Source organism: Phragmites australis, chromosome 22, assembly GCF_958298935.1.
Source record: "Phragmites australis chromosome 22, lpPhrAust1.1, whole genome shotgun sequence".
Classification (NCBI taxonomy): domain Eukaryota; kingdom Viridiplantae; phylum Streptophyta; class Magnoliopsida; order Poales; family Poaceae; genus Phragmites; species Phragmites australis.
The window spans coordinates 14,261,148-14,318,083 of record NC_084942.1 but is presented as its reverse complement, the minus strand read 5'-3'; the positions used below and the strand labels follow the sequence as shown (position 1 = coordinate 14,318,083).

General features: G+C 44.5%; 1 protein-coding gene across 2 annotated transcripts; it reads left to right on the top strand.

The window, feature by feature from the left end:
* Window positions 1-6,773: 6,773 nt before the first annotated feature.
* Window positions 6,774-25,862, top strand: LOC133904443 (uncharacterized). 2 transcript variants are annotated; one of them, XR_009907488.1, is made up of 3 exons: window positions 7,458-13,649; window positions 24,560-24,714; window positions 25,053-25,193. XR_009907488.1 is itself a non-coding variant. In XM_062345949.1 (2 exons), the coding sequence occupies exons 1-2, from the start codon at window positions 6,858-6,860 to the stop codon at window positions 25,654-25,656; spliced, it is 1,032 nt and encodes a 343-aa protein (XP_062201933.1). In that variant the 5' UTR covers window positions 6,774-6,857; the 3' UTR covers window positions 25,657-25,862. The 2 variants fall into 2 exon arrangements, 1 of the variants encoding a protein (XP_062201933.1); XM_062345949.1 differs by lacking the exons at window positions 7,458-13,649; window positions 24,560-24,714 and adding an exon at window positions 6,774-7,285 and having other exon boundaries at window positions 25,053-25,862.
* The last annotated feature ends 31,074 nt before the right edge of the window (window positions 25,863-56,936 follow it).

Below are 56,936 nucleotides of genomic sequence, written 5' to 3'. Positions count from 1 at the left end.
CCAGGGGCACGCGAGCCTAGAACACCAACCCCGGGTCGAAGTCTTCCTCTTCAAAGGGACCAGCTTCAATAACAGCTTCTGAACAGCAGCAGGATGCAAGGAAGGGGACAACAAGTGTGAGTACAAAGATTGTACTCTGCAAGTGGAGGGAAAACATGTTATGGGACTTAAGTCAAGGAAAGGCTAGACACGGTTTAACTACACTAAGCAACTATGACCTGCCTATGACTCCAACCTCAGGCATCCTATTTACTTAGTGTGAAGACGTGACTGTATCAAAAGGATTGACTCATCGGACATTTGACTACCCAGACTCACCAGGTAATTCCATTACCTGGTTACCCCAACCAACCATACCAAACCCAGATCTCAACTAATCTTAAAGAAGTCCAAACTCGCTTTTGTCCGTGAGCACGGCTGATCGACCAGATTGATACTCTGCAGAGTTTTCACAGCTTTCCCCATGAGTCATGATTCCCGTGTTACTTCACACTTCCAGGGTGTGGAGTCAAGGTCTCGCTACAAGGCCTTTACAAAGCTCCCGCCGACTTGTAGGCACCCACTGAGGTTTCACCGCTAACAGACAACTAAGTCGCTACAGAAGCCCCCTCTTGTACCACTACTCCGTCCAATGGTGCCCACATAATCGGAGGGTGACTAATTAGTCGGCCAGGCTGTACCCACATAAGCCTCATGGTTGTGCGGATTCACTTGGTTACATGTTCAAGAACCGGTCCTTAACCCCACACAGGAGCAAACACAAGCCTGCTATAAAGCACCACCTCAAACCAACCATCCTGTTAGGATCCCTATACCATGTTGCTACACAAATTACCATTTCCAAATATTATTGCATAGTTCATTAGTCAATATTAACATTTCTTCCAACCTTGACTGCACTAGCATGACTACCTATTTTAGCCCATGATACTCCAACGGCGACAAGGAATATTCATATAAAAACTAGTAAACCCTAACATGGGATTCCAGATTTGACAAGCATGCAATGAAGGATAAAAACTACACCGGCAAATCCTAAAACAGGGTAAAAAAAATGCTCAAGGGCACTTGCCTTCAGCAGAGGGTTGCTCAAAGTCTTCGAAAGCTTGATCTTGAAGATTTCCGGACTGCTCACCTCCTAATCGACATACTGGAAAAAGCACATAATAGACACTTCTAAGAATAGTACACCAAACAGTACTAAAACTAGGTAAAACCCTATAAAAAGATTCTACACGTCGCCCAAAACGGAGCTACGAGCAAAAAGTTATGCGATAAACAAGTTTAGGGTTACATTTGTAAAAGAAAAGGACTTATTTTAAATAAAAACAGAGAGGTTAGGGGTCTTTTGCAAAAAGAGGGACCCAATTGCAAATATGGAGAAGTTTAGGGACTAGCTGCAAAAAGACATGGGCTCTTGGTTAAATTTAGGAAAGTACAAGGGTTTGTTTTGCAAATTTGCCATTATTCCCAAATTAAAACAAATAGGAATATTACTGGGTAAAGGTTTGCTGATGTGGCACTACCACGTAGGCAAATTGGATGAGGTGGCTGATTTGGTGACTTGGAATAAGTGGACACATGTCTCCACGTGATTGGCCCAACCGAAGAGGTATTCTAGCTTCTAATCGTGGCCCTCCAAATTGGATCGGACGGTAGATAATTGAGGGGGGGGGGGAATCCGGCTGGCTTCAGAGGAGAGCGGTGGTGGTGGAAACTCAGAGGCGGCGGTGCTCTTGTCGAAGAAGCGGCAAACCTCATTGCCGGGCAAGGGGATCGACGACGAGCGACGACGGAGAGAGAGGGGACCGACGACGCATAAAAAAAACCCTATTGCATCTACAACGGTATGAATGCATCAAACATATAACCTATGCCAAATAAATTTAGAAATTAATTTCCCTATTGAACAAAAATTGCAACCACCTAATTTATTTCTAGCAAAATTTTAAATTATTGCAAAAATTGAAATTTGGGGTGTTACATGACTGGAGGGCGATTTCAGAGGGAGCATGGCTTCCACTCCAAAGACCAAGAAGAAACGGGTTTCGGCTGTGGCCCAGCTGGGGTCGTCCGTAGCAACCAGAGTACTGTGGGGAGTTCTCCCACCCAATGTCTTGAATAGCTTTTAAGCCGATCAAAGACCTGGATTTTGATCCCTTGCAGTATCATCCCATTTGCCCTCTCGATTTGTCTGTTGCTTTAGGGGTGAGCCACAGATGCATAGCAAACCTTGGTCCTGATTTCCTTGGAGTAGTCTTGGAAAGCACTACTGGCGAATTGAGTTTCGTTGTCCATGATTATGCAGTTTGGACTGCCAAACCGCATAACCAGCCCTCATATGAACTTAAGCACTGCTGCGGCGGTGATCTTCCAGACGGGCTCGGCCTCGATCCACTTAGTGAACTTGTCGATTGCCACGAATAGGAACTCAAAACTGCTTGGGGATTTAGGGAATGTCCCATGATATCAAGCCCCCAAACAACGAAAGGCCAAGAGAATGGTATGGTTTGTAGTGCCTGGGCTGGAAGGTTGGTATTTCGACCATGGTACTGACATGACTCGCACCATTTCACCAGCTCGCATGCATCCTGGAGGGCAGTGGGCCAATAAAATCCTTGCCAAAATACTTTTTCGACCGGAGTGCGGTACGAAGCGTGTCTACCACATATGCCTCCATGGATATCAGAGAGAACTGCGATCCCCTCTTCCTGAGTGATGCATTTCAGTAAGAGCCTGTTGCTCCCTCGGCGGTAGAGACGTCTCTCTATCAAGGAGTATTTGTGGCCTTGTTGTGAGACTTTTTCTGTTGATGCATCGTCGTCAGGGACTGCTCAGTTTTGAAGGTAGTCCAAGATCTGATCCATTTAGGTCATACCTGAACTGAGCAAGGCGACCACATGATGGTCATCCGAGGTCGACAGCACTGAAGGAGGCGTTGCCTCCAAAGGTGTTGCCTCGGGTGCTCCGTTTTCGAGTGGAGCATCCCCTTCACCTTGGCCCGAGACCACGGTGAATGATTGTGAGAGTCTTTCTTCAAAGACTCTGACTGGGACAGATTCTCGAGAAGAAGCTAGATGAGCCAACTCATCGGCTAGGAAGTTGTCCTTGCGAGGGACGTGCTTGACCTCAAAGCCGATGAAGCGTCGCTCTAGTTTTCTCACTTCGACGAGGTATGCCGCCATTGTTGGGTCAGAGCACTGAAACTCCTTTTGCACCTAGTTTGCAACTAGTAGCGAGTCCCCTATCGCTAATAATCATTTAATCCCAAGTGTGGAGGCTGCTTGCATTCCGGATAAGAGGCCCTCATATTCAGTAGTGTTATTAGTGGCTGGAAAATATAATTGAACGACGTACCTAAGGATGTCACCAGTGTGTGAGGTCAGAACCACTCTAGCCCTGGCTCCTTTTAGCGTGAATGACCCATCGAAAGGCAAGGTCCAGTGCTCATCTGCCTCCGGTTGCTGCACCTGCTCGGGCTCAAAGGACGACCACTCAGCTACAAAATCGGCCAGCGCCTAGGACTTTCTAGAAGTTTGGGGGACGAACTGAAGGTCGAATCCCCGAGCTCTACTGCCCACTTTGCTGTTCTCCCTGTTGCATCTCTATTATGGAGAATTTTCCTAATTGGGAATGAGGAGATCACCTTGATCTTGTGAGACTGGAAGTAGTGTCTGAGCTTGCAAGAGGCTATTATGATGGCGTACAACAGTTTCTAAGTCTGTGGGTATCGAGCCTTGGCGTCGTGTAAGACCTCGCTGACGTAGTATATTGGTTGCTGGAGGCCCTCTTGCTCGGCGATCAGGACCGCGCTTATGACTTTTGAGTTCTTGGAATGCTGTTTCCACCTCTAGTGTCCACAGGAAGTGGTCGTTTTTCTTCAGAAGTTTGAAGAGTGGCAGTCCCTTTTCCTCCAGCCTTGAAATGAACCTGCTTAGAGTAGCAATGCATCCCGTTAGCTTATGAACTTCATTTAACCTGATCGGCGGCCGCATTTGGTCGATGGCTCTGATCTTGTTGGGTTTGCCTCAATCCCCTGATGAGATATGAGAAACCCCAGCAGCTTTCCAAACGGAACCCCGAACGTACACTTCTCTGGGTTCAGCTTCATACGGTACTTCCGGAGATTATCAAATATTTTTTGGAGATCGGTGACCAGACCCGTCTTGATCTGACTCTTGATGACCACATTGTCTACGTATGCCTTGACGTTTCTCCTGAGTTGTGGGCGAAGAATGAGTTGAATGCACCATTGGTAAGTGGCGCCGACGCTTTTCAGGCCAAAATGTATTTTTACATAACAAAAGACCCCGAAGGGTGTAACAAAAGCCTTTTTTCTTCATCCCCTCCAGTGAGGCCCCAATCTAGACTATCTTAGTCGGGTTAGTGTCATCCAGGCTTACCGCTTTGAGTCGATCGTCTGGGCTGGCGACTTGGACTTTTGCTGGCCATCTGTTGGGTTCGGCGGTCTCGGGCTGTGACCCGGGAGTCAGCTCGACCATATCGAGGCTTCGCTTGTCACAGTGCAGGGCCATCTTAGCGTTGCCGGCAATGGTGATGGCTCCTGTTGGCTCAGGGATCTTGATTGCCTGGTACGCGTAGTGAGCGACGGCCATGAACTGGGCCATTGCCGATCGCCTGAGGATCATGTTATACGCGGTCCCGAAGTTGGCCACATCAAAGAGGATCCTTTCGGTCCTGAAGTTGTCCGGTGAGCTGAAGGTGACCGGTAGCTCAATTAGTCCTAGCGATTTGGCCGAGGAGCCCGGGGTGATTCCGAAGAAAGGTTGGGATGGCTTTAATGAGCTTCTCGGAATTTACAGGACGTCCAGTGCATCGGTGAAGAGAAGGTTGATCGAGCTCCCACCGTCGATGAGCACACGGCCTAGCCGGATGTTCTGTACCGTGGGTTCAACAATGATGGGGTAGCGACCAGGGCGTCTGACGCATGCCGGATGGTCTGCCTGGCTGAATGTGAGCAGAACCTCCGACCACTTGAGGCACAGGCTCCGGTCTGATGCGATTGCCCACACTTCCTGGACCACCGACTTGCATTCCCTATTAGAGGAATATGTCACGGCCCCTCCGAAGATGTGATAGACCATGTGGTCGGCCTGCTGGTACCCTAGTGCCGACTGATCGGGGGCAGCCTGGTCTTCATCGTTGTCGCCGCATTTGTACTTGCGCTCTCCGAGCTCCTGGTCGATGATGTCTCGTATGACCTTGCATTCGGTTAGGTTGTGGGCGTCCGTGCGGTGGATCAAGCAGTAGCCTCGATCTTTTTTCCCGTCCTTCTTTTCGAAGCGCCAATGTGTAAGGCCGGCTTGTTCGACTGCTAAGACCTCGGGGGTCTGGCCTTTCGCTTGCTCTTCTTGTCTTTCCGGTCGGCTCCTTTGGAAGAGGCGGGCTGGTTTGTCGCCGGGCGCGACCTGGAGTCCATCTGCCGCTCTCAGGCCTCGGTGGCCTATGCGCATTTGTTTGTGAGTTCGAAGAGCTTGGTGGTGTTTCGAATCACCCGGATGGCTAGCTTCTCGACCATTTTCTGGTCCTTGACCCCCTCTTGAATGCTATGACCATGGATTCTCCCGTGATCCTTGGAATAGTGTTCTGGCGCTCAGTGAAGCGTCGGATGTAGTCTCGTAGCGACTCGCCTTGTCGTTGTCGAACCTGATATAGGTCGTCCTCGACCCCTGATCGAGCGTAGGTTCACTGGAAGTTGGCGACGAACTGGTCGCACAGGTCTTCTCAGGAGTGAACCGACTCTCGGGGGAGATTCATCAACCAAGACTGGGCAGAACCGGTCAGGGCAGTAGGGAAGTAGTTGGTCATAACCTTCCCGTGTCCTCCGGTGGTCTACACCATGTTGGCGTAGATCTGTAGAAACTCTTCCGGGTTGGTCAAGCCGTCATACTTTTCTGCTAGGATCGGCCGGAATTTGTCCGACCAGCGCACCTCTCGTAGCCTAGCGGACAGGGCATTACACCCCGTCCCGTAACGGGGCGTTGCTCGTTACTGAGTGGCGGCGCGTGTATTGGGAGAGAGACGGCGGTCTCTGGGCCCTGGCGACGGGGTGGAGCCGTTCGATGCCTCCTTGCAGGGGCAGGCGTACGGTAGGGCTGTTTGCCCTTTTCTAACACCCGTCGGGCCCTGTTCTCCTCCTTTCTAGTGGCCACCTGACTCTGGATTATTCCACAAAGGTCACGCTGACGCAGAGAGTCGCGTAGGTCGGAGGGTTGGCCACCTCGACTTAGTGGTGGCCCACAGGTACTCCCCGTGGTTGGAGAGCACGTGACCTAGTCCGTCGCGGGCCCAGCTGTGACCCATGGCGACCGTGATCCTTACTGAAATAGGTGCATATTCTGTTTAATATAAAAATTTAACAATATTTTTATTATATAAACACGAGTTGTTTCTTACATCATCTCTTCTTCTATCCTTCTTCAATATAATAAAGCCCCTAAAATTCAAATAATTTATTCACTTTTGCATTCCACACTTATCCTTCAGCCTCTGCGCCTTATTACTAACTACAGATAGATGAATATTTTTACTAAGAAAAATAAATAAAAAATTGATAGAAAAATTAGTGGATAATCTCGTTCTCTTTTTTCGTAAAAATAAAAAATAAGCGAATCCCCTCGGCCTCGTTTTTTCATTGCAAATTCTTCAACGTATCACGGGCTAGTTGATCCTGGGCTTAAAAGCTCCGAGGTGGGCCTTCACTTCTGGTTCGGAAAGCCCAACCAAGCTCGCCCGAACCTGAACATTCTGCCACCGGCACGTGTCACTCTTCCCTCGCCCCACTCTCTGTTTCCCCCAAATCTCATTCTCGCTCCCCGTCCTACTCTGGCACTGCCATGGACGACGGAACGAACCCCACCCCTCCGCCCTCCGCCGCCGCGCAGCACCAGCAGCTCCAGCGGCAGCTCTTCCTGATGCAGCAGGCTCAGGTCCAGGCTCAGGGGCACCCGCAGCAGCTATCGCAGCAGGCCATGTCCCGCTTCCCCTCCAATATCGACGCCCATCTCCGCCCCCTTGGCTCGCTCCGCTTCCACCAGCCTCAGCCTCAGCCGCAGCCCCAGCCTCAACCTCAGAAGCCGCACCCCCAGGGCCCGTCGCCGTCCCCGTCGCAGTCGCAGGCGTCGCCGCCGCCGCAGCAGCAGGCGCAGGCCCCGGCAGCGAGGGGCCTGAGCCCCGAGGTGGAGATGGCGCTGCAGGACGCCATGCGGGTCTGCAACCCGGACATCAAGACGCCTTTCCAGTCCCTCGAGGACGCCGTCAGCAGGTGTGCATCGCGCCAAAGCTTGCTTCTTTCGTCTTCTATCTCGATCTCGAGGTGGTTCGCCTGCCTAATACGCGGGTTTGTGACCTAGGAGAGGTGGTGGACCTAGGGTGTTAAGGCTTGGATTTGGAGATTTCTAGGGTTTTGAAGCGGCGATTGGAGTTTGAGGTCGTGCCGAAATTATCACTTAGTACGAATAGCTGATGAAATTTTGGGATTTCGGCCATAATTGGATGGTTGGATGCGAGTTTTGGGTGCTTTTTAGCTTACATACCCGAATTGCTTGTTTTAGCTTATCCTTCTAGTATGGATTGACGCTTACTTTTCTGCCATCGGCTTGTGAATCTTTTTCAAAACTGTTCCTTTTGTTCATCTGTGGTGAGGTTTTGCAAGTCAACTGCTGCATCGTATATTATCACTAGGCGTTCAAATCAATAAAAGCTATCCTGGATTAGGACATGTCTCAAAAAACATTCTACTATTCACCAGTATGTTTAATTGAACAGAGTTTCCAATTTTGCTCATATCTTCCGATGCTTTATGGTGCTGTGGAACTATACAGGGCAGTACTTGTGTTTGGAACCATTATAGGGTCGCCATTGGACTCCACAAATGTAGGAGGGCACATTGAAGTGTAAGCAAATGGGCTTCAGTATGGGACTGTGGCTGCCCTACAAAATGAGAGTTGTTCTTTTAATTTTGCGGTTGTATATTGACATGACTACAGTCAACTTAGTTATCCTTCATGTTGTTTTAATGTCACACGAATACGTTTTCTTTTAGTGGCAATGCTTTCAAATCGGCTAGTCGAGCCTAGTCGTAAGGATACCGACTAGGCGACTAAGTGCGATTAGTCGTCGATTAGGTCCGATTAGTTGGTGGCTAGTCATTTAGTCGAGCAGTAAAGTTGTCCTGTTGCCCATGATGTACCGTGTACTATAGTATAAGTGTATAACTATATAAGTAGTTAATCACTACTATAAATTATACTAATTCAGTAATCAGTACTATACTATTAGGCTACACTACTATAGCAGCATAGCACCAGTGCACACTGCACAAAGACATTATATAAATTGGTAAACAAAAAGCAAGCATCAAGCATGGTCACTTACTTGTCTAGAGCAGCTGTCTTCGGCTCTTTGCTGACTTGTTGACTTGCTGCTGAAACAACAAAGAAAGAAGTAATTAGCTGTACAATTAGACATGTAAAATAATGTTAAGAGTAGTAGAGCATATAAAAAACATGAAGGAACAGAACAAATAATTAAGCCAGCAAGGCAGCAACCATAGCAGCCAGCAAGTACATAATTAAACAAGTTCTCAAATGGAAATGACACATGTCTGAATTGCAAAATAACCAAGACATCAAAAGCTGAAGTGTTGAACACAGTTAGCCATCTAAACTTCTAAAGCAGTAGATCATCATCCAATTGGAAGCCCCCTCCACCATCATCTTCATTCTCCTCCATTGCTTCATCAGATTCACCTTGTGAACCTTGTGGCTGCACAAAATCTTCATCTCTCTCATCATGTTCGTTGCTTTCTTCATCTTCAACAATATCTTCAGTTGCAGCTGTCCTTGCATGCTTCTTTTTCCTACCATAAGTATGCCTGATAGAGGTAGACCTAGTAGTAGTCATAGCACTAGCAGCAGCAGCCCTAGGCAACTTACGACCTCTCAGACCCTGAGTTGCACCAACAGCTTCATCAACTTGAGCCCAAGTTATATCATTGCTATCAGCTGCAGGGCCTTGATGAACTTGTTCACAACTGCCACCAACCCACTCATTCTCCCACTGGAATTCTTCTAGGACCAACTGGTTGCATTTCTCTCCTTTGGAACCGAGCTCTCGTATCTTCTGAAACCTTTTGTCATCTTCCGGTTGTAGCTAACAAAAACAAACTTGTTCAACCTCCTGTGCTCTAACCGGTTCCTCTTTTTGGTATGGATCTTCAAAGAAAAAAAATGCAAATTCACATGTGGAAGGTGGCTGCAGCCTGATGCACTCGAATTTACAGCTACCAATTACTTACATGAGCAAATGCACTCCAATTGCGCTCACATCCGGATGATGAACAACAAAGACTAGCGATTCGTTTTACTAAACTTTGGAGCTCAAATGCAAGGCCACCATATGCACCCCACCAGTGAACTACAATACAAATTACAAAATGATAATCATCAGTTCATTACATAGAGCATAAAGAAAAGGGAGTGCTGAATGTAACATACAATTATACTCTTAGTAACTTACTAGGACTCTTTTTATCTCTCTCTCTTATTGCTAATGCCTTTGAGAAGCAATCACCTTCTGACCTTTCATACACATCAGCTTGCCTGCTTATCTTGCTTTGTTCATCATCATCAGTCGCTATCTTCCATAGCACATCATTGAACATTGACCTTAGCCTTGAAGCTTGTCTTTTGTTAGCTTCCCTTATGGGAAAGAACTTGGCTGGATTCAAGAAAAGGGCAGCCCCATACAACTTTTGCTCCATTTGGTTGTCCCACCTCCTGTCAAAGTGGTTTAGTACCTCATGGAGTAATTGTGGTTTTCCTCTCAAAGAATCCTTGATACTGTTCTTTGCAGTATCCATGGCTGCCATGATCTCAAGAGCTGCAGGTGTCTCATCACCATCTGCTATCCTCAAAGCAATAAGAAGTGGTTGTGAAGCTCTCATGCAATTTCCCAATGAAGTCCAAAATGGCATGGAAAGGATAATTCTCTCAACCATCCCCCCTTAAGTTCCACGATTAGACAAGCTGCTGCCACTCCTCACTAACAAATAGATTTCTTAGACCATTGTTGTTCCTATGCATGCTTGCCAATGTGAGAAATGAGGTAGCAAAGCGAGTTACAGCAGGCCTCACAAGATATTTACCTATCTTATCTCTCATTAGATCAAGAACCCTCCCATGCTTGTAGATAAATCTGCACACCTTCTTTGCATTATTAATGCATTTGTTGAATTCATGTATCTTTCCAATGTCCTCCAACATCAAATCCAAGCAGTGAGCAGCACAAGGTGTCCAAAACAAAGTTGGAATCCTCTCCATTAAAATTCTTCCCGCTGCTTTGTAGTTGGATCCATTGTCTGTGACAATCTGCACAACATATTCCTACCCAACCTTCTCAATTTGTTTCTCCAACAAGTTTGCTAACATATTTGCATCAACTACCTCACGTGAAGCATCCATTGAGCCTATGAAGAAGGTTCCTATTAGACTATTGGCAAGAAAGTTGATGAGATGGCGGTGGCTCGTGTCAGTCCACCCATCAGACATGAGTGTGCAATCGTATTCCTTCCAAGCCTCATGCTTTTTTCTGAATTCCATTGTCTTTTTCATTGCTCTATCAAGCAACAGACCCCTAATTTCATGATATGAAGGTGACCGGTGCCCAGGACAATATTGCCCAATGGACTCAAGCATAATCTCCTAGCTTCTTGAGTTAATGGCATTGAATGGTATGCCATTCTCATAGAAGAAATCAGCAACATGATCATCAACAGTCTGTTTGGCCTCTTTACTCTTCTTTGTGCAGTGCTCAAGAGTGGGTGGAGAAGTCTTGGATTTATGCCTTTCTGCAACTACTACTTCCGGTGTCTTGCAAAGCATGGAACTCACTGACTTGGAGTGCTTTTGTGTCTCTAGTTGTGGTGGACTAGAAACCATAAAGGAAGTGATCGATGCTTGAGCTCTTCTTTTTGCTTGCTTTGCCTTTGTCCTAGAACTTGGTACATGTTCAGTAGCAACAACACCACCTTCACCTTCGTCTGCACCTTCATCTTCTTCACCCTCTTCCCCTCCCCCAGACTCAGGTAAGCGAGTCCTTGAATTTTTGATCAAGTAGTCATGCATCTCTTTCCTAATTATCGCAGCTGCTTTTGGACACTTCTCTGCATAAGCATAACCCCCAGCAAGGTGCTGCTTGAATCTTTTAATTCCTGCAGTTACTATCTTTTTGCAGAATATGCATTGCACTGATTCCTTCTTCCCTAATTATGGCCACAACCCATACTTCTATCCCGGGTCTTTAGAGCGAGCCTTCCTCTTAGGATCTTGAGCTAGAGCAGCAAGATCTGCTGGCAGTTCAGCTATGGCTTTAGCTACTAGGGATGCAGTAGCATTATCTGGAGCAGCTGAGGAAGCTAAGGCAGCAGCAGCAGCACCTGGGTCAGCAGCAGCATCAGAACCAGCTGCTTCAGGTTCAGGGAACACCACTTCCACCAGTGCATGCTGATCTGCACATACCCAACAATCATCAAAGAATCTAAGTTAGAGGCCGAGAGCACACAACAGATCATCAGCTACTAGAAATCTAACTGATAGCTGTAAACATCTACTGAGAGCAGAGCAAAGCATGTACTGAGTGCAGATCAGAGCATCAACTAGCTATTCAGCTACTGAAATGAGAGCAAAGCATCAACTAGCTATTCAATTACTGAACTGAGACCATCAACTACTGAAATTTTTGTAAAAATCTAAGCTGAAGTGCATCAGCTATTGAAATAAGAGCAGAGCAGCAGCTATTCAGCTACTGAGAGCAGAGCATCAATTAGCAAAGTAGCAACATTCAAGAAGATGGAGGAGGAGGAGGTATAGCAACCATCGGAGGAGGACAATGAACAGCTCATCTTCAGCTCATCAGAGGACTAACAGCAGCTTCAACTCTATGGCAGACTTGCAGTGTGGCTGCTTGAGCTCAGTATTGCATGGACTGCAGGGGTAGCTTGGGGCCGACAGCTCAGGGACTTCAGGGGCACTTGGAGAGAGAGGGAGAGGCACAAGAGAGGAGGAGAAATGACGACGGCGGGCTGGCCACTAGCCGGAGGCAAGCGTGATAGTGAGCTGGCTTGGGCGGGAGAAATCTTGTTCTCCCACTCGAGCTGTAGCCTAGGCGGCGGCTCTGTGTAGAGAGACTGAGAGAGAGAGGAGGCAGAGCACAACACATCTCCTTATATATATGGGCTCAGATCACCTAAACCCTAATGGGCCAAAAGCACATCAAGCCCAACTTGCTCTTTCCTCCTGCCAGGCAAGTTGTCCTGAGTAAGCTAGAGGACTAAGCGGATGGCTAGGTTCCTGATCGAGCTAATCCCTTCAGAGGACCAAGTCGAGGTTCAAATACTGACTAGGCCGACTAATCACGACTAAGTGGACGCTTTAAAAACATTGTTTAGTGGTTGTTTGGATCACATGGATTACATGAAAGTTTTCACATAGCAGGTTTTATTGTGATTTTTGAGGAAATTTGTTTTAGGTTGCTAGTCGGTTAGATCTAGTTTAATAGATTACTTTGTTTGGGTCATGTCAATTAAAATGAGTTTTGTGTGTTACATAGACACCATTACATCAGCACCAGATGGTCTTTCTCTCATTTAATCTATTGAATCGGCATCAGGAAAGCACTAGCGGTTCACGCTATTTGTTTAATCATGTAACAGAAGAAGAAAAGGAAAAAAAAAGTATGTAACAGAAGGAGATACAGGAGTTCCTTTTCTGAAAACCAGGTATAAATTGATTTTGATAAAACCCAATATTTGAGTTTTAGCAAAAACAGATTTCGGTTATCCCCATTTTATCCTACCTAGCCAAACAGAGTTTTAGGTAGTTAGGTGCAAATCTGGTTTAACTAAATCTAGTTTTGATAAAACATGAGATCTAAACAAACATTTGTTAGAGAGAAACAGAGTTTTCCTTGAAGATCAGTTTTGGGAATTACAACACTGGACTACAGAGAACCATTTTTCATAAAACCTAAAAAGTATTATTACAATTTTATCTGAAACAGATATTTTCTCGAATCCAGTTTTGGGAGGATAAATATTGTTATTTTGGCCATTACTAGTGATTGAATTAATTGCTATTGATTACTACTGGAGTCACCTTTTAATATTTTGTATTCAATGTCGAGATGCTTCAGTCATTTACACTTACCTAGTGTCTCTTTACTGTGCCTTTGTAGTTTTATTATGTACAAAACTATACCAAGTGGAATCCCTTTATTTATTCATACTTGCCTCTGGAGCTATAGGTGTTTAAAGTCACTGCTGGCCATTTTACTTCCTGTGTATATAAGAAACTGCACTCATTCCTGTTCTCGTTTGTTGCTTTGTGTCGTTAAAGCTGTTTTCTTTTTTTTAGCACACTTCTGTATTTGAGTGATAGCCACAGCTGAAGTTTTGTTGCTACCCCGTAAGGTGTTGAAGATAGGTTGTATAATAAGATACTGCACTTCACTGAGCTTGTTAATTTCCTGTTCTCCTTTGTTGGCTTTTATCGTTAAAGCTGTTCTCTTTTTTTATAGCACACTTCTGTAATTGAGTGATAGCCGCAGCTGAAGTTTTGTTGCTAAGACAGGTTTATTCTAGTTTTCTTCTCATCAGTTCCATACTACCATATATATATATATAACTCATTTTAATTTTATACTGGTCTTTCTTGCTGTAACTGATCAAAGATTATTTAGCAGGATACTTCATAGGCTTATTCAAACCTATAACAGCCTTTTTAGTTTCATATTACAATTTGCAGTTCATATTTATATGCTCTTGTTTGACGGCAAGAAAGTAGTCGTGTGATTGAGGGCATACCAAGTATAACATCATGAGTGGTATATGTCAAGAGTCTAAGTGGCAATGCTGCTGGCTTGTGGGTCTAAACACTGACAGGTTATAAGATAATCAATCTGTATAACAGTTGGTACTCAGTCAGTCAGTAAATAGTGACATGAAACCAAACATGTAAATAAATAAGATTATGCTAGTAGTTTAAGCCTCATTTTGATATACACATAGTAATCTTAATGTGGAATGTGCTTCACTGTGCTAGGAGTTCTGTAAATATGTTATCAGTATTACATTTTATTTTCATACCCATTACATCATCTGGTAGAGTAGTTCTGTTGGTGTTAAAGCAAACTTTTTTGAATAACAAATGGGACCGAAAAGTGGCATGGCCATCATATTTAAGGGCATTGTTTGATTTCTCGTGAGTCTAAACAGAAGGATGTTTCTTGGAGTAAGCACGTAAGCACTTATGCCCTTCCATGACAATTCTAGTACTACTGATATCCTTTACTAAAGAGTTATTTCTTTTCTTTTTCGCTAAGAGAAAATTATTTCTTCTATGCCTCATTTTGATTCTCTTCTGTAGTCATGCGAAGCTCAAGGCATATGTAAAATTTGTTGTTGAATCTAGTTTAATAATGAACTACTATTTAATATTGTCAAGTTTTGATTTTGATCCAAACATTTTTCCCTAACGAAGATTTTAATTGCTTAAAAGCTTCCAAATTTAATCTTTGGCAATAAATCTCCTCAAGGTGAGAAAACGTGTGTTGGGGGGTCGCCATGTGGGACCCCCGACGCCCTAGGCTCCTCTAGCTTGAGTCCAAGGGCCACTCAGCTTCGGAGCTCCTCTGGAGCCCCCGGGCTCTGGACTCTCTATGTAGACCAATGCCTCCGGAGCCGCAGACCTTCGGACGCTAATGACTCCCGGAACCTTAGGGAGGCGATTGGCCCCCTCCGGAAAGATCAGAAAGAAAGGGGGCCCATTGGCCGCCATCGGCCTGCCATCGAAGTGACTGGCATTTAATACCGGTTTAACCGATGGCCGGTCTGACACGCTAGACAGGGCCGACGCTGCAATTGGCGACCGACTAGGCATGGCAGGCACTTGCCGCCACTGTTACTGCCACGGTTAGATGATGTCATCAGAGTAAGCTGAAGATTTATCTGGGCCTAAGCAATGTTTATTAGGCTGGCCCTAGGGGTCCTGGTTGTATAGTGATAATTTGTATCTCTACTCCTGTAGGGGTATGCTTGTACATTTACACTATGAAAGGCAATATAAATACTAACCATGGGCACACGGTGCCGAGGGGGATTCTTTCTGTCACTCTAGACATTCTTTTCCTCTTCACTTCTTTTCCAAGCTTGAGCCACTCCAGTGAGTTGGCTCTCGCCGCACTTTGTTCGTGGAAGACGTAGTTTCTTTCACCAACAGTTGGCGTCGTCTGTGGGATCCGATTTAGAAGCACTAAGAGAGGTAGGATGCCACCAAAGAAGATCATCACAGTGGCGGCCCAAGTGGTTGGCTCCACAGCCATGCATGTGCGGAAGTCCACACGGTAGCCGCGGCCAAGTGCACACTATGTCAACGCTAGTCTCCCAACCGGGCGGAACAAGGGCCCCGCGGCCATCGTCGAGCCGGCTGCGACCCTGGCTATGGCTAACGCGGCCCCCCTTGGTTCGAAGGCCCTCCAGCAGTAGTACAGTGAGAACCTCGCTGAGCCCTAAGGGGCTCCGGTTGAGGCCGCGATTGTTCATGCTGCCACGACCAGTAGGCAGGCACACATGGCGGCTCTTCAGGCTCAGCGAGGGTGTCCTCTTCGCTGCTCACGATCCCTAAGCGCAGTCGACGGTCAGTCTGCAGGCACTAGAGCCTCAGGCTTGTCGGCGCGAGGCTCCGCTTCTAAACTCCGACTCTCCCCTTTAGGCGAGCCTGCAGGTCGTGCCCTTCCCGGATGGGTTTCGGACCCCCTAAGTTACCTAAGTCTAAAGGCGACTCAAGACTCGGATGAGTTTGTTTGCCCAAACCAAGGCCCAGATAAAAGACATCTCGGAGTCGTCGGTCATCGACGCATCAACCCAAGGTCTGGCTTTTGGACCTCTCTTCGATTGACTACACCGACATCCGGTGCGCACGGTGAACATCCTCATGTGCAAGTTCGAGGAATACGCCCGTACGCAGTTTGACTTCGGCCCATTCCGAGAGTTCTGTACCGAGCTCGGCATCGAAATGTGCTTCGCTGCAGTTCGTCATCCACAATCCAATGGGATCATCAAGCGCGCCAACAACATCCTCTTAGGTTTAAACCGGCCCCTTGTCGGCCTCGCTAAAGGCCTATGGGTTGAAGAGCTTCCAAAAGTGTTATGGTCCCTCCACACTACGGTCACGCGCCTCACTGGGTTTACCCCCTCCCACCTCCTGTTTGGCAACGAGGCTATGACTCCAACAGAAATCAAGGGGCGCTCACTGCGGGTTCAGCCACCGGAGACCATCGGAGAAAGAGAACTCTCTCTCAACCTCGTAGAGGGTACGAGGCTTCATGCTGTTTGGAACCTCGACTGCTACATCGCCAAAACCAAGGCTTGGTACAATCCTAAAATCCTAAGGTCACACTGTGAACCTTCGCACCCGGAAACCTAGTCCTTCGGCGCGCATTGACTCCAGGAAAACTTCGAAACAAATGGGAAGGCTCTTCGTCCTTAGTCCAATAAGCCAGGCTCCTATCGTCTGGCGAACACGGAAGGGACCCCCTTGAGCACACCTAGAACATGGAGACACTTCGCAGGTATTACGTGTAGACAACTCACACGACCTCGGCGGCCACTGGCCTTGGCCGTGTCAAGCGTCGCCCCCTCCACCACCTCGAAGGTGACCAAAGCGTGTTGTGGGGGCCCAATCCATGCAAGGTATACCCCACCTGTGGCTACTCGGTGCTAGTATTAGCTGGGCTAGCTGTTGATATTTTCTACTACAATGAATTTGGCGAATGCTGATTTGGCGTATGCTGAAGTTAGCTTACCTACCTATTGATATTCTCTACTACAAATGACTACTCAGTGCTATTAGTAATCGCATACCTTGAGTTATATCTCTGCTCAATAGTGTGACATGTCACACAGCAAGCGAAAGCCCACAAGATGGCACCAATAAGCCCTCCGCTACCTCTAAGGTCACTAGCCTCGGTCGCGTCGAGGTACGAACCCTCCGCCACCTCGAAGGCCACATGCCTCGGTCGCGTTGAGTCCCAACCCTTCGCCACCTTGAAGGCCATAGGTCTCGATCGCATCGAGGTACAAACCGTTCACCTTGAAGGCTACATGCCTCGGTCGTGTTGAGTCCCAACACTCCGCCACCTTGAAGGGCACAATTCTCGATTGCGTTGAGGTACATACCCTCGCCACCTCGAAGGCCACATGCCTCGGTCGCGTCGAGGTACAGACCCTTCGCCACCTCGAAGGCCACATACCTCGGTTGCGTCGAGGTACAGACCCTTCGCCACCTCGAAGGCCACATGCCTCGGTCGCATCGAGGTACAGACCCTCCGCCACCTCGAAGGCCACATGCCTCGGTCGCGTCGAGTCCCAACCCTCTGCCATCTCGAATGCCACATGCCTTGGTCGCGTCGAGGTACAAACCCTCCGTCACCTTGAAGGTCACATGCCTCGGTCGTGTGGAGGTACAAACCTTCCGCCACCTCAAAGGCCACTGGCCTCGATCGGCCCGAGCCCTCTACTTGCTCGAGACCGGAAGACGCGAGGGGCTCGGGGGATGACACGTCGCGCGATACAGGCGGCGTGTAAGATGCGAGATACAAGGATCGAGAACCTGATACACTTGAATGGCACACGAGAGTGATTGGCTCCGGAACATCGCCGCCATCATGCCACCCATTGGTTTGGGCATCCACTTCACCTCTGGAGAACCAACTTTTCCATCCTAATGGTTTGGAAAGACATTTTCCCCGGTTAACCTAGAATTCCTACTCGGCAGAGGGTACTTCTCAGGTGGCTCACAGAGCTACTTGGAGAAGGCTCAATACCCGATTAGATGACCTAGGGGCTACCAGGACCCTAGGAGAACGGGCACATTACCCTATCAGACGCGCTGTTGTTACCTTGCGTCATCATATACTTGCACCAGAAATGAGGAGAATATCTCACCACCTCTGCAACCTCGAAGGCCACATGCCTCGGTCGCGTCGAGGTATAGACCCTCTGCCACCTCGAAGGCTACAAGCCTCGGTCGCGTCGAGTCCTAACCCTTTGCCACCTTGAAGACCACAAGCCTCGGTCGCGTCGAGGCACAGACCCGTAGCCACCTCGATGGTCGCAGGCCTCGTCGTGTCGAGTCATAACCCTCCGCCACCTCGAAGGCCACAGGCCTCGGTCGCGTCAAGGTACAAACCCTCCGCCAACCCTGGCCGCAGGCCTCAGTTACGTCGAGGTACAAACACTCCGTCACCTTGATGCCGCAGGCCTCAGTTGTGTCGAGGTATAAACCCTCCGCCACCTAGAAGGCCACAGGCCCCAGTCGCGTCAAGGTACAAACCCGCACCTAAGGCACCTTAGCATCCCTATAGTCGCACGCTCTGGCCGTTGATGGTCGCAGCTTGCGAGGGGGTTGGGTAAGGGGAAGCTTTTGAAACGTAGGTACGAGCAAAATTAAAAGGCGAGAGGGGAGTGGAGTTGACAAATAACAATCTTTTTATATAAGGAGTACAAAAACTGTACTCAGCTGTGTGCCTTACAATCAATCTAGTCCTAACAAGCGCGCTAAGCCGCTGCATCTTCCCGAAGTGCGATGAGATGCGGAGGACCGACGACGCTCACCGGAGCCACCAACCTCGCGCCCATAGCGGCGCACGGATCGATGACGTGGGTACCCCTGGCGCAAAGACCTCCTACCAAAGATAGAGTCTCCCCGAGTCCGGGGAGATGAGGGTTCCACCTGGAAAGGGTAGGAGTTGAAGGCTATGAAATCCAACTCCCCTGACGATGACGACTCCTCTGCATCCTCCGTCTTTGATCCGGGCCATAACATCCTCAAGGATGTCTAATAGCACCGTTTCGTCAGGGTTCCATAGGAGAACGAAGTGTCGAGAGTCACGTGGGCCCGCCCCTTCAAAAACCCTCCACCACTCGTCTATCCCTACGGAACCTGGACCAGCTTCCGATATGCAAACGGAGGGGTCCTCGGCTCCACCTTAACCAAGATGTCAGCGGCCATCTTCGGGTCCATGCATCCTTGGGAATCGTGAGGTAAGACAGCGCTCTCGCCGCAGCAAAGGTGGCGTAGGACTGGGTGATCGAGACGCGCTGGGCCCTTCACTAGAAGCGACAGCCCGAGCACTCGTGAAGTTTTCTCTTGCTGCGGGTCGTCAAACCTATATGCGCAAATCCTGCTCAAGAGTTAGCCGTGTGGCATGCACATTCGAGCACGACAAACAGATAAAATAATGAAATCTTGAAGGAGATGTAGCTCCACAAAGTTTGGCGAGCGGAGTCCAGATACACGAAGTATGAGAAACGAGTAACACGCTTGGTCTTCGACCCTCTACAGGAAAAGAAAAGAAACAAAAATAAGTCCTACTCAGGGCTACACCTCCAAAGGCCGATCCTGTGGAGCGTCGCCTGCGCTCGGAGGTTGTTCCCGCGGAGTGATGTCCGGACAAGGAGGCAGCCCAGGTGGCGGCGATGCGTCGGAAGAGGCATCCGGGCGCGAAGCTTGAACTCCCACAGGGGAGGCTGAGCGGGGAGCCCCATTGGCACTCGACTTCATGCGATCTGCCATAAAACGCAGCGTTGCAGGTCGGCTGTGCTTCGCCCATACTCCCCGGTAGAAGCCATCTAAGGCTGCGCGAATCTCTGCTGAAGGTGCCTCGAGCTGGATATCCTGAATCATGAAGTTTGGGGCCGGTTGCTCTAGCGCTTCGAATTTGCAGAGCCCTACTCGGTGCAGCAGCGCCAGCTGGAACGCTAGAGCTAGCATAGGCCTCGACAGCGCTGGTCGTCACCCATGCTGCGGACTGGAGCCAACGAAGCGTCGAGGCTAGGACCCTAGGGTCGGAGGGCAATGATGGGCCCTTAGCCCCGAGGCCGCCCAGAGCACTCTCAATGGCACGGGCCGCCTTCGTCGCGCGCTCGGGCAGCCCTTGGCGCTCCGCGCGTAGCCCATCCTTCGTTGCCTGTACCTCCCTTCGCTCTTGTTGAGCCATAGCCACCGCGATCTGGAGGTCCCGGGCTTCGCCTTTCGCAGCCACGCATCCCGTGATGGCCTTGTTGATGACTCCACAACCCAGCGGGCGTCGATAGCCTCCCGGGCTGCGGCTTCCGCACGCTCCCTGCGTGTTGCCTCTTCCTGCAAACAACCCTTCGAAGACTCCACTCGCTTCACGGCCTCCTCTAGGGTGCGTTGGAGGCCTGCCGCTTCCTCCCAAGCAGTGTCTTGGGACACCGTGAGGGCCCGGTGCTGCGAGCAGCCTAGCGCCTTCGTTAGGAGTAGTTGTTGCAAAGCACAGAAGAGGAGAGATAAAACAATAGACCAAAAATCAGAGCTAGAAACGCCTCCCTATAGAACATACTTGCCAGGCTGCCACATCTAGACTTGCCGCCACCTCCCCTAGGGGCTTCTGAGCCAGAGATATTTCAATCTTCTCACTCCTAAGGAGAGATGATGTTGAGGCAAAGGCGCTCAACACCTCCAGGCGGAGAGCGAAGTCGTCTTGAGATAGGGCTTCGAAGCTCAAGCCCCTCTCAAGGAGTGCAAAGGCGACCACCACGGAGGGTGCAACCCCCCTGCCCTGCACCAGCCACGAGAGCCAGGTTGTGATCCAGCACGACGCCTCGAGACGGCAAAGCTGTGGTCTCTGGAGCGGCTATCGTGGGCACCTCCGGAGGAGTCGTCAGGTTCTCTAGGGGCGCCGAGATCTTGACAGCAGAGGTTGAGGTTGAGTTTGTTTCAGCGGCACTTGAACACTAGGAAAACACGGAAGTCAGGATCCTTGGCACCAGAGCAGCGAGATAGGGGGGCGAACAATGCCTTAACCATGCCACCGATCATCGTGGTAACGGAGCTTGTGACATCCTTGGCAATTTCCCACGCTGCATAGTGGAGGCTTCAGCCCTTCCAATCTGGCTGTGGCTGGCCGGGTCTGGAGAGGCCAGAGCCCTCCCAAGGTCATTGCCTCCGGACCGAGCCTACTCCGTTACGTTGCCTGTGGCCCTGGCTTCCGCGGCAAGCCTTCGACGCTTTGCTCCATCTGATTCGGCTTCAGATGACTCAACCGTCGAGCTTGCGCACGAGCCCACGAGGCCAGATGGGGTTCAAGCTCGGAGTGGGATCGCAGGAATTGCGGAGGCCGCGATGCCAAAGGTTAGGTGCCCTCGCTTTTCGTTGGCCCCAGACTACTGGGTCTGGCCATGCCGGAGCTGCCATTCCGAGGTGGGAACAGATGCGGTTGTGTCGCTCCCAGCTCCCAGGCAGCTCCATATGTTGGTCACGCTCCGCAACAGAGCTGACCTAGGAATTTTTCCACAATCTCGGCCGCTTGTTCCAGCGTGAGACAATTCCCTGAAAGAAAAAGACGTCTCACATTCGTGGATTCGAAGCTAGACAATGGAGAGGACTCTCCAAAGTTGACGGTGGGCCCGGAGTACGCGTTTGGCTCGCCCACCTCACCTTGCTCGAAGGTGTGGTCCCAATCCGTTCGGAGGGGCTAGATGTGCTCTGCGAGGTCACGCATGCTCATCCTCCGAGCGCCGCCCTCAAGGCCAACTAAGCTACGGGTATATCCACCGCCGGGGTCCGGACATAATGATGTTCCGACTGGTGGAGCGGAGAGAGGACCAAGAGCCCCCATCATAGTAGAACCAACCTTTCAACCGCCCATGTATCACCTTTCATTGATGGCCCTCGCTGGAAAGGCGCCCTGGTACTCCCGTCGGAGCTGAAAATTCACGCTGCCGAAGTTGAGGGTCTTCGTCTCCCTGCTCTCCATCCGAGGCTTCGGCTGGTAGTTTGCTTCATGGATGGCGGCAAAAAGCTCCGCTCATCCCTCACAGCTTTTCATCCTCATGGCCCATTCGAAGATGGCTAGACGGGTGATGGCGTTGGCTAAAAGTTGGGGGAGCTCCACATGGAAATGCCAGAAAGCACAAGGCGGTCGCTGAGGTCATCGACGTGGCGGTAGGGTTCCTGGAGGATGCACGACCCCTCAGAGGGGAGTCAACTCTGTCGCGGGTGCCAGAGCGAGTCATGATGTCCTTGTGCTACTGCAAGGAGGGCTCACCAGAGATGGAGGCTGGGAGTGCTGAGGCCGGTGGGTGTGGGCGCAAGAGCGAGAGCAATGGCGAAAAAGAGCAAGAGTGCTAGATAAGGACACCGTTTAGCCAAGCCTCCTGCTTTATTGACCCGAGGAATTGTTGCCTCCTCGGGGCGCGGTCGCATGTCACGTCCTGTCCTTCCTTCCACTATCATGCGGAAACAGAACCGCTCTTCATGAGCCTCTAACACCGATGTGGCACGTGTCCCACTACCGTCTGGCAAGGTATAATTGTACCACTAATCACAGGCTGCATTAAATATCCTCTCTCGTAGGTGACATTAGGTGTTGGCCCAACCGTTGGGCCGGCCCTTTGCAACTACTCGAAGAAACTAGAGGACCATGGGCCACCTGGCAGTGGAGCCAAGGATCACTGGAGGCCTTGCTCCAAAAATCGTAGGATTGGTCATTTCGCTGGCCACCCTCTCTAGGGGCTGCTGTTGGGGGTCGCCATGTGGGATCCCCGATGCCCTAGGCTTCTTTGGATCCAAGGGCCACCTGGCTTCGGAGTTCCTTTGGAGCCCTTAGGCTTCGGACTCTCTACGAAGACCCATGCCTCCAGAGTCGTGGACCCCTGGAGGCCAATGACTCCTGGAGCCTTGGGGAGGTGATTGGCCTCCTCCAAAAAGATCAGCAAGAAAGGGGGCCCATCGGCCGCCATCAGCCTGCCATGAAGTGATCGGCATTTAATATCGGTCTAATCAATGATCGGTCTGACACACTGGGCAGGGCTGGCGCTGCAATTGGCGACCAACCAGGCATGGCAGCCACGTGCCACCACTGTTACTACCACGGTTTGATGATGTCATCAGAGTAAGCCGAAGATTTATTTGGGCCTAAGCAATGTACTAGGTTGGCCCTATGTCTCGGTTGTATAGTGATAATTTATATCTTTACTCTTGTAGGGGTATACTTATACACTTACACTCTGAAAGGTAATATAAATACTGACCATAGGCACACGGTGCCGAGGGGGATTCTTTCGGTCACTCTAGACATTGTTTTCTTCTCCACTTCTCTAATCTTGAGCCACTCCAGTGAGTTAGGTCTCGCCACATTTTATTCGTGGAAGACATAGTTTACAGCCATGAATAGTGATGAAATATGGTTCCTGATGCCGAGTGACATTTAGCTCTGATACTATTAATGAACATAATCCATTTTGCATTTGAAGGAGAGAACACTTCTTGTGTTGTAACATGACTTAATGAGTGTCACTGATGTGCCACACCTTAGAATCTTATGGAGGTAAAAGTGGAGGACTGGCAGTTGCCCATTGCTCTTGCTCATGCAAGAGTTTTGCATGGAGATACACACTGGACCGAGGATGGGGCATGATGACAGCACCATGTCATTTTTCTAAATCACATTGCACTGTTAATAATTAAATGCCAGAACATCCTACTGGTTTAAATCATGGGCCTTGATAAAGTCATCCATCCAGAATGTAGAACCAAGGTGTCCCTACTTGTTGTTATTTGGGCATAAAAAATTCGATCACCACGTGTCTGAAGTTCGATGTTTCTTAGTACCCTGCCTTTGAAATGTTCAGTAAATTTGCTTGGTATAGCCTGTAGGAAAGGAATTTTTATGAGGCAGTAGGATAGAATGAAAGGTAAATGATTTATATGTGAAGAAAGAAACAGTACATAAGAACACGTGCAAGGTATATCTGTACAAGCTATACGAGTGGGCCAAGCAAGATATACTAAACCAAATATTAGATACGTTTTATCGGATATCAGTTATTAACAGTATGATAGTAAATGAACCTGGCACATGATGCAGATTTATTTTATTTGTTTGAATTCTAGAATTTGCAGAGCTGTACTATGTGGTAATTTAGTATGATTGTAAATTGCTAAAATTTCTCATCAAGGGGCTGAATCCCAGGTTCTCAAGTGATGTCCAACTATCTAGCTTAACATAAATTATATTCATGGACCCAAAACTGTGTCACGAGCCGTTCTCTCCTAGTGAACTTGCTGAATGCTCATTATATTCCATGAAAATGGAATACTGTACATTATCACAAGATATTTAGCTGTATAAAGCATTAAACTATGTGCAGTGCATACAATCAAATAATTGTTAATTTTAAGAATTGCTGGTGCGAGCAAAAATCTTCCATCTTACACTTGCAATCTTGCCTGCAGGATCTTGCACCATACCTTACGTATGACTTCATTGTCAGTTTCAGTAGAATGGAATTTCAAAAACTGTGATCGAAATAATAGTTTGCAGCATTTTCATTATACAAAAAGTTAGTTTGCAAAAGTTTTTAGACTTATATAAAAAAATATATAGTTAAAACTGAATCTCCTGAATAACCCAACAATTTAAATTTCTGTTAACACAATCCTTTTGGTTTTTGAAGGAAATACGATTTTAACGAGGTGGGGGAAGTGATGTTATTTATGTGAAGAGATTGTTTTATGTCTTGTGCTGCATCCTTGGAATCACAGAAACATTGGCAAAGTACGCAGTGGTAATAAACTGTGCTGCTACATGTTAATAAGCATGATGTGCTGGGTACGTGATGGAATAATTGTATAATACACACTTATTTAATTCTGTATGTATCAATTCTTTGTTTAAAGCACATACGAGCTATGGAGTCAATGCATTATCATTTGTGTCTTGAGCCCTTAATATAGAATAATGTTTTCCCATACCACCTTTTAATTATTATACGTTTAAGGGTAGATTCTAAATAGACATGATTCCTCATATTTTACATACATGTTGCAATTTATTAGAACAAAATGTGCGATTACAATCTAGCCTTTGTGGATTGTTTGATCTCTTCATGCATTAACTTCCATATCTGAATTTACTCATATCATCTATTCCATTTCTGTCAAAATTAGATTATTGCCTTACCACGTTGTTGCCGACTATGAGGCTGAAGAAGATGACAGAATCCTTGACAGTGATACAACTGGTCAGATCCCTTCTCGCCTGCAGCAATGGGATCATAACATTCTGGTGAAGATTGCTGAGTTTACAACTACTTTTGAGAAGCAAGTGTTGGCATATAATATAATGACCAAGAAAAGGGCCATCGGTGAGTTCAGATCGGAGGAGCGGCTCATGCTGGAGCAAGCTTTATTACAGGAGGAAAAGCAAGCTACGATGGAACTAAGAGCAGAAATGGAGAAAGCAGGTCGTGAGGCTGCCGAATCTAAGATGCGTATAGCAATGGCCAAGCATGCTTGTGCTGAGGCCCAAGCACACTCTGACATGATTAATCATGGTCCTATCAGGGCCAGTGCTGCTGCTTCACAAGGGGAGGATGGCCCGAGCCATGGCATGGCGCAAGAACAGGGTGAAGATGGCTGGGCAAATGCTCAAAGGGATGATGAGGATCCATCTGAGGATTTTCTAAATGATGAGAACGAACCAGAGAATGGGAACTCTGACGAGCAAGAGGACTGGCGTAGATCAAGGGAGCTTGATCTGAACTCCAGGTAAGAGCAAGATAGGTGAGGGAACTAGATCAAAATTCTAGGTAGGGCTACGATTCTGCATCTGCTGGTATTTTATCTGTAGTTTTCTTTTTGTTAGTGTTGAAGATGATTTAGCCGTATTTATGTCTGTAAACATGCCATTTCAAACAAATTAACTGCTCTGGCAATGTAAGCATTTGTTAGATTAGTTATTGATGTTGGAATGTGTCATGTTCATAGAAGTAAATGGCATCAGTAATATAAATGGATCAATTAAAAAACGAAAGGTATATATATCAAAATGGGTGAAGTTACCTCAAAATCACAAAATGACATGTATTTATGAATAAAATTTGTATGTTTGAACGGAGATACGTGCAAAAGCACTTAGATTCTATAAAATACTTTGGTTATAGAAATCTAGGAGGTGTTTGGATGCAACAAATATCTAGTTTTGAAAGCCATCGTATTGCTAAAATTGTGGTTACTTTGGAGTTCTGTAAATTTCACTCCGGCCTCTTTTTTCTAAACCTAGGTATTAAGTGGCTCTGATTTCTAAAACTTTAGTGTTTTAATACCATAACTTTAGGAAACTATGACGTCCAAACAGGCATAAGTTGTAAAGCTGCGTGACATTCACCGGCTAGTCACCATGAACTTTTCTTGCCTTGCATGGGGTCGATGTAGGGGATGACATCGAACGAATGAGGTAGTGTAAAACTGTATCATTTACGGGTGTTTGGTCTTATTTTTCTTTAGTCGTACTACAAAAATTCGACAGTTATGTCCACTCGCGGTCCCAGTTTTCAGATTATTTTTATGAAAATAATCCATTTTGTTTTTGATGTGCAAGCTTGAATACGGCAAAGTTATAATTCTACTCTTGGTGGTTTGGCTAGAGGGTATGTGAAAAATTCAAGCTTGTGCATGAATCAGTTATCATTAGGTAAAAACTAGAAGTTGTTAGCTGTTTTTACATCAGGCTATTTTGAACAATATTTGGAAAACTTTACCTCACACGGTAGTCTCCGGGTATACATACGCTCTGCGTTGTATGTTTCCTGCCAAACGCGTGCTTGCTCTGATCATGGCAAGATCAGAACGAGCTACAGAAGAACATGGACGACAAGCCAACTAACCTTCACAGGCAGGTATGAGAATACTTGACATTTTGGATTATGAATATTTTACCTTCTGAATTCAATCTTTTTTCATGACCTGATAATTTAATATTAAAAAGTCAACTTTGCATTAACAAATCCATTTAGATGCTAAGATTTAAATCAAATGGTGAGACCGATGCTAAATCCACTATTTTTTATCCCCATTTCATCACCATTTTTGCTAGTGTGTCACCCGGGCCTCAAACTCACCACATCATGCCTTTGACCCAATTCTTCTACCAACTAAACTAGCTTGTGTCTCCTGTTAGGTTCCCAGAATATACATTCCTTTGAAATTAAACACAATCAAATTTGGACAAATGTGAAATCGAATCATATATCCACTTACAAATTTAAACACAACAATGATTTAAACACACAAGAGAATTTAATTTAAGAACTTGTCTTTTCATTATACATAAAAGAAGATCAGTACATGTTAACTATATTTATCATATCACCTGCACACTACACTATCCTAACCTTCTTTGACGTCGTCATCTTGACTTAACCAACATTTGCAAGAGTGAGCACATGTCGTATTAGCAAGTTGTGAGGTATAATATGCATATGAAGGCTTAACAATAATATGGTAATACGACTCTTTTGTATAAAATAATATTTAAGTAAAAACATTTGAAAAGCAATAAATGATTAAGTAAATATCTGTAAGTAAACATCCACCTCAATATTCCAACCATCTTAGCTCAACCAAAGTTTCTACCACCAAGGTTGAACACACATCAATAGTAGTTTTCACCACCATGATTGATCAAACTGACTATACCATCATGGTCTAATCATGTGATGTTTTTCTTGCCACTTGTAACCATGAGTATGGCTAATTAACTAGTTTTAGACTCTGCAGAGGTGCATACTTTACCCACAAGTCATGATCATACTCTGTTGCTGATACCCGTCAGTACTTTACACACTTTCGAGGTGTGCACTGAGTTGACCACTATAAATCCTTTACAATGCCCCTCTCAACACGTGCACCATCGCGTGAATACACCTCACCAACAAAAGCCACATCTTGCGCCAATGGAACACCGTGGAAGTACAACCTTCTATTCCATACGACTGGATGGTTTACACAATACTGAGAGTATGCAAATTAATTGGCAAGACTCGTTCCATTCTAGGCTTGTGGTTGTACTGTTTGCATGAAAAAATCACTCCATGAACTGGTCCTTAGATTTGAGCAAAGCTATCACATCCTAATTGTACAACCAGTACCAGTCTCATCAACTTTTTCTTAAATCTCTATATCATGTTGCTACAAAAATTATACCATCATCTTTTATCATTGTTGCATAGGACCATTACCATGTTTTTAGAGCAATTATCATGATCACTATCCCAAAGCAAAGCTAAGCATCATCTACCATTTCATAATCCAAAACCATAACTCTGGTAACAAGGATAGTAAGGAAAAACTAGAGTAAAATCTAACTCTTAGGATTCCTGACAGAATTATTAGTATGCATGTTTGTAAAATAAAATATTTTAAAAACCAAAATAAATATGTTCAAACACACAACTTGCCTTCACTCTACTCACTTGGGTTTTCAAAGTCTTGATTCTATAGTCCTTTAAACTCCTCAAACAGTAGTGTCTACTCACAAATATAAGCAAAAAGACAACACATAAACACCAATATCTAAAGAGAACCAAATATGATACAACAAACATCATTACATACAAGACCACACTCTTCCAGAAAATGCGGTGAAAGAACGGGTCAAATCGGAGGTACAGTTTATGGCTTGTGAAAGATTAAAACAAGACCAAAAAGATTATCTATAGATGAAATTATGTTGCTAGAATTTTTCTAGAATTTTTCTGGAGTCATCTATGATTTTCTGGGATTTCTAGGATTTTTCTAGAATTTTTAGCATTTATTTGAATTATAAAACTATATAAAACATAAAATAGAATAAAATTAAATTATTAAAACAATATAAAAATTATTTTTCCATTTTAGTCCTATTTTTAGAATTATTTTTGTACTGGTAAACTAATTATTGAGCAATATATATGATTTGTGGCATCAGCAGTACTTAAAACCAAATAAAAAGAAAAACAATTGCTGACTGGGCATGACATGTGTGCACACACATCCGAAGTGGTGCTGCCACATGTGCTCAGAGGCTGACACGACACACTGACTAGGACGGTTGACGTGGGTAAGGACGGTGTCACGGTCAGCTAACGACGCTGTCAACTACATTAAATTGCAACCATCAAACCAAGATCCAATGGCCGAGATCACACCTCATTGAACTGGTATGTTAGATCTAATCGTGATCGCTCAAACAAGATAGGATGGCTGACACTTATCGTCCTCGGCTCCAATGGTTTGGATGGCGGCGTGATTCAAGCTTCTGAGCTCGTCAAAGATGGGGTGGCGGTGGCGGTGGCAATTTTGGCTCAGCGAGTTGGGCAAAAGGTTTGCAACGCTGGGGCTACACATATATACAAGGGAGGGTATGTGGGCTTGGAATCGACTCAATTTTGACATGCGGTGGTGGAGGCGATCCGAGCTCTATCTCACTATTCAAATGAGCTCAACTGGCGTTTATCTGGGCAGAAGGTCGCATATAGCTCCTGAAATCTTTTCACTTTGAGCTCATAGCTTATCTCTTTAAAAATTGTGCGAATTTCAATGAGCTCCCGTGCGGCCAGCGGATTTGATATTGAGGCTATCCTGTGATCAGCTCTGGCTCTGTAGATTTCGGTGCGGGCCAAAGCTTCTAGAGGCTCATATGAATCCATTTTGGCGATCACTATCTGATCTCTGTCTCGGGCACGACATCTCCTTCGCGTGGTCACCTTAGTCATGACTATTGTCAGATGGAAACAGGGAAGAAGAGAGAGAGATGACAGGTTGTTCGGGCCAGAGTGTGTGAGAGAGAGATACAGAGCTGGGTCGGGCTGGCAGGCCAACAAGAGAGGGAGGGAAGAGGTGGGCTTCTCGGGGATTTCAGCCCAGACTATCCTTTCTTTTTTTCTTATTCCTTTTCCTTTTTCTTTCTATTCTATTTATTTGTATTCTCTTGTATATACATGTATATATACATATACAACATATACTCTACACACATTTTACTTCACATAAGGAATCAACAAGCAATCGTTTATTTATAAATATATATCTGAATACCCTAGGGTTTCTTATAGTTCTTGGGGCATATTTCTATCGTCGGGAAGGAGATCTTTGGATGAATGAAAACTGCCCGTAGGTACCCAAGGTATCATGTAAACAGAGAAGTTTATCTCTAAAAATGAGAAGAAAGACTACATAAGACATACGCTCCTATATATACATAGCCTAGGGACCCTGTGGAGGACAAGAGCCAACAAGTGACAGAAGACTACAAATTATTAGAAGTTGCTCGACTAGGTTAGATTTATCTAGGTTAGTCCTGCACCCCGTTGTAGCAGTCCCGTAGATTAATACAACACAAATAAGATATAGAGGTATTATCCTAAGAGAGACCCGAACCTGTCTAAAACCCCCCTATGTATTCTATTGATTCGTCTACTCGAGACATCCCCCATCTTTTCTATAAATTCGTAAGATTGACGGTTCACTAATCGTCGACATATATACTTATATATTCTCATAAAAATAAAACATATCCCTTCATACATATATAGACTTATACATGTATATACATACCTTCATATGAATATACAAACATATATGCATATATACATGTTTAGGGTTTATTTTGACTTTGCAAAAGTTTTTATTTTCTTTATAAAAATAATTCTTATTTCATTTGGATTTTAGAAATTGGGTTGTTACAGTGAAGTACGCCTTCCATGGCACCATACAGGGTTCTTTGTCTAAACTGCTGGGCAAGTTTCGCTACATGTCACTTTAGGGAACGCAGAGGATTTCTGAATGGAGAAAATCTAGTTCGATGTAGCTGAATTTGAAACGGCGTATAATGCTATTTTTGGTCGACCAGCCCCTGAAGCTTCAACGTCCCAAGGGGGTCATTCGTGACAGACATATGGCGTTAAAGTGTAATGGGAAAAGCCTCGAGCTGGCATAACGAATACCTCTCCATGAAGTCAATTCCGTGGAGGGAGAGACTAAACCCTCAAAGCCCAAAGTTACTCCTAAATATGGCAAAGAGATCAAGGTGGTTCATCGAGATCCTGCTTAGTCGGCTCACCAGAATCAGCATTGTGCTGGGCCCGAACTAGAACTCATGCTCGTCAGCTCGCAGGATGCTGACCCACTCGGCCAGTCTTATTTTTAGTAAGCGAGTAAGTTAGGTGAGGTGTATTTTAATTTTTCTGTCAAAGTAATAGAGTCAAGACGTTCCCTGGAAACAATGTGCTATTTTATTTTCTTCTCTTGAGACTAAATGACCGACTTTTGGTTCCGGTAGATCTTCATCTGTTCGATGAACTTTTAACATTCTAAGTACGAATGAAGGTAGGAATGTAATTTGTGACTTTTACATCCACTCTAACTTCTGACTATATGATAAAAATGTTCTACTTCAATCGGATAGTCGGGGGCTAAGGAAATAAAATTTCTCTCCTAAAAAAAACTGACTGCCTGACTGATACATCCGTCATATAGTCAGATAGTCAGGGCTACGTGAAAGTATATCATACATAGAGCAATTTTAAAAAAGACCGCCTTTTAAAAAAGGGCTTCGCTATGTTGCTTGATGACGTCTACCTTCAGGTGGTTAGTTCAAATAAGCCTTACGACCAAAACTGCAAGGATTCGATGCCAGGCTAGACACCTTCCTGAGTACATACAAACAAACGCGTTTGTAACACTCAAAGTAACAATACATCTTAACCCAAGTACACACAATCCAACGTGTTTGTAACACTCGAATCCATAATAAAGCCTAATCCGAGTCGTTCGTGGAAGAAGTCTCCAAAGGTTTTTCTTGCCTCACCACTCGATGATATATGCTCATCAAAAGCAATCGAGTTGCTCTAAGTTATGGGATACATTGTTTAAACTACAAGATAAGTTTGACAAATCTCAAGTATGTTGTAGGCCCAAACACACTCTATTGGGGGATAGCCCAATAGCCCAGGAATAGGCCCATGTAAAAATTCAGCCCAATCTATGTAATGGCACAAGTTATAATTGTTGTATACCACCAAGGGTAAGAGTTGGATTTACTTGTGAGAGCCGCTCAAATTGCACTCGGCTTAATCGAACAGGACGATAGGCTATAAAGATGAGAGCTAGCACAAGCCTGATAACCGGCATGCCATGTGCCGATACACATCTAAACCACCCTTTGCACTATCATTTGTTTAAAACAAACGCAATTTTGGTATTCCCGATACATGCTTGCTAGGATCACACATGTACTTTTACATACGTTCATCACGATAAGGGACAACAAGTGTAAAATTATATTACAACATTGTTTATCAAAAGTTATCAGAGTAAAACAACTAGTGTCAAGTTATCCATACTTGACCCATAACGAAGACTAGAACTATGTTACAACGAGATCGTTCTAGTACATCGTCATCTAGATATGCAGCGGAAAAAATGTACAACAAAGTATCAAAAGCAGCCCAATGATGTTTCTGCCCTTAAGCATCATCAAGGTTAGTCTCGTGTCACTTGGCTTTACTCTTGCCCATCGCTGACATCAGCGGGTAAAAGTAACCAACACTGGCTCGTCCTCACCTGCAACAAAAACTCAACAATAGCACCGTGAGTATGAAAGTACTTGCAAGACTTACAAATATGGGTATATACCCGACATGATGGATAATGCATTTGGTTGTGGCAAGAAAACTAAGCCATAATCTGACACATTTGCTTAAATACAATTTTTATCATATTAATGTGTACGCACCTAAGTATGAAGACTTAGGCAACTCAACTGACATGACCCACTATTTCCCAAATTCCTATCCATAGCTTAATGAGTAACCTTATATAAGTGATCAACCCGAAGGAATCAGATCAACCTTATACAAGTGATACAAGAGATGAACATGACCATCATCTCAAGACATCATGTGATTTCTACGATGAACTATCAGGACACCAAGCATACTCATGACCAAGAGCGTGGCAATTCGAATTATTCTTATAACCCTACAGGGGTACATATTTACCCACACGACACGAGTCCATCCTCTCGGCCCTTGTGATAACCTTTCTCATATGTGTTGCATCAGATCAGCCCGTGCCTACGCTACCGAGAATACCTAGTTTCTGTCGGGACTCTTCCCCATTGAACAACCTAGGGTCCTCACCGCCCCAGAATAAACTTCTCTATCTCATTATTTTTCTCGACACACCACATGGCCACAGTTAGTCAATACACACAGCATACGATATTTAACTCATCCATCCCATGTATGGAATTGTGGTAAGTACATTAAGTGTTGAGCGTAGGAAAACATCGATACAATCCTTAATCAACTCAAGCGGGGCTATAACATCTGAGACTCCTTTCTCATCCGTCCTTACCACCTACTCAAGTCTCATAACCAACACACTTACCATATTTACTTAACCATCATCGTAGAGCTTGTAATACATGTCCTATAACTTGCGAACAATGGTGACATCCACCGCTCGACTTCTACCAACATGCTAAGAAAAGCTAAGTAGCTATCGAACATTAGACTTAATTCTATTTGTTACCCAAGGTTATAAGGATACGGTACCATAAATCACATGGAAGGTAATGCAACAATATAGGATCTACCCAATTGACCTTCATAACTCAACTTAACTAATGCAACGGACCCATACAATAGTAGTAAGTTAAGACACATGACCATTGTAAAGTAAGGGTGCAATATGATAAATGCTTGCCTTGGTTTCCCGATGCTTCGTTCACTTACAACTCAGGTTCATTGTCATTTTTGACTTCTTGAACTATCGATACATCACTCTCTAATCAAAGGAATATGCATCGAATAAATAAAGGAACAAGTGAAGAGATATGCTTTATGATGCATGATCATGAATGATATGCAATGTGATATGTTATGAAAATATTTGCAAAAGAATGCTAATCGGTTGGGCTAGCAAAAGTTTAAACATCACATGAGGTAACCTAAGCTCAATGGGTACGGAGTAGCTGGTAGTCAGAGCTGAGATAGGTGGCGGCCATATTGGCCCAGATGGTGATTTGACTCCTGATTGTGGAGTTTGACTTAAGTCTAACTGGCCAAGTCAGATCCTAGCAGTTAGAACGGCTCATGTGGCGGTCAGATTGCTGGGCCTAGCTGACGGCACCTCAGTGAGATCGCTGGCGAAGGTTCTAGTGATGCCTTCGACCAAGAATGGTACCAAAACACTCTATAAGACTAGGGAAGTGTTTCTTTGGTGGTTTGGTCGACATGCACGGGGCCAAACTCGAGGATCCAATGGATGAAGTCCATCGCTAGAGTGAAGCTCAGGTCTACACTAACGAGGATGGGTTTGAGCTCGGGGATGATGTGGAAAATGATGGGGAAAGTCTTACTTTGGTGTGGGGAAGCTTTCTAGTGGGTTTGCCGACTCTGGGGAAGCTTCGATTAGAAGATTGGGCTCTGGGCTTGTGGTTGGCCTTGAGGTGGAAGAAGACATGGGGAATCATCTTCTGGTTAAAAAGATGGTGGGAAGGAGCTCGGGGAAGCCTTCAGGTAGCTTAGGGAAGCCTTCTCCATCGATCTCACGCCATCGTGGTGGTCAAGGTGGTCGGTTGGGCTTTAAGTAGGGTTATGAGCTCTGGCGGTCAAACAACGAGGAATGCCGATCAGATCGTGGGCTAGGCCCATGTGCTGAAAGTCTTATTTATTTTCCCTGTTTCTTCATATTCTTTTCTTGATCCTTCCTAAATGTTATTGGGCCTTCCTAACTATTTTTAAACAATTCCCACTCACATATACGTATGGTGGAAATGCGAGTCAGTTATCGATGTAACATTTCAAAAAGTTTTGGGAAATGCTTAACACAAAACCATAAGAAAGATGTATGATGTAATGATGCATGTGCATGCTCGATGACTAGGTTAGGATTTTCAGGGTGTGACAAATCTCCCCCTTTAAAAAGAATCTTGTCCTGAGATTCAGCAAAATTAGGGGAGTGGGTGATGGAATTTATTCAATGTGGGAAAGGGTTTTTGGACTTCTCCAACATCATGACGAAAAAGTCCTCGAACATCTCTGTGTTTTGCTGGTCAGACCCCAACATAGTGGCGGTTGGACTGCTATCATGGCAGTTGGACCACCAATCAAACATAGAGTTTTTGGCTCTGGTGGCCTCTCACGGTCAGACCATGAGTGTTGGTGGCCAGACTGCCCAATGAGCAGGGGTCAAAATGGTACTACATGCCTCTAGGGGTCAGATCGACAGGAGTGCGGTTAGACCGCTAGGAGGGTCTTTTCCTCCGGCTGAGATTTTTCTAAGTGCTTTCCTTAGGGAAGAATATTTTGATTGGCAAGATGATGAACTATGATTATGTGAGATGTCCAAAATATCCAAAAATGGAACAATACTCACAAATTGCAAATAGGTCAGGATACTTGGAGCGGATTCGATCCTCTATCTCTCAAGTAGCTTCATCTTCTGTGTGATTACTCTATTGCACCTTGACGAACTTGATGGAATAACTTCATGTCTTTCTCTCAGTTTCATCCAAAATCTGAATTGGTCATTTTCAATAGGATAGATCGGGTTGTAAATCTTGGTTTACTATCTGAATGACTTTGGTTGGGACTCGAAGGTATTTCTTCAATTACGAGACATGGAAGACATTGTGAACAACCGAAAGAGATGGTGGCAATTCTAGCCGATAAGCCACATTCCCACATCTTGCAAGGATTTGAAAAGGGTCAACATAATAGGGTGCTAGCTTACCCTTCGTTTGAAACTATTGAGTGCCTTTGAGAGGTACTGCTACCTTGAGATAGACAAAATATCCAACCTCAAACTTGAGTTCTTACCTTCTGCGAATGACATAGCTCTTTTGCCTTGGTTGAGCTATGAGTAAATTCTTGTGAATTGTTCTCACATGTTCTTTGGTTTCCGTGACTAAGTCAGGGCCAAAGAAAAGTCGTTCGCTAGATTTCGACCAATTTAGAGGTGTTCAACATCTTTTTCCATACAATGCCTCAAATAGAGACATTTGGATGCTTGACTGAAAACTGTTGTTGTAGGAGAATTCTGCAAATGGTAACATATCTCCCACTTATTCCCGTAAGTGAGAACACATGCCCTCAGCATATCCTCTAGGATCTAATTCACTCACTCAGTCTGTCCTCCAGTTTGAAGATGATAGGTAGTGCTATGAAGAAGTTTGGTTCCCATAGCTTCATGGAGACCCTTCAAAAATTAGAGGTAAATTGAGAGCCTCAATCAGAAATGATCGTTCTGGGAACACCATGGAGGTAAACAATTCAAGAGAGATATAGCTCTACATATCTCTTGACAGCAAAACTAGTCTTGACGTGAAGAAAATGTGCTAACTTTGTCAATCGATTCATGATTACCTAGATGGAGTCATAACCTTGAGAAGTCTTGGGAAGTCCGGTGATAAAATCCATGCTAATTTCTTCCTATTTCTGTGAGGGGATAGGTATGGTTGGAGTGTACCAGCCGGCTTGAGATGTTCGGGTTTCGCTCTTTGACATGTATCACACCTGGCTATGTAGATAGCAATTTCACGCTTCATACAAATCCACTGATGCGCGTTTGCTCGATCTTCCGAAGGTAATATAATAAGTTGATTAGTGAAGTTTCGACGTTGATGATCCAAAGGCTCCGATCAGAACAGATCAAGAACCATCATAACCACTACACCACTACTCCGTGGTTATCAACCGTGCCAAGACGTGGTTGACCTCACTAAGAAGGCTTTTCCTGCAAGTGAATCAAGAACGCAAGCAAGAACAAGTAGATGCAATCTGAGTATTGCTAATTACCAATGAAGCACTCGAGTTGGGGTTCAACAAGCCGATAAACGGCGAAACTGTATTAAACAGAATAATCTAAGCTAAACTCAAGCTTAAACTACGATGGCTACTGTGCATATATAGGAGGGGGGCATGAGGAGGTCGACCTAGGGTTGTGCAACTGTGGGGAGAGGCGTGCACAACCTGGACTCTGACTCCGACACGATTACAAAACCCGGCAGGGTTCAAAACAGTGATGTAGCACCTTATTCCTTTTATTTTGACTAAACTATAAAGAATATTTGGTCAAGCTCATATCCGTTGGAAAGGGTTCATTGTAAGCTTTCCAGAATGTCCAAGATTGCCTAAAACGGACTTCGTATGAGAGAGTTATGCCCGTTTTACTGACGTGCTGTCATGGATCTCAACTTCTACCACGACCACGACTTTGACCACGACCACGACTAGAGCTCAGCCTTGAGTCCGAGTAAACTTGGCCTTCGAGGAGTGACGTCTGGGTAAGGTTGTGGTGCTTCTCCCACGTTCCTATGCAATAAAACATCACAAGAATTTAGTAGTAATTCATTCAAGGAAACATGAACAGCAAGGAACGAGTTCACCTGGTGGTCTAATTGTCGTGCACATGCTCTTGTAATTAGACCTTGTATGATTTGAGGATTATTGGTGGTATTCATCGTATCCGAAGGAGCCATGGGCTCGTCATCCTCCCCCTCTTGAATTGGAGTCATCCTCGACTCAAGCTCATCTTCTTCTCCTAAATATGGCTTGAAATCTGAAATGTTAAATGTGTGACTAACCCCAAAATCTGCAGGTAGATCCAATTTGTATGCATTATCATTGATTTTCTCAATTATCTTAAATGGTCCATCAGCTCTAGACATCAACTTTGATTTTCTTAGTTCTGGAAACCTATCCTTCCTCAAATGCAACCAAACTAAATCACCTGGTTCAAATTTTATTTCCTTCCTACTTGTACTTCCAGCAATCTTATACTTTTCAGTCATGCTCTCTATATTCTTTTAGTTGTGTCATGCAACTTAAGAATAAACTCAGCACATTTTTTAGCATCTAAATTAAGTCTTTCAAAAGTAGGCAAAGGTAGTAAATCAATAGGAGCATGCGGATTAAATCCATATACTACATGGAACGGACTTACCTTGGTGGTGGAGTGTACCGACGTATTGTAAGAAAATTCAATATGTGATAAACACTCTTCCCACATCCTCAAATTCTTCTTTAAAACTGCCCGCAACATGGTCGATACCGTGCGGTTGACGACCTCTATTTGGCCATCAGTTTGGGGATGACATGTAGTAGAAAATAGCAGCTTTGTCCCTAATTTATTCCAAAGTGATCTCCAAAAGTGACTCAAAAACTTTACGTCACAATCCGAGACGATAGTATTAGGCACTCCATGTAGTCAAACGATTTCCCTGAAAAACAAATTAGCTATGTTTGTAGCATCATCGCTCTTGTGACAAGGTATAAAATGTGCCATTTTAAAGAATCGATCCACAACTACAAATATGCTATCCCTCCCCCTCATTGTCTTAGGCAATCCTAAAATAAAATCCTTGGAAATATCCTCCCAAGGTACACTAAGAACAGGAAGAGGCATGTAAAGGCCATGTGGATTTAAACGAGACTTAGCTTTATTGCAAGTGGTGCAACGTGATAGCACAAGGGTTAAGACTTTCTCGTACATACCCACGGTCCAAAAGGTCTTGCACTTGTCGCTAAATTTCCTTAGTCTCTTCCGGATTGGTCCTATATGCAACACGATTTGGCAAAGTTGTTTCCGGAATCAAATCAATTTGATGCTCAATCCCTCGAATAGGTGGTAATCCCGGGGGTACGTCAGCTGGAAATACATCCACAAACTCCTGCAAAAGGTTAGAAACAGCAGGAGGCAAAGAGGTAGATATATCCTCAAGTGAAACTAAAGCATCTTTGCATATCAAAGCATAGCATGGTAGCTCATTATCACAAATTTCAGCAAGGTCAGATTTAGTGGCAAGCATAACACACTCTTTCAATTTAATTCCATCAGACTTAGAAGTTGTTGTTGCTTTCTCCTTTTTAGGTGGAAAAACTTTTTCGGCTACTTGATGATTTTCAGATTCATTCTCAAGCGCTTTTCTCTTAGTTTCAGCTATCTCTTGCTCACATTTCACAATTTCAGCAGGGGTTAAAGGTAGAAAAGTTATTTTCTTTCCTTAATGCATAAGAGTGTACTTATTACTTTTACCGTGATGTGTTGCATTAGTATCAAACTCCCATAGTCGTCCTAGCAAAAGAGAGCATGTTTGCATAGGAACTACATCAAAATCAGCACATTCATGGTATGAACCAATAGAAAAATGCACCCTAGCTGTTTGCATTTCCTTCACCTTACCGCTATTGTTGAATCACTGAATGTGGTATGGATGAAGATGTGTTCTTATTAGCAATGAAAGTTTCTTGATCAAATCTGAACTTACCAAATTGTTGCAGCTTCCTCCATCAATAATGACTCGAACACGAAAGTTCTTGATTATGAGGAACATCTGAAATAGATTATGGCGTTGTAACTGTTCCACTTGCTCCATTTGAGTACTTAACACTCGCTGCACAATGAGTGTCCTATAATTCTCCGTAGCAGCTGCACTCAATTCTTACTCATGGTTGATATCCATCTCGAGTTCGTCCTCTTTACCTGCAAGGTTAGCTGCAAGAGCATATTCATCCTCAACATCACTAGCACTTACATATCCACCATCATCTGTTGCAATGTATGCTCGTTGACTTGGACAATCCTTCATGGTGTGGCCCATTCCCTTGCATCGGTGGCATACAATCCTGGTCGATTGGCCTATAGAGGCAACCGAAGAAGAGCTCTTGGTTGGACCCTGTACACTTACGGATTTACTTACCTCAGGAGCGTGTGACGGTGTTGAGGGTATTGCTGAACATGCCCTCCTCGAGAAGGGGGCAGTAGACCGTGAAGCTGATCGTGGGGCTGTTTTGTCTTGACCCGACGTTGATTTTGAAGCAATCGAGCTTCCAAAATTGTTACTTGGCCTCTGCTGTCGTCCCTGCAATTCCTTTTCTACCAAACACGCAAGTTGGAAAAATCTAGGAACACTATCGTATTCTTTGTAATCAACTATGTCCTGAATTTCATGCGTTAACCTTCCATAAAAGCGTGCCAACGCAGCCTCTTCATCCTCAATAATATCACAACACAACATACTAATTTGTAGCTCCAGATAATATTCTTCTACGGATCTATAACCTTGGTTTAAGTGCTGTAATTTCTTACGCAAATCACGTTTAAAAGAGGATGGAGCAAATCTGTTACACATAGCAACTTTTAAAGCATTCCATGTCATAGGCGCTAATCCATCGATGCAAACTCTATTCCACTAGATGATTGCAAAATCTTTAAATTCACTAGTGGCTTGCCTAACTCTATTCACTTTAGGAACCAAATGAGCATTAAACTTCTGTTCGACCGTCATCTCCCAATCTAAATACTTTTTAGCATCATAAGTACACGCAAAAGATGGTATAGTAAACTTAACCTTAGCAAATGGATCATCATTAACACGTGGGTTATGTTGCTGAAAATCATTACCTCTCATACCTTGACGGTTGAAATTCTATGGATTCTGTAGTTGTGCATCAAAGGCGTCATGTTCTTGCCTCAAAATTTCTTTATCCGCGACAGACTCCTCTTGTTCATGAGCTGCAACATGAGGATCCAGTTGACCATTGTTTGGTGGCAGATTAACCAATCGATCAAAGCGTGTATTGAGTATTGCAATGCTTTTATTGAGTCATTGCAATGCAGTATTGGTTCTCGCAAGCTTCTTGTCAATGTCGTTACTAATAGTTTGCCAATGACCATCCAACAACATTGTGATTTCTTCTCTCAAAACACACTCTTTCGCATCTGATGTTTCACCTGCCATGGTTAGTAGTAGACAGAAGATAGCAAAAGGTATTATCCCTATCGACTACTAAGTGGTGGAGGTAGAGTCACACACTCTCAAGCGTCTTACTACGCTCTTGCAAGTGTTCTTACCATACACAGCAGTTAGCACAACCGGTGGCTGATTTATGATACCTTATCGGGTGCGAGTGAGGTAGTTGCAAGGGGAGAAATCGTTCTGATCGGGAGAAGGTGTAGCTTGGACAGGTAATATTTAGTAGCAAGGAATATCAATAATTGAAATAAGATTAGCAATGCTTAATAAAAGTCCACAGTACTCGTCACAGTTGTTGGCCCGAACACGTTCCTAGAACTAGCTCAAGCAAGTTGAAAACTATAACACACACAAGCACAATAGAATAAAATTCGCAATGTAAACTGATTCCTTTTTTTTGAATTCTCTCTTTTTTTTGGCACTGTTTGCTTCTTCTCTCTTTTTTTCTGCTTCTTGCTTTTTTTTTTTTGCGAATGTGACACAAACTCAAAACTCTTCTACTGACTTTTCTAAGTCGAAAAAGGTATATGAGTCACAAACTTTTTCTGGAGAGCAGGAATATAAAGGTAATAAAAAGATACTCTCTCTCTGAACTTTGGCTACCTCTGTTTCAGCTATGGTGGTCGAATCCAAGAAGGTGGGCAGAGTGATTGGTCGGACAATGAGTGGATGGTTGGAGTGACTGGTCGGACCCCGAGTGGGTGGTCGAGTGACTGGTCGGGACCCGAGGGGTGGTCGGAGTGACTAGTCAGGACCCTGAGTGGGTCACAAACTCGGCTATAGCAGACTAGGCAAGCCGAGTAACTCGACGACTAAATTAGCAAAGACTCGACGCTAGAAACTAAAACACGATGACTCGACCAGCAACAAGACATCGATGATGGACTCAAACTGAACAACGTGAAAACTGAAAACAAAATTGCGAAAGGCACAAAGTGGTTTGGACAACAAAAAACTAAGATCTAAATCCTTTTTTTTGTGGGGTAATTTTTTGGACTCTGGGTAAAGGAACTCGATGAAACAGAAGGGATAACTGAGATTACCTAACGGGCAACCGAGGCTCTGATACCACTTAATGTGCATTTGCCCGATCTTCCGAAGGTAATATGATAAGTCGATTAGTGAAGTTTCGACGTTGATGATCCAAAGACTCCGATCAGAATAGATCAAGAACCCACGCAACCACTACACCACTACTCCATAGTTATCAACCGTGCTAAGACGCAGCTGAGCTCGCCAAGAAGGCTTTCCTGCAAGCGAATCAAGAACACAAGCAAGAACATGTAGATGCAATCTGAGTATTGCTAATTACCAATGAAGCACTCGAGTTGGGGTTCAAAAAACTTATAAAGGGTGAAACTGTATTAAACAGAATAATCTAATCTAAACTCAAGCCTAAACTATGATGACTACTTTGTATATATGGGGGGGGGGGCGTGAGGAGCTTGACCTAGGGTTGTGCAACCGTGGAGAGAGGCGTGCACAACCTGGACTCCGACTCCGACACGATTACAAAACCCGACAGGGTTCAAAACAGTGATGCAGCACCTTATTCCTTTGACTCTGACTAAACTATAAGGAATATGTGGTTGATCTCATATCCTTTGGAAAGGGCTCATCGTAAGCTTTCTAGAATATCCAAGATTGCCTAAAACGAACTTCGTATGAGAGAGTTATGCCTGTTTTACTGATGTGCTGTCCTGAAACTCGACTTCGACTATGACCACGACTTCGACCCCGACCACAACTAGAGCTCAGCCTTGAGTCTGAGTAGCCTTGGCCTTCGAGGAGTGACATCTGAGAAAGGTTATGGTGCTTCTCCCACGTTCCTATGCAATAAAACATCACAAAAATTTAGTAGTAATTCATCCAAGAAAACATGAACAGTAAGGAACGAGTTCACCTGATGGTCTAATTGTCGTGCACGTACTCTTGTAATTGGACCTTGTATAATTTGAGGATTATTGGTGGTATTGATCATATCTGAAGGAGCCATGGGCTCATCATCCATCAAAACTTCTACTACAGATCTTGATATATCTTTGTGCTTCCAGGATGGATGGATAGAAAAAAGTCATGAGGTTGGTCCAATATCTTCTTTCTCAACTCTTCGACCTTAGGAACTACTATCCTCTTTCCAAACCATAGAACACCTTGATCGTCCATTGAGAAACATCTGGCTTTGCCCTATTTCATCTTCTCATGAATTATGGCCATTCCTTTGTTGTCAAATTGTGATTCCTTAATTTCGTCAAGAAGGGTGGATTTGATCTCAATGTTAGCGAGATAACCTTCTTCGACCATTTGAAGTTCAAGCCTTTGGAATTCACCAAAAGTGTGACGCTTCTGGGCATGACTGTAAGACAAGTGCATCGACCCTTTTGACTCAAAGCATCAACAACTACATTTTTCTTTCTGGGATGGTAGTGAACTTCCAACTCATAGTCTTTGATCAATTCAAGCCATCTTCTCTGCCTCATGTTGAGATCATCTTGGGTGAAGATGTATTAGAGGCTTTTATGATCGGTGTAGATTTTGCAAGGATTTCCTAGGAGATAGTGGTGCCAGATCTTTAAAGCATGCACGATAGCGGTAAGCTCTAGATCACGAGTAGGGTAATTTTTCTCATGGTGCTTCAATTGACGAGAGGCATAAGCAATTGCTCAGCCTTCTTGCATAAGAACACACTCGAGACCAATCGGGAGGCATCACAAAAGATGTCGAAGTTCTTATGGATATTAGGTTGAGTTAGAATAGGAGCGGTCATAAGAAGGGATTTTAAAGTTTGGAAAGCTTCTTCACATTTACCGGACCACTCAAATTTGGTCTCTTTCTTCAATAGCTCAGCCATTGGCTTAGAAATCTTGGAGAAATCCTCGATGAAATGGCAGTAATATACTGTAAGTTCAAGAAAACTCTAGACATCAGTGACACTTCGAGGTTGCACCCACCTGAGAACATCCTGCACTTTACTTGGATCCACAGCAACACCATTCTCAGATAGTACATGACCAAGAAAAGAAACTTCTTTGAGAAAAAACTCATATTTACTGAACTTGGTATACTGGCGATGATCTCAAAGTCATCTGAGAACAATTTGAAGGTGTTTGACACGTTCTTCAGTCTTGAAATACATGAGTATGTCATCAATGAAGATCACAACGAACACATCGAGCTCTTCCATGAATACCGAGTTCATCAAATACAAGAAATAAGCTAGAGCATTGGTGAGGCCAAAGGACATGATGGTTTACTCATAAAGTCCATAATGAGTAGAGAAGGCTGTCTTAGGAATATCTTCAGCTCTAATCTTGATCTAATGGTAATCTAATCTTAGATCAACCTTGGAGAAGAATCGTGCACCAGTTAATTGGTCAAACAAGATATCAATTCTGGGAAGAGGGTACTTGTTCTTGACCGTGACTGCATTTAGTGGTTGATAGTCTACACACATTTGAAGACTGTAGGGAAAATGGCCATATTGGGCCATGTTTGTGTTTTTGGTGATTAATGAAAACCTAGTCAATGTGACTAACATGTTTGCCAAGAATATATGTTAGTAGGTCTTATGGATGCAATACATGAAGAAACCACCGAAGTCGGGACAAAGATTCGTTGAATTGAAAAAAGTCCCAGGAGAAATGAACTCACTGGATGGTCCGGTGTTCACATAGATGAACACACCAGAGAATATGTCCATAGGCATTTGACATCACCGGAAGGTCCGGTGCCAAGTGTCCGGTGCCAAGTGTTTGCTAAACACCGGAGTATTTCTTAGTGACATGTGTGACAAAATGGACACAAGTACTACGTCCGATGGTCCGATGCAATGGAAGTGCACACACCGAACAATGAATAGTGCAAAGAGGAAGAAGAAGTAGAAGACCCCACCAGATAGTCCGGTGATTGATTTGAACACACCGAAGGCAAGCACTAGAGCATTGCTAAAAAAAGGGGAGAATGCAGTGACCTCACTGAAGGTCCGGTGCTCTGAAGATCATCTCACAAGAGTAATATTTCCAGAGAAGGCTGCATTTGGCTCGGATGGCTAAGGATTGCTCACCGGATAGGGCACATTGATGAAGATTATGATCATCACATACCCAAATCTCCATCCAAAGGTAAAAGAGGTAATGAAGCTAGATGAAAAAAATCCTTTCATTTGATGTAGCTCTTTTTATCTCATATAGGATTGCATATGCTTATTCCAATTTATTGCAATGCCTAGTGTAGATTTTCATATGGTAGGTTGCTTGTGTTTCTCTCTTATCCATGAGCAGCCTACATGGTTTATTAATTGTAGGTTCTTTTTATGGCACTAGTTTTACAATTGATATCTTTTATATGTCATGATCCAATCTATAGGATAAAAATCCCCATTGTTATCAATAACAAGTGCATATATCTCACAAGTATTCAACACTTATATGCACACATTTATAGGGAGTATATCCTATAGGTTGTGATTTTGAGATTAACATGTGTTGCTAGTAACATGTTTTATAGTCTCATGGAGCAATTAACATGTCCTTGGAGGTATGCAATGCTCAAACACTTCAATTGGTATTATTGTCAAATCTTTGTTCATTTAAGTTACCTCCATGCATAATATAGCTTAAACTTCCTACATTGATATATTGTTTAGTTGTTCATATGTTTTATTCTCATCATATGTATTCACACATATAGAGGGAGTTTAGACTATATTATGTGAGTTTCATAAATTGTGATACATGTGCTTTTGTAGCTTACAATTGGTATCATACCCTACAATAGGTATCATTCATTTGTAGTGATATCCATTAAATTGGTATCCTTTCAACTGGGTCATGATTTGTGAAGCTCTCTCCCATGTGCTCTAATATTTTTCTCTTTAAGTTCAACATGTGCATATAGTCCTTTTTGGGGATTGTTGACAAAGGGGGAGAATTTGGATGACCAAAGCAAGAAGCAAGTAACAAGGGAGATTATAGCAAACAAGGAAGATGGTCTAGGAATGCTAAAGTTGACAAAGGGAGAGAAGAAGAAGATGCTAGAAGCAACATAAGGCGCCTACATCAACAAAAGAGAAGCTCTTGCATAGGTCGATAAATGGAGATAGTGGCAATGGAAAAAGGGGAAGCCACAACAAAGGGGGACTAATTGGTAAGAACATGCATCCAAGCAATATGGTAAGAATTTATGCTCATTTATGACCTTTACATTTGGTATCATTTGTTATTTACAATTTGTTTTGGTTGTGTTGTCATTAATCACCAAAACAGGGAAATTGTAGGAAAAATGGCCATATTAGACCATGTTTGTGTTTTTGTGATTAATGACAACATAATCAATGGGACTAACATGTTTGCCAATAATATATGTTAGTAGATCTCATGGATGCAATACATGAAGAAGCCACCGAAGCTAGGACAAAGTTTGGTTGAATTGGAAAAAGTCCCAGGAGAAATGAACTCACCAGATGGTCTGGTGTCCACATAAAGGAACACACCGGAGAATATGTTCAGAGGAATTTGACGTCACCAGAAGGTCTGGTGCCAAGTGTTTGCTAAACACCAGAGTATTTCTTAGTGACACGTGTGCAAAATGGACACAAGTACTACATCGGATGGTCCGATGCTATGGAAGTGCACACACTAGACAATGAATAGTGCAAAGAGGAAGAAGAGAAGACCCCACCGGATAGTCCGGTGATTGATTTGAACACACCAGAGGCAAGCACCAGAGCATTGTTGAAAAAGGGGAGAATGCATGGCCTCACCGGAAGGTTCGGTGCTCTGAAGATCATCTCATCGTAGTAATACTTCAAGAGAGGGTTGCATTTGGCTCGGATGGCAGAGGATTGCTCACCAGATAGTCTGCTGATGAATTGATAAGCACCGGAGAAGGCACCAGAGCAATTTAAACAGAGAAGATGTTGGCTCGAATGGCTATGGTATACTCATCGAAAAGTCCGGTGATGAAGATGCAGTATACACTAGAGTATCCGGTGTTCACAATGACTTGAGTGGGGTTCAAACGGCTAGTTTGTGAGAGTGTACTCACCAGATGATTCAGTGTTAGTACTATTATTCTCACCGGATCATCTAGTGTTAACAGCCTTTTAGAGTCGTTAGGTTGACAGCTAGTGCGCGGGTTTGAGGCTATAAATACCCCTCCACTCAGTCATTTGAAGTAGTGGCATGTAGCAGAGTCTAGAGAAGTTCATATACACATGAGAAGACATCCAAGCCGCCAAAGTGCTTAAAGTGATCATCCAAGGCAAATTAAGCACAAGATTAGAGAGTGATTAGTGCTTATAGGCCTATAGAGTGTGTTGTTAGGTGATTGCTGCCTAGAGAGTGGATCAAGGAGTGATCCAAGCTTGTACCTCTTGGTATGCCGGTGCCATGGAGTCTTGGTGACTCGTCGGCAACTTGGGCCGGAGTTGCTCAAGCTTGTTGAGACTCCGACTTGGTGTGGAGTGGTGACGATAAGCGTGTACGGGCCTTGGTGGCTCAAGCTCCGAAGTAATCATGGCGGTAAGGAACCAGAAGAGAGGCTAGTGGTGAGACCTTGCCTTTGTGGCTCATCCGGGTGGAGGCCTTGTTTTTGTGGCTCGGTGATTCAAGAGCCGTGACCGGGTGCCGACCGGGAGCATATCCTTTGTGGAGCTCCAATATGGACTAGGGGTGGTATTAATGCCATCGATATCACGGGAAAAAAATCCTTCGAGTTTGCTCTCTCTACCTTATTTACGTTTTCGACTTTACTTACTTGCAATTTACCTTCTTAGATAAGTTGCAAGCGCTTTGATTGGTAGAGTAGACACACTAGATAAACCTAGAGCACATTTAGATAGAAATTGATATAGGTTTATCTTGTGTTGTTTTTGGAGCTAAAATAGTTCTAAGTGTCCTAATTCACCCCCCTCTTACGATGTCACCGATCCCTACAAGTGATATCAGAGCCTCGTGCTCTTAATAGGCTTAACATCTTAGAGTTCCAGAGGCATTTTACCTCACTGAAAGGTCCGGTGCCAAGCATTTGCTAAACACCAGAGTATTTCTTAGTGACACGTGTGCAAAATGGTCACAAGTACTACGTTGGATGGTCTGATGCTATGGAAGTGTGCACACCAGACAATGAACAATGCAAGGAGGAGTAAGAAGTAGAAGACCCCACTGGTGATGAGTAATGTTGGCCTGATCTTCCGATAGGTAGCGATAAGTCGGTGGATGGAGAACTCGACGTTGATGATCCAAAGGCTTCGACCCGAACAGATCGTCTCCCTTGCAATCACTACACCACAGCTCCGTTGGTTATCAACCGTGTCGCGCGGTTGACCTCGCCAAGAAGTCTCAATCCCTGCAAGCGTACCGAGAACACAAGCAAGAATGTAGAAGATGCAATCTGAAATATTGCGAATAGAATTCAAGCACTCGAAGTTGGGGTTCCACAAACACTTGCGGCGGCCTAGTCGCAAATCTGAAATGTTAAATGTGGGACTAACCCCATAATCTGCAGGCAACTCAAGCTTATATGCATTATCATTGATCTTTTCCACAATTTTAAAAGGACCATCAGCTCGAGGCAGCAATTTAGACTTTCTCAAATCAGGAAACCTATCTTTGCGCAAATGTAACCACACAAAATCACCAATTTCAAAAGTAATATGTTTCCGACCTTGGCTACCATAAGTTCTATACTTCTCATTCATCTTTTCAATATTTTGTTTAGTCAACTCATGCATTTTCAGAATCAAATCAGCACGTGTCTTAGCATCAAAATTCAATTTCTCGGATGTTGGTAAAGGAAGTAAATCAATAGGGGCACGAGGGTTAAAACCATACACTACCAGAAACGGACTTACCTTGGTGGTGGAGTGAACTGATCTGTTGTAAGCGAACTCAATATGGGGTAGACACTCTTCCCACATTCTCAAATTTTTCTTCAAAACAGCCCGCAACATGGTGGATAATGTGCGGTTCACAACCTCCGTTTGTCCGTCGGTTTGAGGTTGACATGTCGTCGAAAACAGCAGCTTTGTCCCAAGTTTATTCCAAAGTGTCCTCCAAAAGTGGCTCAAAAATTTTGCATCACGATCCGAAACAATGGTGTTAGGCACTCCATGCAAGCGAATGATTTCCCTGAAAAACAAATCAGCTATGTTTGTAGCATCATCGCTCTTGTGACAAGGTATAAAATGTGCCATTTTTGAAAAACGATCCACAACGACAAATATACTATCCCTCCCCCTCTTGGTCCTAGGCAATCCTAAAACAAAATCCATAGAAATATCCTCCCAAGGCACACTAGGAACAGGAAGAGGCATATAAAGTCCATGTGGGTTCAAACGAGACTTAGCTTTATTGCAAGTAGTGCAGCGTGCCACGTAGCACTCGACGTCGCGCCTCATCTTAGGCCAAAAGAAGTGAGTAGCCAGTACATTCTCGGTCTTCTTCACTCCAAAATGTCCCATCAAACCACCTCCATGCGCTTCCTGCAAGAACAATAGGCGAATAGAGCTAGCTGGGATGCATAGCCTGTTAGCACGGTATAGTAATCTATCATTCAGGACATATTTATTCCAAATTCTTCCTTCTTTACAATGTTCAAAAGCATCTTTAAAGTCCAAATCAGTAGCATATAATCCTTTAATTTTTTCTAAACCAAAAATCTTATGATCGAGTTGGGACAGCATGGTATAACGTCTAGATAACGCATCTGTAATGACATTGTCTTTACCTTTCTTGTGTTTAATGATATAAGGAAATGACTCTATAAATTCAACCCATTTAGCATGACGTTTGTTCAGTTTGGCTTGGCTTCTAATATGTTTCAAAGCTTCATGATTAGAATGAATAATAAACTCCTTGGGCCAAAGATAATGTTGCCATGTTTCTAAAACTCGCACTAAAGCATACAACTCCTTATCATAAATCGAATAATTAAGAGATGGCCCATTCAATTTCTCACTAAAATAAGCAACGCGTTTACCTCCTTGTAGTAGCACTCCTCCAATTCCAATGCCGCTAGCATCACATTCTAACTCAAAAGTCTTACCAAAGTCCGGAAGTTGGAGTAGAGGTGCATGCGTAAGCTTATCTTTCAGCGTATTAAAAGCTTGTTCTTGTGCTGGCCCCCATTGGAACGGAACGCCCTTCTTTGTCAACTCATTTAGTGGGGCAGCAATGGTGCTGAAATATCTCACAAAACGCCGATAGAACCCTGCAAGGCCATGAAAGCTTCTCACCTGTGTGATAGTCCCAGGGGTCGGCCAGCTCTTGATGGCTTCAATTTTAGCTTCGTCCACTTCAATTCCTTGTGGAGTAACAACATAGCCAAGAAAAGCAACTCTATTCGTGTAAAAGGTGCACTTGTCAAGGTTAGCAAACAAACGTGCCTCTCTCAAAGCAGTAAAAACAGCACGTAGATGATCAATGTGTTCTTCATGTGACTTGCTATAGATCAAAATATCATCAAAGTACACCACCACAAATCTTCCTATGAAAGCACGTAAAACCTCATTCATCAATCTCATGAAAGTGCTAGGTGCATTAGTTAAACCAAAAGGCATCACTAACCACTCATATAGACCGAACTTAGTTTTGAAAGCAGTTTTCCATTCATCTCCCAATTTCATTCTTATTTGGTGGTAACCACTACGCAAGTCAATCTTCGTGAAAATAATAGAACCATTCAACTCATCAAGCATATCGTCTAGCCTAGGAATAGGGTGATGATACCTTATTGTGATATTATTAATGGCTCTACAATCAACACACATGCGTCATGTACCATCTTTCTTAGGAACCAAAAGAACAGGAACAGCACAAGGACTAAGGCTCTCTCGTACGTACCCATGGTCCAAAAGGTCTTGGACTTGTCGCTGAATTTCCTTAGTCTCCTCCGGATTGGTCCTATATGCAGCGCGGTTTGGCAATGTTGCTCCCAGGATCAAATCTATTTGGTGCTCTATCCCTCTCAATGGTGGCAGCCCCGGGGGTATCTCAGTTGGAAAGACATCCTTATACTCCTGCAAAAGGTTAGTGACAGCAACAGGCAAAGATCTAGGTATATCATCAATTGAAAATAAAACCTCTTTGCATACGAAAGCATAGCACAAAGTATCATTATCTTGAATTTCAGCAAGGTCAGATTTAGTAGCAAGCATAACACCACCCTGTAACTTAATGCCTTCGGACCTAGGTGTGTTCTTCTCTTTCTTAGGTGGAAAAACAGATTGAGCTACTTGCTGATTTTCAGATTTCAAAACACGTTCTTTCTTTTCTTTTTCAGCTAAAGCTTTATCACATTGCACAATTTCAGCAGGTGTCAAAGGAAGCAAAGAGATTTTCTTTCCCTTGTGCATGAGAGAGTATTTATTACTTCTACCATGGTGTGTAGCATCGGTATCAAATTCCCAAGGACGGCCTAACAAAAGTGAACATGCTTGCAAAGGCACCACATCAAAATCAACATAGTCATGGTAGGAACCAATAGAAAAATGTACTCTCACAGATTGTGTTACCTTAACCTTACCGCTGTTATTGAACCACTGAATGTAGTATGGATGAGGATGTGCACGTGTTGGCAAGGAAAGATCCTTCACAAGATCGGAGCTCAAGAGGTTGTTGCAACTCCCGCCATCAATTATGGTACGAACACGGGCATCTTTGACAATGAGGAATGTCTGGAATAGATTATGGCGTTGTAGCTGCTCTGCTTGCCCCATTTGAGAACTCAAAACTCGCTTCACAATGAAGGTGCGTGCTGCATAACTCTCCGTGGCAGCGGTACCATTAATCTCCTCCCCCTCACTATCCATGTCATGATCGGCTGCAAGATTAGCTTCAAATGCATATTCTTCCTCGACATCACTATGACTAACATATCCACCATCTGCTGTTGCGGAGTATGCTCGCTGGCTTGGGCAATCCTTCATGACATGGCCAATACCTTGGCAGCGACGGCACACAATGCCCGTTGTACGACCCGTGGTAGCTGCACCTGAAGAAGAGCGTGGCATTGGATCCTGTGACACAGTAGATTTACTCACCTCACGTGATGGTTGTGGTGCTTCTGCTGAACGCGCCCGAGTGTTGGAGGAGGGGGCAGCAGATCGTGTAGATGTAGAAGGGAATGTTGTTGCTTGTGTACTCCCAAAATTGTTCCGCAATTTCTGCACCTGTTGTCGACCCTGCAGTTCTTTTTCTGCCAAGATAGCAAAATGGAACAACCTATTGGTAGTATTGTAATCTTTATAATCAACAAGGTCCTGAATTTCACGTCTCAACCCGGAGTAAAAACGAATCATGGTATCCCCATCGTCCTCTTGTATACTACAACGAAGCATAGCAATTTGAAGCTCTTGATAGTAATCATGCACAGATTTAGAACCTTGATTTAAGCGCTGTAATTTCTTTTTCAATTCACGTGTATAATCAGGAGGAATAAATCTATTGTGCATGGCACGCTTTAGTCTAGGCCATGATTCAGGTTCTAAGCCACTAGAAACTAGACCATTCCCCCAAATAATAGCATAATTCGTGAACTCACAAGTGGCTAGTCTAACTCTATGCATTTCAGGAACCATATGAGAACTATACTTTTGATCAACTGTCATTTCCCAATTCAAATAAGCATCAGCATCATATGCACCATCAAAAGGAGGCATTGAAAACTTAATCTTAGAATAAGGATCATCGCGACCGTTGCGATTAACATTATTACCTCTATTACCTTGACGACGTTGTTGTTGGCCACGACGTAATTGTTCAGCATGAGGACGTTGCTCAGCACGCGCATCTTGCCCAACAAAAACCTCACCATCTTCTTGGTCACCATTATTAGTATCATCATCATCATCATGTGAATGGTTATCATCCTATGGTGGCTGTCGCAACTCAAGGTCGTTGACTCGCGTGACGAGGTTACCAATGCTTGTTCTAATGTCTGTCAATAGCCTAGTATGATCCTGCAAGGCTTTGTTGAGTTCTTCTTTGGACACACAATCCTTAAAATCCGGCAGAGAGCCATCACCTGACATGGTTAGTAGAAAACAAAGGACAACAAATATTATCCCTATCAACTACTAGGTTGTGGAAGGTGGAATCACACACACTCAAGCGTCTTACCACGCTCTTACAAATGTTCATACCCATGCAGCAAGGAGGAACAACCGTGGAAGCGTGGGATGATTGCAAGAGTGAACCTGTTTGGATCAAAGGAGGTGGAGCTTGGAAGGCACAATATGGTAGCAAGGATTAGCAATAACTGTAATCAGATGAGCAAAGCTAAATAAGTGTCCAAAGTATGAATCACAGTTGCTGGTCTATCACGTGTCCCTAGTCCTAGCACAACAGCTGAAACAAAGCTAAAAAGGATGATCAGAGAAAGACACAGCAAATAGCACAATGATCTGTGTGTTCTCTATGTGCTCCTCTTTTTTTGTCTTTTAGCACTAGTAGGAATCACAATTTTTTTTTTGTATTTTTCTGATATTTTTTTCTGAACTAGAAGCACACAAGCAACAACCACAGAAATTTTTAGCTCAAATGGATGCAAAATGTGGCCTATAGAAAATCAAGCACGTTCTCTGAAAAGCGTGCGGAAACTTCGCGGCTCGAATACTCAATCTTCCGAGCCGAATTTGGGAAATTTCTTTCGGAGGAACCCGGCAAGGCCGGGGAGCAACAGATGTAACTTTTTCTGTAGATATCCGTGAAATTTTTTTTTGCCTGATTCCGAGTCCGTATGAGAAAGTTATGGCTGTTTTATTAAACCCCTGTCGAGTTAGGGTTTTTTTTCAAGCAACTCTTGCAGAAATTGACCTCTTTAAGATATTGCAAGCAATAGGATCGCGAGATGAACAAGGATGGCAGCAGTGGCAGGGCAATTGATACAAAGCGGCTTGCAACCTATCTAGGGTTGGCGTGGCGGAAAGTACCACAAGGCGGCTCGCGGTGGCAAATCGAGTAATGTGGTGGCTCGACTTGTTGGTAGGGATGGTGGCGATGGGATAGCGGCGTGATCAAAACAGCACGGAGCGTTGACTAAAAACCAAGAACACGACTCTAAAACCAGCAACAAGACTCGACCACGGACACAAGCTCAACAACGCGCAACTGAAAACAAAAATTGCAAAGGCACAAAGGGTTCTAGGGCAGCGGAAATTGACGGAATTTTTTTTGGCTTTTTCTAGACTCTAGGTAATGAAAAACAGACTAATCTAAAGGGGAAAACAAAATTACCTAACGGGCAACCTGAAAATCTGATACCAGTTGATGAGTTATGTTGGCCTGATCTTCCGATAGGTAGCGATAAGTCGGTGGATGGAGAACTCAACGTTGATGACCTAAAGGCTTCGACCCGAACAGATCGTCTCCCTTGCAATCACTACACCACAGCTCCGTTGGTTATCAACCGTGTCGCGCGGTTGACCTCGCCAAGAAGGCTCAATCCCTGCAAGCGTACCGAGAACACAAGCAAGAACGTAGAAGATGCAATCTGAAATATTGCGAATAGAATTCAAGCACTCGAAGTTGGGGTTCCACAAACACTTGCGGCGGCCTAGTCGGTCCGGAACAAGAGCAAAAATCTCACAATTCGTGTGTAGATCAATATCTAAGCAAAACCCAACCCTAATTAGGGCGGTGGATACTGTATATAAAAGACTAGGGTCATCCAAGGACCCCTGGACGTGTCCCTAATGGACTCCAACATGTTACACGGCCCAACGACCCAAAAGATGGTGGCGCAGCACCCTGATAGATTCTAGATGTCGCCTTGTTTCGACGATTCCTATTGACTCAGAAAGAATTTGGACACGGGACCAGTTCTGTTGGAAAGCTTATCTCCTTAGCTTTCCAACCATGTGTAGAACGTTGAAAACGGAGTCCGTATGCGTCCTGGGCGATGATTTTAGTGCAGACTGGTCCTGGACTCCGAAACGGACTCGAACTGGATTGGACCTCCACCTTGGCTTGGGCGCCCTTGCTGTTCTTCTCCCGTGTTCCTAAGTAACAATACATCACAATTATTCAGTAGCATCCCATCCTCATCAAAATATAAAGGAACACTAAGGAACGAGCTCACCTCATGATTTAGTTGACGTGCACGAGCTCGTGTCAATGGACCTATTGTTGGAGGAATACTTGGTGTGTGTATCCGAAAGAGTGATGTCCTCATCAACTGGATAGTCCGGTGATTGATTTGAACACACCGGAGGCAAGCACTGGAGCATTGTAGAAAAAGGGGAGAATGCAGTGACCTCACCGGAAGGTTTGGTGCTCTGAAGATCATCTCACCGGAGTAATATTTCAAGAAAGGGTGCAATTTGGCTTGGAGGGCTGAGGATTGCTCACCGGATAGTCCGGTGATGAATTGATAAGCACCGGAGAAGGCACCAGAGCAATTTACATAGAAAAGATGTTGGCTCGAATAGCTAAGGTATACTCATTGGAAAGTCCGTGATGAAGATGCAGTATAGACCGGAGTGTCCGGTGTTCACAATGGCTTGAGTGGGGTTCCAACGGCTAGTTTGTGAGAGTATACTCACCGGATGATCCGGTGTTAGTACTACTATTCTCATCAGATCATTCGGTGCTAATAGCTTTTCAGAGCCATTGGGTTAACAGCTAGTGCATGGGTTTGAGGCTATAAATACCCCTCAACTTAGTCATTTGAAGTAGTGGTGTGTAGCTGGAGTCCAAAGAACTTCATATACACCTGAGAAAACATCCAAGCCACCAAAGTGCTTAAAGTGATCATCCAAGGCAAATTAAGCACAAGATTATAGAGTGATTAGTGCTTATAGGCCTAGAGAGTGTGTTGATGGTGATTGCTGCCTAGATAGTAGATCAAGGAGTGAGCCAAGCTTGTACCTCTTAGTACACCGACACCTTGGAGTCTTGGTGACTCGCCGGCAACTTGAGCCAGAGTTGCTCAAGCTTGTTTACCCTCCGACTTGGTGTGGAACGGTGACGAGAAGCTTGTACGGGGACGCAAAGACCCTTGCCTTTGTGGCTCAAGCTTTGAATTGATCACAGTGGTAAGGAACTGGAAGAGACACTAGTGGTGAGACCTTACCTTGGTGGCTTGGTGGCTCATCAGGGTGGATGCCTTATCTTTGTGACTCGGTGGCTCAAAAGCCTTGACCGGGTGCCAACCGGGAGCATATCCTTTGTGGAGCTGCAACGTGGACTAAGGGCGGCATCCATGCCATTGATACCATAGAAAAAAAATCCTTTTGCCAAGTTTGCTCTCTCTATCTTATTTACGTTTCCACATTTACTTACTTGCAATTTACCTTCTTATATAAGTTGCAAGCACTTTGATCGGTAGAGTAGACACACTAGATAAACCTAGAGCACATTTAGATAGAAATTGATATAGGTTTATATTGTGTTGTTTTTGAAGCAGAAATAGTTTTAAGTGTCCTAATTCACCCCTTCTTAGGATGTCACCGATCCCTACAAAGACTCCGATACTTATTCTTGACGAAGAGAGCCGAGCATCCATAGGGTGAGGAGCACGGTCGAATTTAGCCTTTCTCTAGTAACTCCTTAAGTTGCTTCTTCAATTATGCCAGCTCGTTTAGAGGCATTCGGTATGGCTATTTAGAGATGGGTGCTATCCCATGTTGGAGTTTGATAACAAACTCGATGTCCCGGTCTGGTGGCATTCTGAGTAATGCTTCATGGAACATGTTGGGGTACTTGCACACAACCAGAATGGAAGTGAGGTTGGATGGGGAATCAACTTCTAAGGAATAAAGGGAAGAATCATTCTCCTTAAGATGGAGAGTGACTCGGGCATTTGAAGGACTTGTGAAAGAAATTGACCTTGATGCACACTGGATGGTTGTATCATTCATAGTTAACCAATTCATACCCAAGATGACATCTAATCCCTTTGTATCGATCACAAGGAGATTAGTACTGAAACTGACCCCATTGATAAGGAGATTGGCATTGAGAACTATGTGGTTGGTGTATAGCTCACCACTAGGTGCTCTTTTGATATGCGGTATAGCCATGCGTTAGATTGGAAACCGATGAGCTTGTGCATAGCTCCTCTTCATAAATGAATAAGAAGCTCCAGAATCAAATAAACTGTGGTAGGATGAGAATCAATGAAAATCGTACCCAACAGGATGGTTGTGTCCTCACTAGCTTCTTCCGTGATTGTGTAGTTGACATGATCACACTTCTGGTCTTGGGCAATCTGCTTTCTAGGACGTTGTTGTCCAAGAGGTGGTGGGGGTT

Excerpts from the sequence above, each read along its gene's own strand:
- LOC133904443 (XM_062345949.1), top strand. The coding sequence starts at position 6,858 with ATGGACGACGGAACGAACCCCACCCCTCCGCCCTCCGCCGCCGCGCAG. Across the intron at positions 7,286-25,052 it reads CTCGAGGACGCCGTCAGCAG|ATTATTGCCTTACCACGTTG; the intron begins GTGTGCATCGCG and ends TGTCAAAATTAG.